This window comes from Tachypleus tridentatus, chromosome 11 (genome assembly GCF_004210375.1).
Source record: "Tachypleus tridentatus isolate NWPU-2018 chromosome 11, ASM421037v1, whole genome shotgun sequence".
Lineage (NCBI taxonomy): Eukaryota > Metazoa > Arthropoda > Merostomata > Xiphosura > Limulidae > Tachypleus > Tachypleus tridentatus.
Genome location: NC_134835.1, coordinates 74,780,165 through 74,852,253, shown reverse-complemented (window position 1 = coordinate 74,852,253; position 72,089 = coordinate 74,780,165). Strand labels below are relative to the sequence as shown.

General features: G+C 32.1%; 2 protein-coding genes across 9 annotated transcripts; both read right to left on the bottom strand.

Moving 5' to 3' along the window:
* Positions 1 to 411: 411 nt before the first annotated feature.
* LOC143232482 (beta-galactoside alpha-2,6-sialyltransferase 2-like) lies at positions 412 to 13,168 on the bottom strand. Of its 6 annotated transcripts, none has more exons than XM_076468016.1 (5): positions 12,235 to 13,168; positions 6,831 to 7,542; positions 4,974 to 5,173; positions 2,742 to 2,916; positions 412 to 1,314 (listed from the first exon to the last, which is right to left on the bottom strand). In XM_076468016.1, exons 2-5 carry the CDS (start codon positions 7,471 to 7,473, stop codon positions 1,079 to 1,081), a joined length of 1,254 nt encoding a protein of 417 aa, XP_076324131.1. In that variant the 5' UTR covers positions 7,474 to 7,542; positions 12,235 to 13,168; the 3' UTR covers positions 412 to 1,078. The 6 variants fall into 6 exon arrangements, with proteins under 6 accessions (XP_076324131.1, XP_076324132.1, XP_076324133.1 ...); XM_076468017.1 differs by having other exon boundaries at positions 12,937 to 13,168; XM_076468018.1 differs by having other exon boundaries at positions 12,941 to 13,168.
* Positions 13,169 to 30,508: 17,340 nt separating this feature from the next.
* On the bottom strand, positions 30,509 to 66,417 carry LOC143232480 (UDP-glucuronic acid decarboxylase 1-like). Of its 3 annotated transcripts, none has more exons than XM_076468010.1 (11): positions 66,304 to 66,417; positions 65,145 to 65,316; positions 60,409 to 60,469; positions 57,280 to 57,424; positions 50,906 to 51,086; positions 43,602 to 43,706; positions 42,477 to 42,658; positions 38,837 to 38,956; positions 37,719 to 37,881; positions 36,320 to 36,423; positions 30,509 to 31,635 (listed from the first exon to the last, which is right to left on the bottom strand). In XM_076468010.1, the coding sequence occupies exons 2-11, from the start codon at positions 65,230 to 65,232 to the stop codon at positions 31,543 to 31,545; spliced, it is 1,242 nt and encodes a 413-aa protein (XP_076324125.1). In that variant the 5' UTR covers positions 65,233 to 65,316; positions 66,304 to 66,417; the 3' UTR covers positions 30,509 to 31,542. The 3 variants fall into 3 exon arrangements, with proteins under 3 accessions (XP_076324125.1, XP_076324126.1, XP_076324127.1); XM_076468011.1 differs by having other exon boundaries at positions 66,163 to 66,338; XM_076468012.1 differs by lacking the exon at positions 66,304 to 66,417 and adding an exon at positions 66,057 to 66,174.
* Positions 66,418 to 72,089: the final 5,672 nt, after the last annotated feature.

Genomic DNA, 72,089 nt, shown 5'->3' with positions numbered 1-72,089 from the left:
ATTGCTTAGATCAAAAAGCTTAGAAGCACCCCTATATTAAAGATGAACATTTCAGCTACTGAAAAAGCCTACATCTAGGCCTAATTATGTAATTCGATTGATAAGAACACAAGAATCACAAGAACAAACACACAATTTGTAAGTCTGTGATGCAATAAAACAATTCAACAGACCAAACTGTATGCACCATACCCCCCACCTAAAATGAAGGGGTGTATCTCCCCCCCCCAGGATGTATGCCCCTGGTTTTGAGAATATCTGTATTAGACTATAACAACTAAGAGCTTTACCATAAGTGTCTATGACATTTTAGTACTCAAAAAACACTATAAATCTTCACAGTTTCCATACCATTTTGGGTGCATGAAATTCATATTTAAATACTGTACAAAAAAGACAAAGAGAAATATGTTTGTGAACAACAGCAATTTACTTTCATGGTCCTGCTAAATGTACAAAAGTATCATCCTTGTTAATTTGTCAAACTTTCAGAGAAGACATTTCACCAAATCAATCAGATAATTGCGTAGGTAAAAACAGCAAAAGAGACAAAAGTACTATCCTAACAGAAATCCATAAGAAAGTGCTTTCCTTAAGTATTATTTCTGAGGCCTGATAAGTATTAAATATACATATGTACTTCACAGGAATTTACAGCTAAGTTAGTAGAAGGTTTTATTAATATTAAAGGTTATTACTACTGAACATCCTATCAACTTTTGTTATAATATTAAAAAACAGGATTTGATATTCAAGATTGGCACAGCACATGTTGTGTTGCTCTGTACTTAACAACAAACAAACAAAACTAAATTTTACTGTATTACAGCTCAAATTGAAAAATGATTAAAAAAAAACTGATCTAATTCTGACATCAACTTTATAGTTAAGACTGAACAAACATCTTGGTTATGATGTGTTACATGCCCTTAGCATAATAACAATGTGACTGCAACTGTTACCTGTCTAGTAATAATTGCAGGACAGAGATGAAATAAAGGGAAACTGTTTAATAAACTACATTCTTTGTATAAGTAAAATTTAACAAGAACTATATAGATTCAGGTTGTTCAAACTTCTAGCACTTAACATCAGCTTTAATAGTGATCTTTCCTTTCACAAAAACCTGAATGTCTGATGCAGTATTCATTGCTAAAGAAAGAAGTTTCTCAGATGCTAGAGGGTGCCAATCACCTAATGTACATCCTAAGTTTTCATGCACATCATAGTAGTGGCAACGTTTTGTTAATCTCATGGAAGGGATATACTCATATATATCCACAGTATTACAATGTTGTAATAGTAGCAGCAAACCTGAAAAAAAAAAAATTCATTAAGCAGTTTGAGCCTTTTCTCAGGCGATCTGTGTAAAATAAAATAAACTATGCAGATTAGAACTACAACAAAACTAATTCATAAGATCACAGATGTAAAATAAATGTGTAAAGTAAAATAAACTATGCAGATTAGAACTACAACAAAACTAATTCATAAGATCACAGATCAATCAACACTACACATCATTTTATTTATGTACTCATTTTTATTAATAATAATGTTCCACATTTCATTAACACTTAATAGGATTTTGCTAAGCTCCCCATTAGATAAAAAATAAAAAAAGAGGTGGTAGTGGTAGTTCTGGTAGAACCACAAGATCATCATGGTCTATTGAAAATTCATTAATTCTAAGACATCTGATCTAACTAAATGCTCAGAAGTATTAAAATATCAAAACCAAACAAAAATAATCAGTAAGTAAACAAATTATTCAATCATCTCTAGCACACTAGCCTCATTCCAGACTTTACTACTTTATAAAGTTCTGATGAGTTTTATATAAATACAAGGTGAGGTACCTGTTCTTTGTTCAATTTATGAATATGGGAGGTGGATGTTACAATAAATAACACAAAAGTCCTCACTGTCACACAATTTATTTATAACATATCATGACAGTATTCATTATTACCTCACCAAAAGATGTGAATAAACTTTAATAAGTCATTATGCATCTTTTTAAAACACCATATACACTATGTGATCAGAGTGACTTTGTAGGAAGATGTAATAGCCAAAGAGCAGTCATCTCTTAATGTTCTTCCACACTGTTTCAAATGATTAATTAACTGATGCTTACTGGCCTCAGAAGTGCCTTACAGGCCAAAGGTAAAAGGTCATTGATCAAAGAAAGAAGTAGGTATAACTCAAGAAACAACTCTTTATATCAGACTTATGGTTTGAGTTTGGAGCAGAAACTTCAGCAGAGTTTATGTAGTATTACAATAGTGGAAGCTAATATTTTCATTGCATTTTTCCACAGAGAGTACTAGAACACTGTTGGAAATATATATGACATTTTTGTGTTCTATGTCCATGCTCTCTGTACATTGTTTAATAAAAAATTTAATACAGCTTTTTGTGTTTGTTTTTTGGAGTAAGGATATGGTACAATCTATGAATGTAGTTTATGTTAACTTGCATCAAAGATTTATTAATAAATGCTCAATAACAATAATGGGAGATTGAAGGATCTGTGAACCACTCATTAACATGCCCTTGTTCCAAACTATAATCCTACACAGTTTGGTTTTGACTGGCACATAAATACCACATTAGTTTTTAACTACTATACTTTAGATGATAATGTGAATTCTTTCACCTTATCTCTGTAATATTTTTATTTCGTAATGAGGAAATTTACTACTGTGTTCAAATTTACAATTATATGCAAAACTCACCTAAAAACCCTGAAGATGGAGGATTCTTTTTGATGAGTACTGCTGTATTTTCCTGGATAAAATTCCAAGCTTTCCAAACGACTGTAGGATGCACAACAAAGAAATTTTCTTCTGGAAGTCGTTGTCGTCTCTCCCAGTAGAAAGGAAAAAAGTCAAAATCTGGATGTTGGTACCACTGTTCAAAAAAGTTTAAGAAGTTTCAAGAGCTAGATATAATAAGTGACTATATATTAAATAAATTTAGATGAATTTTAAACAGTACATAAATACCTACATGTCTCATTGAAGTTAAATATTGTTCCAACTGAATAAACAATACTTACATGTGTGAATATCCAAAGTTTTATACAAGGCAGAAAAACTTTAAAAAAATGAAAAAACATGAATCTTGTTTTTCTCAGTGCAAATTGTAAGGTGCTGCTTAAAAATAGTTTTTGTCTTTAGAATCTACTAGTCTATATAAAATCACACCACAGATTAACACCAGTAGAACTGCCCTAACCTACCATAGTTTCCACTTCTTACTTATAATGGTGGAAATTATGTCATGAAACTTGAGACATAACAAAGTTTTATTACACTTTATCTATGGAATTAGCTCAGAAGAAATGTAATATTGTAAAGTAACAATAGATAATTATAAAATGGATTTTGTGGCACCAGCCTTATTACAGTATAAGCACTTGCTCATTTACTGTCACATTTCTGCAACTAATCATACAGAATATATTACATTAGGCCTCAACAAACATTTTCATATCTATGAGTCAGCCCAAAAACTCAAAAACCAGGTGCACCTAACATAATTTCACTACTGTCTGTACCAGGAAATGGGGGTTACACTTTTCCAAAATTTTCTCAAACTAATTGTGCCACTACAATTTTAGATAATAATTTATACATTTTGGAGAAATTGTTGCTCAGAAATTAATTTGAGTTGCGAAAGTTCAGGTGCTGCATGATATTTGGGGTTTTGAGTGAAAGATGTGGCACACATTTAAATCTTAAGTCAATCAGTTCAAGCCAAGCCTTGCATTTTTTATTTTTAGCTATTAAGACAGGAATACAAAAATATTTATAGGTTGACTAACTTTATTTAGCTCTTAAAATACACATTAAGATTTCTTAAAGATTTCACTTAAGTTCAGCTCTAAGCTGCATGGTGAGCATCATTTAACCACAGATGCACATTCAGGTTGTGTTGGGACATTGCCCAGTTATACATTGTCCCTCTTCCCTACAAATAAGTAGTATCTTCAATCTGTTTTAGTAAAGGCTTTTTTTGTAATAATTCCCAACCATAGGTTTGTACTAATTTGTGACTTATTTTTCACAGACGTTGATGCAAATGCACTTCCGTGTCTATAGAAGAAAAAGTGTTGAAATTTAGGAGCTACTTACACCTTTGTTAGCAATTAAATTTTAATAAAACTGTAACAAGCAATCAAAAGATGATGTATTATATGAAAGAAAGTGAAATTGGACTTGTGTAACTCAAGAAATTCTGAAAAACTGAGTGTAGACAACTGATTGAAAAAAACCTTTGCTTTTATGATTGTAATGACATTTATAATTTTTTTTCAAGATAACGTGACTAAATGACAAGATTTTAATTTAAAATAAGGAACTTAAATATATGGAAAAAGTATTTTGATTACAGAATGGACTAACTATTGAGATATATTAGTGCTTCGGTCATCCTCTGTTTCTGTTGTCGTAATGTTTTGCTTTCCATAGACCAGCAGAGATAATCAAGGTACCATTGTAAATTTTTTTATTTTCACAGCAACAAATGCATGCTAACAATCACATGATAGTATTACCTGAATTAACTGCCTTTGATCCCATCTGAATCTAAACTTATGCACTGATTGATTAAATTGAGAGAGAGAAGAAAAACATAATTCCACCAAGTTAGCACTGTGTTGTGCAAACACAGTGCTTCATTCCTGAAAAACCATAAAGAAGTGCAAAATCTGCAATTAAAATTATAGAAACAAAAATTTAATTTAGAATTAAAAGAATGTAAAAATAGTTCAGGGCTTCTAAGAGCCCAGAATTGTTCTAGATTCCACTTCTATCTAACACAGCCCTATGCATGAATAAAATAGGAGAAAATACTAGACACCACAAATATACTTTTAGTCACTATGGTAACATAGTGGTCTAGGATTTATCAAGGCCTGTATTATGTTGATTCTACTTTTAAAAAACATTACATATCATCTTTACCTTTTTGATGTCATCATTGTAACCAGGAGGATCCCAGACTATTAGTAATATATTCTCATACAGTGGTGAGTGAGAAAAGTCAAACTCAGGTTTTGAAACTACTTGTGAATTGAGAATCCTGATAGTTGTTTTGTTACCAACATCTTTTTCATAACCTTTAGTTGGCGCATCATTAAATCTCAGCACCACATCATGCGTATCTGAATGTATAAATAACAACTGTACTTAATGAATGATAAAACGGTTACTTACATACATTCTACCTATCACTCCAACAAAACTATGATTAAACATTCCACTGCAAAACAAAATATGAGCTATTACAAGTAAAACTATTAATAATGTAACAATTACAATAACATTCAAATAAGTTAACTATTAAACATTTGGTTACTGGGTGCGTGTGTACCAAAATACTTTTGAACAAAAGAAAGCAAAATTTTTTCTTGCTATGGCTACAATAAATACACATTTAACAGCAAAAGAAAAAATGTCTAAATAGAAGTTTTTACACAGATAAAAGCATATTATTATTTCCTGAACTTGCACTTGAAAATAAAACTGATAGTTTAATTATGTAGAAAAACAAGCCCACCCAAATGTATATCAGAAAAAGTTGCTAATGTAATGTTTTTGAAATCAAGGTAAACAACATATATAAAAGCCTATTTTGAGTTATTTTGAACACTTCAATACAAAAGTAACCAACACTGACAATAAAAACATATACTGAGAATATTTATAACAATAACTGGTAAAGATCCTTCATACTTCTCCACTGATTGTTTTTAACTGAAAAATGTTGATACAACAAACTAAATCTAAGACAAAAAAAATAAGCTGTTTAAAGTTGGTTTTAAATCAGCACTTTTTAGATAAAATTAATCTCAAATAAATTGCTATTCTGTCATTTCATTCATTGGATTTATTATAATATATTTACAGCTTTACATTAAATAAAAACTGTAGTATAATATTACAAAAATATATATAAATATTCTCTAAAAACAGCAACAATAAAATGCTACATTTATTCTTTTAATTTTTAACACCTATTGTAAAAGTAAATTAGGTAACTTTAGTACCAAGGATAGGCTAACATAACTCAAGATCTTATAAATCAATTGCAAGAATTACACAAAATGAAAGTAGTAATTACAAGAATTTCACAAGTTTCTTTGGAGCAAAATATTAAACATTGATGAAAATACTGCTATATAATGGTTGAGGTATAAATTAATATAAGCTATTAGAAATGTTAGATAACAAGTACTGCAACTGTAAACAACCTCATTAATAATGAATTTACAAGATACTGTATTGAGCTAAAATCAGGTTTTGATATTTATTTTATTGAAATTAAAAATTTCTTCATTCTATGTTGATGCATAGAATGGAGCTCATAATACCCTTTTCTGGATAGAATACACTTAGAATTATGATGTACTTTAATTAGTTTTATTTAACTTGCTATTAGATATTATATTTTTGGTTTATTATCTTTTAAAATTTATTTACTTATACTAAGAAATAATTAGTCTGTATCATTGAGTAAGATATCAGAGCATACTTTCTTTGGTACTGAAATGTTAATTATATGATTTGCTTTATCAATAAAATTAAAGGATTCACTTTCACATGATTTTTTGACTTGTTAAACTTCTCATGAAAGAAGCATTAATTCCAAGAACATCTCTGATATTACATATATATTTTACCATTCTTTAGTGATTTATTCACATCCTTTGTCAGCATAACATCATCAGTTAATATTAAAATACCATTATCAATAAAATTCATGATTGATACTAACAATATTAAATAGTAATTTATATCATTCAGTCTCAGTCCACTTACCTATTTCTTTACCTAACCCTGACTTGTACATGGATCCAGAACTTGACACAATTGCACAGCTATTGAACATTCTTAAAACTTGATTAATATTTTTATTGGGAAACAATGGTGCCAGACCAATTTCTTTAAAGAAAGTGTCATCAGCAGACAACATTCTGACAGGTACATCATGTTTAGCACTACAAACAAGATCAGTCTCTGACTTGTAACCAAAAGAACGTTGACCTTTATAATGAACTTTATAATTGTTGTGGTTCTGACTTTGGTCAGAAATTACACTGGCCCCCTGAAGTTGCCACTTACGTAGCTGCACTATAAGCTGATGTTTATAAGTATTAATTTTTTTTATTAAATTATCTACAAGACTTGTATGTTCTTCAGCAAAATCATTTTTCTTAGCTTTGTTTGCAGCAACTGCTAAATGGTTTTGGCTTGGTAAGTTCAGGTTCTGAGCTATGTCCTTCAAGGATAAAGAAGTTAAGTTGTTCCCTAGGAAACTTCTTCTGATAGCAGCTGAAGGTGAGAAGTGTTTACTTCTTGCAAACTTCCAGTACTGAATCCACAGGACATATATGTACCCACCAACTCCTAAAATCATCATCACAATGAACATCCAGATGCTGACTGCTATAATCCTTCCCATTTCCTCACAAATTATAAGTTGTTAGGTTTTGGAGCTTAAAATGTATTTCCTCTTGACTAGAAGCAGCATCTGTAATGATGAAGTAAACACACATATTAAACATATTTTACCAAAGTCAGTTTGCAGCTCAAGTACTTTATTATTATTTAGGTCTCCCTTGGTATGAGTGACACATATATACACACTCACAGATTATGTATACTGAATAAAATACATTAACAATCCACACAAAGTTAATAGTTAGCTATATGTACCTCACAAGTTATTCATGGTGAAGTTTTATACTTTTCACAGAAAAATACTTCCATACACAGTTATTAACACAAAACTGCTCTGACATGACCCTCTGACATGTAATTTCACATCTAATTTGGATATATTCATATCTCATGGATACCAAACATTAGTGCTCATAATGTTTATGTTCATCTTTGTAAAAAAGTATGCAAAACTTCAAGTACTTGACAAATATAGTTCAAGGATAAGGAGCCTATTGATCCATCTAGGCTGTCCAGGCCACTAAGCTAAACTATATATATACAAGAACTCACACCCAGTCATTTATCACTAAATATTTATCAAGCCTTCCATGAAACACTTTTAAATTTACTGCTTCCAACATATCTGGAAGCAACTCATTCCAAAAGCCAACCAGCTACCATGTTAGAAAAATAAAACTGTCTTAGCTGAAGAAGACTCCCACACTGCAAACATTTATATGTATGCTAGTCCTACCATTTTCACCATTACGTTAAAAAAATATATAATGCATTGACACTATCAATTCCATTACAATCATATCCACTCAGATCCCCTTTAACCCTTTTTTTCTTGTGTGAAAAAGTTTATTATTTTAACCTGTCCTTACATGACAACATTTTTATCCCAGGTATCATCCCAGTAGCCCTGCTCTGAATCCTTTTTAATAATTCAATGTCCTTCCTAAAGTAAGGATCACAAAATGGAACATAATCCACCAAATGTGGCCTCAAAATATTTTTGTCTTGCATAACAACAGCACAATGTTTGGATGACTAAAGAAATTGATCAACCACTACACCAAGATCTGTTTCTTTTGCAACACTATTAAGATTATTTCCATCCAACTTATATTTAGAAATCATACATGATAACACACATGTATTGTCTTTCATTTATTATAATTAAAATCCACCTGCCATTTATCTGACCAATTCATTAAATGATTATTTTAAAACAGCAATATCTTCCCCATAATCAGAAACACTTTAGATGAGAACCTTAAAATCATCAGCAAATTTAGCAATTTATTAATGATTCCTTCATCTATGGCATTGATGTAAACTGGAAAAAAAACCCAAAAGTCTAGGACTGAGCCACAGGTATTTCACTTATAACATTAATTCTGTTAAAATGAACTCTATTTATAACAACCACCTGCTTTCTTCCATCCAGCCAGTTTTCTATCCAATGAACCAATTTAAACCCTCTCACCAATAGATGCCACTGTTTTTAATAAGCCTTCTATGTAACACCTTGTCAAATGCTTTTTGAAAATCCACACCCTTACCCTCATCTATGTAAACAGTAACCTCTTTAAAGAATATCAAAAATTATTGAGGTAAGAATATTTCCCAAATTAAAACACACTAACTATCCAAAAAATTTACATTCTGTTAACTGATGTTGCAAAGTATCTTATATCAGACTTTCAAAATTTTCTCCACCAAAGGTATAAAACTATTAGGCCTAATAACTACTGTTACTGGGACAACTTTTTCCAACTACCTTAAAATTATCCAACCTTCAATCATCTGACACTTGCCCACTATTCAATGACTTATGAAAATAGTAGCAAGTGGTTCATACACTCTATCTTTAACTTCTCAGATTTTCTCTTAACAAACTTAGAATCACTGTGATAATCTTGTTCCACCTAGCAATAGTTCAGGAAGATAAGTGCTGTTTAAATTTTCATTACTACAAACTGTTAAAAAAGGCAGAATTTAATAACCCAGTCATATCATAATCATTATGTATGAGCATTCCTTTATCATCCCTCAAAGGCTCTACTATCATCCTAACATCTTGCTTACCCATAATGTATTTAGAGAAATCCTCATTATTAACTATATTTTCAGGCACCATTTTGTCATACATCCTTTTTAATTTTCTTATTTTCTGTTTAATTAATTTTTGATCTTCTGTAATCTTCTAAGTCTCCTATCAAAGCAGTCAATTTATTCTTCTTAAATTTATGTTTTTCTTTAATTTTATCATTTAAATTCTTTGTTAGTCAGACTTATTTTAACTTTCAGCCACCTTTTATGAATAAGGAACATGTTTATCTGGAATATTTAAAAATGTATTTAAAAACTTTTTCTACATTTGATTAGTGTCTACAATTAATTCAACTGCCCATTTCATAACAGATGATTCTTGTTACATCTCTTCAAAATTGACTTTTTTTAAAAATTTGTAACCAAAATTTCTCTATTCCTAATCTCATGCAATGAAACATTAAACCTAAAAGAACAATGAATACTTGCATCCTTATGATCCCCATTCAAAGTTTTCTGTATTAGAAGTTAACAATAAAATATACAACAGCATTGTTCCTAGATCATTTCTTGACCAACTGCTCAAGAAAACAACTCTGAACGTTTTCAAGAAACCTGTCTCCATCATGGTCTAGTTCTAATACTTCCTAATTTAGGCAACTGAAATTAAAATCTCCCATAATTATGAATTTGTTAATAACTTAATTATTTATCTCATTGTAACATTTCTCATTAATTTCATCAGTTTAATCTGGAGAGTTTGTAACAAATTCCGAGTCTTTTCTTCTTATTACTGATAGCAAAACTGAAATAGGATCAGCCTCATCGTTGTTACTTTTGCTACCTCAACTTGAACAGGATGTAATTGATATATGTATAAAACCACTCCCCTCCCTCTTTTTAGTACTCTAACCTAATTAAATAACTTACAATTTACCCTGTGCAGTGTTATGGAATGAGTCTCCAATCCTTTACCAAAGGATTTTAATGCCAATCTTGTGAGTTTTTTGTATATGTGTGAGTTTGTGCAGTAGGAAAAGGCTGAAGCATATGCAAAAATCAATCCTTAATTGTTCATGAAGTGGAGATCTGTAGATAATGCTAACAAATCTATTCTTATAATTACTTTATATTTATGGTTTAATGCTACTGTATTTGTCATAATTACACAAACCATCTTGATATTTATTTACTTGAAAGAAAATATAAATGATTAAAAGAATTTAGGTCTTATTTAAAATTAGAACATTTGTAACACTGTACAACTAATATGACCATAACGCTTCAAATTCACTTGTAAAAAATGCCCACGTTAGAAGCCACCAGGCACACGAAAATGTGAAATCTACAAAAACATAAAAAATTACATAAAATGATAAGTGCTGTGAACTTGATATACCAAAAACACCTAGTTAAATAAAGGTGTATACATATGTAAAGGTATGATGGTCATGTCTGAAATAATGTTTAAACCTGACTTTTGATTGGCATAAAATAAACATACATTTATACATTCAACAACCATTCTGTGAATACCCTGTTTCTAAAATGTATTTCCTTCTGAAACAGAACAGTGTTTAGAATACAATGTAATGTATAACTTCAAATAAACTGACAAAATAGCTTTATTATTGCACAGATTTTAGTTTAAAAAAAAATTAAGAACGACTCCTTTAACGTCTTTAGAAAATGCAGAACTGTTGACTTAAAAAGAGTAATCAAAATACAAGACTTATCTTAAAACTACTCAAGTTAAAATAATTCTGTACATCATAAAATTATTTGAATTGTCTAAATTCAGTTTTTATATACTTTGTGTTATATAGTACTTTATTTACAATCTTAATATCATTATTCCTTCAAAGAAATTTATAAATTATTTTCTACTTCTTCCAGCTCTACTCTGGTGATACATTTTTTTCCCCAGAAATATATACCATGACTCCAAAAGCTTTTCTCAAATTACACGTAGGAATAACCATGTTATGATGGTCAACTGTATGAAAAAATAGTTTAATGCTTCCTCTGAAATAAAATTACTACTATGATGAACAAGAGAATTTAATCTCTCATTCATTAATATATTGATGTTTCCATGAAAAGTTTAAGGTTATAATTTTCATATTGTGTTCACAATAATTTTTACTAAAAGTACAAAAATAACTGTCCTTTTAAGTTCTTCAGTGAGGACCTTTAATGTAAACAAATTTATAAAGCAATTATCCTGTTTTGTATACTAATCTGTCAGTGTAATATGGCAGTTTAATAATTACCAAAGAACACAAAAATAATTATTTATATGTAATTTTCCTAGTTAATTGGAAGTAGAATTTTTTATAAAAAGTATGCTTTTCTTAGGAACAAAACAACATTACTAGCAATTTATAAATAAAACTGTAATACAAATCATTAAGAAACAGAAACAACTGTTTTGTTCAGATTCATGATAGTATTAATTTATATTTATTTCTTAAATAAGAGACAAAGTACTTGCAATATTTGTGTGGTATTTAAGAAGTCTTTACTGCATTCTTCAATGTGATCTTTTCTAAAATTATTAAATGCAAATGGTATATTACACTACAATAATACATTAAATAAAATTATTTGATAGCTACCCTCTGCATTCAGTAAAAATTTATTTTATACAGTTTCCTTTATTAAGTACTCTTTTTTTAAAAAAAATTACCTTGTGACCTGTTATCAAACACTGTATTTTTACCTTTTAAAAATTGTAGCTACCCCTGTAGAAAGTGTTTTTCAGTTAATCATATATGCTTTCTATGAAAAACACATAAAACATAATGATTTCTCTTTTTCTTTATCATTATTATTACAGTACTATCTTCTCCAGTTTCTGCTACTATAAATATATTATGTATATAGTCTTTTCAATCCATACCGCTGAAAAATGCAAAATCCCTCAAACGCATTGAAAATGGACCCAAGACTGTACAGGTCACTCACTAGTAAATACACGGTACAAAATCTACACTGCTCATTTGTAGTAATTGTTACTAGGTCTATAATTTTACTGGTAAAGTATTTACGTTTCATTTGCCTATTTTAAATACGCTGGAACTTTCAAGTATGGTTTCAACTATCCTAAGTGGTTTTTTACGCAACGTATCTGGCCCTTGATAATCAGTTCCTAGGTTAGGCTTAAATTTATTTTTGAACGTCAAAACAAATGTTATAATACTATATAGAAGTAATGTTATAATTTTAAATAAAATTTATAACGTATTTTTTGGCCTTACATTTCGTCTAGTTCTCGAAGTTGAATTTAATAAAAACTGAAAAAAAACATTACTTTTATATTTATGCATTATTTATAATTTACTATTACAAAATACATTTTGCAAACACGCCGTCACTGTCAATATCATTGTATTAAATCAGATACATAGTCGTATTCGCTTACACACATCGTTAAAAGCAGTATGATGGTGGTACAGTCTTGGGTATTATAACTGCTACTCTCTCTATAATATTCAAAATTTATGTAATATTTCCAGGTTTTAGGTGTCTCTGACACTTCTATCTTGCTCATCATAAAACTATATATTCCTTCTGCAACATTTCCCCATAGTATACCAATATTGTATTAATTATCCCTTTACTATTACGGTTGTATTCGTATAAGTTACATTTTAGAAGTTGGCTAGAGGGTGTTGCGAATCTTAATAATGACGTTTAAAATCAAAAGGTTGAATACATAGGCCTAGAACACCTAAAAATATCTGAAATTTGGAAGTTAAGTTTTCTAGTAGATCCTAAGATAAATTATAAATTGGGGTTTGAAGAAGATAGTTAATACAACTAGAACTGCTTAAAGATTAAAAGTTGAATCGATCAGTATATTCTCCTGGAAAGTAGATTTGTGTGAGCCATCGCGCATCTTGAGTTACTATGTACTATTAATTTGATTTTACGTTAATCCTAGTATTGTTAGAGGGGTTTAAACATCATTTTCAGTGTAAGCTTACAACAATTTACGACAGCGTACATATATTAACATAAATGAAGAAGTAAACTAACTTCTTCTCGTCACATAGGATATTGAATTATTTTCACTAGACAATCAAACCTACAAATCAGAAAATAGCATTACAGCAGTGTTGTTGAACAGTGAATTAGTGGAAGACAACTTTCACATGCTGATAGCTCAACTTCCCCATGAAAATACAGTGATCATTTTGCATTTCATTTGTTAAACTTATAGAAGCATCATTTTTTGTTCTCTGACAACATGCGTGTGTGTTTGAATTTTTGTTGCTGAAACAATATATTCCTAGTGGTCAGTCTATTCGTTTTTGTGTGATAAAACCCAGTTCATCGTCATTAGGCTTAACTTATACAAAATACATGGCGAGGTGGTTAAGGCACTCGACTCGTAATCCGAGAGTCCCGGATTCGAATCCTCGTTACACCAAACATGCTCGTCCTTTCAGCCATGGGGGCATTATTATGGTGTGATCAATCCCACTATTCGTTGCTAAAAGAGTGAGTAGCCCAAAAGTTGACAGTGGGTGATAATGACTAGCTGCCTTCCCTTTAGTCTTACACTACTAAATTAGGGACGGCTAGCGAAGATAGCCCTCGTGTAGCTTTACGTGAAATTCAAAACAAACAAACAAAATATACAAAATACACAGTCAAATAAACAGTATTATTTAAAATTCAGCTGTGGCAGTATGCAACAGTTTGTCTTCTTTATATCACACCTTTTAACCTGTTTTTGTTTTTACATCTTAAAATTTATCTCAATACACGTTGTACACCAAAATTATTTAGTCTTCATTATTCAAACATTAATATCTCACTGCAAGATATACTTTATCCTTCCTCTTGTCATTATGGTTGTGACTTATCTGTACTTAACTCTATACCAAAGCAGTATACCTCTAACATTTAACTGCTAGAATTGCTTATAACTGGAAATATTTATAAGGAGAGTTCAAGCATTTGTATATGAATTTTTGATTAAAACGTTTTCTTTCTACAAATTACTTAGAAAATTTACAAAAATTTTCCGGTAACTTCAGTTTTGTAACTTTTCCTAAATTCTCCAAAAGGATATTATTTGAAGATATGTTTTTTGAATTTCACGCAAAGTCTACTCGAGGGTTATCTGCGCTAGGCGTTCCTAATTTAGCAGTGTAAAACTAGGGGAAAGGCAGCTAGTCATCACCACCTACCGCTAACTCTTGGGCTACTCTTTTAGCCAAGAATAGTGGGACTGACTGTCACATTGTAACGCTCCCACGGCTGAAAGGGCTAGCATGTTTGGTGCGACTGGGATTTGAACCCGCGACCCTCGGATTACAAGTCGAACGCCTTAACACGCTTGGCCATGCCGGGCCATTTGAAGATATATACTTTATGTTGCAACTTATTTGTTAACAGAAGGATCCATGGTTCAAAATGATGATATTAAAATAAAATAGGCATAGAACTCTTTAAAAGTTCCAAAACATCTGATGTCAAGTTTTCTGGTTAATCCAAGGGAATATTATGAAGAAAAAGTAATCAAGAATATAATATAGTTGTTTCTAACCTACAGAGTGAATCACTCCTTGTGTTTTCGTTTTAAGTGATGCATATTGTGTTACTTTGTACAAATACCTTGATTTTTATGTTCGTGCAGTGCAGTTAAAGCCATTTTAAAACACAGTGTTCAAACTTGGAAAAGTATTAAAAGATATAAAATGCTTTATTGTTATTTATATCGACTGGAGTTTGAATTGTTTTCACTGGATAATTTTAAAGAAACTGTCAATGAAAGAACAACACAACAACAATATTATGAAAACTGATTTTATAAATTAATATGATAACTATGGATTATGTATAATTTTATTTATTTATTTAGTTAGTTATCACCATTAAATTCCATCTAGGAACATAGGGCTGCAATCGCTTGCGGATTCTTCAACAAGTATTTAAGTGAGCAGGTTGTTAGCCCACTGCACCGAGCCGTCCCTAATTTAGCAGTGTAAGACTAGAGGGAAGGCAGCTAGTCATCACCACCCACCGCCAACTCCTGGGCTACTCTTTTACCAACGAATAGTGGGACTGACTGTCACATTATAACGCCCCCACGGCTGAAATGGAGAGCAATTTTGGCGCGACGGGGATGTGAACCCGCGACCTTCAGATTACCAGTAGCACACCTTAAAACGCTTAGCTATGCCGGGCCACTTATATACTCCACATTAGTCTTTCATACTTATAATTTTATTCAACTCCATCAAAAGTTATGTTGGGTAAATTATTTACCAGAATGTTGGTCTTTGACTCTGCATAGATCACATAATAAAGCCACCCCAGTAACATAGCAGCATGTCTGCGGATTTACAACGTTAGAAACTGGGTTTTGATACCCGTGGTGTGCAGAGCACAGACAACCTATTGTGTAGGTTTGTACTTCATTACAAACAAAAACAAAATGAGAACACTTGCTAGAGTATGTGGTATTTTTAGGTGCAGTTAATTTCCCTGTAAATGTGAGATTAAGAAATAATGGGATTATTCTATAACAGATATCTTGACATAGGTTTGAAATAACAAGTCTGAACAAATGTAAATAAATAAATAAAATCTTTATTATAACAAGTAAAAGTTTGTTTGTTTGATTTCGAATTTTGCACAAAGCTACTCGAGGGCTATCTGTGCTAGCCGTCCCTAATTTAGTAGTGTAGGACTAGAGGGAAGACAGCTAGTCATCACAACCCACCGCCAACTCTTGGGCTACTCTTTTACCGACGAATAGTGAGATTGACCGTCACATTATAACGCAACAAGTAAAAGGAAAATGTGCGCATATCTATGAAGACAAAATGACAGTTTTTTCCACTAGATTGTGTTTAGCTCCACAGTTTCTCTTTATCAAGATTAATCTTATGTACAGCTACAACCATTGCTCTTGAAATTAGTTGTCAGTTAACTTAATTTCAAAATATAAATTCCTTTTCTTAGTCTGGTCGACAGCATCACCTTGTAACCATTATTCTCTCACAGCATTGTTTCGTTGTTGCGTTTAGTAAACCTTACAATTCTCAAGCGCTAGTCATTTTAATCCATGTGCTATATATTACTATAACATATAATATCCTCTCAGGAGAAGGTCATCACCTGCTACAGAGAAAAGAAGAAACTAAGCAACTAGAAATAGAGAACCTTAACAACCTTTTGGACCATTACAGTAAGGAAACTAAACAACCACAATTTTTTAGGCACTAAATCAGCCCACCAGTTGCATAACCGTATGTCTGTGGAATTACAATTCTAGAGAAACAGAGTTTCGATACCAGTAGTGAGGAAAACACAGATAACCCATTGCGTAACTTTGTGTTTAACTATAAACAAACAAACCACTAAAACAACTAGGAAAAAAAAAGAGGTGTGCCTGTGCATATCACATTTTCATCTCTTCTCTCTTTCAGGTTTGTTCATAAGTCAACAATTAAATTTAAAAACAATAACCTTTGAACTTGTGGCATGGTTGAGGAGGAACATAACTTTTACTGTATACATTCTTCAGTTGGTTTGTTTTGAATTTTGCACAAAGCTACATGAAGGCTATCTGCACTAGCCGTTCCTAATTTAGTAGTGTAAGACTAAAAGGAAAGCAGTTAGTCAACACCACCTGACGCTAGCTCTTGGGCTACTCTCTTACCAATAAATAGTGGGATTGACCGTAACATTATAACGTTTCGACGGCTGAAAAGGCGAGTATGTTTGGCGGGACAGGGATTCGAACCCGCGACCCTCAGATTAGGAGTCAAGTGCTTTAACCAGTTGGTCATGTCGGGCCACATTCGTCGGAACAACATATCCTAACGATGACAAAAGCTTTAAACATAAACAATTCATCCTAATCTACAAAATCATAAAACCCTTTTACAATGATGTATACAAAATAAAAAATAAAATCCTTTAAGATAGTGTTAGTCTAAAGTACTACTCAACAATTTTTTATATTTGCAATCTTGTTATGTATTTAATATGTAATAAAAATATAATAATCATATTCCAAAATCATAAATATACATTTAATATTTAAACAAAAACACAAAACAGTAAATTTAAACACAAGAATATTATATCCTGTAACACAAAAATGTACATTTAACAATACATGAATATACCCTTTTGCAGTTTGCTCATTATCACACAAAGTGAAATTCAAAGAAAAGAAATAGCCAAAGGTAGTATTATACTGTCTACCTTAAGAGCAGACAGACTAACATAAGAAAAACTAAAGAAAAATGAAATAAAATGAAAACGTTAAACACTGAAATATTCTTCAAATTTATACTCTAACAATAATTAATAACAACTCCCCTCTATAGGAAATGGGCAACGTAACGACGAATTCATAACATACTGAGATACGTAAAAGGTTAAGTTAACTACAGCGTACTATTAAAAACTTTACTTACTAAAATAATAAAAATAAATATGACTGTCTAGAATAAGTTAAGAAAAAAACGACTTTTACACTCCAAAAAGTATAAAATAATACGTTTTTATATAAACTAATATTTTGCCTTTGCGGCTTTTTCAAAGTTAATATACATAACTGTTTAATATTAGAATATTCGTTAAATTATTAAAACTGCTTAAAATTTTCGGTTTCTCGAGTCTGCCGTAAAATGCGTCTAAAAATGTTCAACTATTATTATTGTTCTAATCTTATAGTATAGTTATAATTTTATGCAGTTACACAAACATAAGGCATATATTACTAAATAAAAGGTATAAAAAATGTAATGAAGAGAAACATAATAAAGCTTCAGCCCGATGTAGTATCATTTCTGATGAAAAGTCCAAACTGCTTTAAGTTGATAACTTACAGACAACACCTGTCTAGAAATTTTAACATCGCTTGGAAAACTATACATAGTGTTCGCTGGAAAGAACATCGTGAAATTAAAGAAATATCAAACATCTTAAAAAACTCGACACAAAACAACCACAGAAGAAACAGATGAAATTTAGGACGATATCCCAGACAACGTTTGTCTATCCTTTATCAACTAACATCCAATAGAAGATACAAATCACAAGAATATAATCAGAATTACCCATCAATCAGTAATCACCCATTTGACTCACAGAAGAATCGATGCCAAAAACATCAACATCAACAGCACATAAAATCTTCTTTTTACAGCTGCTCTGTATGGCCAAGTGGTTAAGGCACTCTCTTCGCAATCTGAGGGTCGCGGGCTCTAATCACTAAAAATGCTCGCCCTTTCAACCGTGATGGAGTTATAATGTACGGCCAATCCCAATATTCGTTGGCAAAAGAGTAGTACAAGCGTTGGTGGTTGATGGTGATGACTAGCTGCTTTCCCTATAGTCTTACACTGTTAAATTAGAGTGCTCGCGCAGATAACCCTTGTGTACCTTTGCGCGAATATCAAAAACAAGCAAACATGATCGAAAACAATTCAACATTTTATCAGCAGAAAAAGTAGCTTTAAAAGAACTCCGAACGAACGGCAACCTAATCATAAACGAAAAAGCGAAAGGTATTATAGTTTTAACCATAAACAGTTATCAAAGTAAAATATAGTAACATCTTCAAGACGCTTCCACCTATGCTACATTAAACAAAGATACAACGAAGAAGTAAAAAAACATACTTTGAGTATTTAAAATAGCAAAGTGTCTTGCCTAAAAAATAACAACTGAATAAAACCCCTCCTACAGCCATATACCTGAACTAAATTGAGTCACTAAAGACCACAAACAAAATTTAACTTTAATACCCCTAGTATCAGACACTAATGTATGACTCTGCAACAGAAACCATATCCTGGTTACCTGATGAGCTGTTTATACCATATCTAAGTTATGTTCCATCACACTTAACCAATACTAAGACCTATTAGAAAAGGCACACTCTTCTACATAAACAATATGCGCTGAATCCATTTTATTTTCCGTAAACGTAACCATATAAGAAAGCGCAGACAGTATCATGAACTTCACATCTTCACTTACTCAACACATTCTTCCAGCAAGCATCACATTAAACACCATCCGCGTGATGCTCAATGTGTCCTACACAACAGTTATTTTAAATTTGATGACACTTTGTACAAACAACAGGAGTAGCAGTGGGTAACAGAGCAGCAGCCATATTTACTATAACATTCATGCATACACTAGAAACCAAAGTCATTGACACATATAAATAAAAAACCGGTTTAAAGCCAGAAGTGTGGTACAGATACATTGATTATATATTTGGTACTTGGAATCATTGAAGAGAAAGACTACAGCAGTTTTACTATATTCAAAACAACTTCCACCCATCAGTCAAATTCACACTACAATTACACAGTGCAGAAGGATATTTAACGTTTTCAGACGTAGCACTGAAAATCCAAGACCGACAAATACAAAGTTCCATGTATAACAAAGAAGGTTACAAACCGATATTTTTATTTTACAAATCACACCACTCAGAAAGCGTCGAAAGAGGAGCTATAGTAGAAGAACTAAATAGAATAAATACGCGAAAATATCCACAATAAACTTTCCTTTCATAAACAACACAATCACAACTAATATTCGTAAAGCCATTAAACAATCTGCAGGCAAAAACCGAAAGAAATATTAGTTTACTCATCATTCTCACAAACAAAATATGCCAAAACACAACACTACGCCAGAGAAACCTGAGCAGGACAGAATGTGCCACATCAAAAAAGTCGTCTACCAAATACTTTGTAATATGTGTAGGGACACATATATAGTAGAAACCGAAAGACCTTTTCTCACGTTCATCTCAGAACACGTCAGTGCTTTATATACGAATGGCCAACATAAAACTTCTTCAGTAGAACACTCCCTATGCAAACATGGAACCCCACACACAGAAGACCCAAACCCATCTAAAGTTTCTATCTTACAAAAAAATCAAAGAAAGAAAATATATGGAAGCTACACACATTTACGAAAAAAAAAATCCAAAAATTAATAGAAACAATGGGTGGTACATGTAACTAAACCACCATTCATAAAACAATACATTGTACCAATACATTTAACGTTATTATTTTCAGTTTGGCACTGCATGATCTGAAGTATCACAATCTATTTTTAACACTGTAAGTAAGCTTTGTATCCTTTCAGCTTGTTCCCGGCGTAGCCAGTGAGTATTACACTCTTTCAACCTGTTCCCGGCATAGCCAGTGGGTATGACACTCGACTCGTAATTTAAGGGTTTGAATCGTCCTCAAACCAACCATGCTCATCCTTTCAGCCGTTAGTACGTTATAAAGTGACGGTTAATCCCAATATTCGTTGCCAAAGGAATAGCGCAAGATGACTAGCTACCTTCCATCTAGTCTTACACCGCTAAATTAGGGATGACGAGCATAGATGTCCGTCATGTAACTTTGCGTGAAATTCAAAAACAAACAAACCTTTCCACTTAGAGAAATAATGGTTCTCTTTATTTTTTTTATTTAAGTAATATATGTCGTATATTTGTATAACTACATAGTAGCTATAATTATAATTAATTATAATATAACATTAGAACAATAATAAAACAATAATAATGTTTTATACATTGTTAGTCGCACGTTATGACAGACTCGAGAAATAGAAAATTACAAGCAATTTTATAATTTCGCGAATATTATAATATGAAACAGTTATGCATGTTAACACCTGATAGGATTATGTGGAAATAAACACAAAGCTATACAGTGGGATATCCATGCTTTGTCCACCACGAGTATCGACACCCAGTTTCTAGCGGTTTAAGTCTGTAGACATACTGCTGTGGCACTGGTTGATGTTAAACCTGAAGATGCCGCAATGCCGAAACGTTGGTTTAAACAAAAATATTTTATGTATGTAAAAACGGCTGGTATGAGTAGAGAAAGCACTATGTAGTAGTGAACAACGTTTCCACCTTCTTTGGTCATCGTCAGGTTTACAAAGAAAGAAAGATGTAATTGACCGATAGCTGACCACATTCCTACATTCAATTACACAACCGCCTTTAAACATGTGGTCAGCTATCGGTCAGTTACCCCTTTCTTTCTTTGTAAACCTGATGATGACCGAAGAAGGTCGAAACGTTGTTTGCTCCTCTACATAGTGCTTTTTGTATCCATACCAGCCGTTTTTACATGTATAATTTTCTCTACAAGTGGGTTTTCTCGTCATCATGAAAAATATTTTATTTTATATTTATCTGTAGTTCAAAGGTCGTTTGTTCTTGCCTTTTAACAAAATGTGTGAATCCCTCCAGTATGGACCACAAATGTTGAAAGACAACAAAAAAATGTTTAGAATAATATCCCTTTATCCCTTAAACCCAAAGTCAACCATCTTAACTTTTGTGTCTATATTTACTGTTAAATGCAAAGTTACAAAGTGGATTATGTATGCTGTGTCCACCATGGGTATAGAAACCCGGCTTTTGGCATTATAAGCCTTTAGACTTAACAATGAGCCACTGGAGACAACACTTTTAACATAAAAACACATTAGAAGTGATAACATTAAAGCTATCTATAGCTTGCTCACACATACGCATTCGATATACAAATGCCCCCCGCTAGTACAGCGGTATGCCTCCAAATTTACGACGCTAAGATCAGGAGTTCGATTCCCCTCGGTGGGCTCAGCAGATAGCCTGATGTGGCTTTACTATAAGAAAACACAATATGCAAATAGGAAGTGGCACACTAAGTTCACAAAATATATACACACCAATTTATTTTTTAATTAAAATAATACCAAATACCTGAAACTTCTAAACCTCTGCACTTTCACATATATTCACATGTATGTAAGAGTGAGAGCATTTGCTGTCACATGAAAACAAAATAAAGAAAATATATACACAATAAACAGACATAAAAAAGTACAATTAAAATGTATATTTTTCAACAAAACTCTAACTACTTTCTTTCTTCTACAGATACTCTGATCGTACAAAAAGACATATAATTACATATAAACTTTTGCAAATTCTTCTCCGCTTCAAACACTCTTCACCTCTGTTGTAGAGGGTCAACCTTCTGTTCATTCGATAACCATTTTCTGACAGTGCCTTTTTTAGTACTAAAATTTCCTTGAGGGTTGGGCTAGTCTAGGAGTTCTACTCTTATGGTTTTCTGGAATGTATCTTGACAACTTTTTTGGGAAGCTCTTCATTCACAATGACTGTTTAGGTCCTACTTTGATAATCAGCGATCATAGTCTTCGACATGAAACTTCCATTGGTAATGGCTGGAGTCATTCCATATATTGGCTGACTTATCTGAATACCCATTGTTACAGTCTTTTGGTCTGTATTTGTAATAAAGAACACCAAACATCTATTTTTCTCAAAACAAGAGCAGCCCTTCTCATACACACATCAAGCTGAAAATATCTCTTTTGACTTTAGGATGTTGTGGTCCTTGTAGAGATGTTAACACATTTTATGTTTTGGTGATAGTAGTGCAATGGACCCCATTTTTTTTTAGTTTGGTTTTTCCTTTGATGCTGTTATGAATGACAATGACGAAGGTTGGTGAGTGACTTGAAATCAAGACTCTTACAGAATCATAGCTGGCATTTTCATTTGGGGGTTTATTGTAGGGATGCTGCTTTCTTTAATGCTTGGATCTTCCGCCACTGAAGGTGGTAGTGCAGCTCATGAAGAGATAAAAGAATCAAAAGTTCTGAAAGTTTTCCCATGTTAGATGCATCAACTACAACACATCTTCGTCCAACAAACAATCTTTGATTCCATATGAGTCAGACCATGCCTGTACGTTCCAGCTTCAACACCTTCCTTGTTCTCTTTGCTCAGGGAGAAATTCTACTCATCCTGTAAGAACTTGTTGACTTAATAACTGGAATAATTTGAAAAGTATGTCTTGATAATCAAATAAGGAAGACATTTCAGGGTTCAGAAAAAAACAGGAAGACCATTGGCTAGTTCAGGAAAAAAGAATAACAGTGGTTAAAACCTGATATTAAATAGTGGAAACCCACGTTCAAAGGAACTTGAAAACTTCCCAACCCCAACCTCGTAGGTTTTCTGGATTTGCATTCGAACAACTCCCTATGGCTTTGCTGCTCATTGCTGGATATAGCAGGTAATGAAAAGAAGACGCATATCAAACTCTTAAGCTCAGCTTCATCCATATCGTACCATATTCTTTTCACGTAGACAGAGCTCCATTCTAGTAGGAATAAACTACTTGGATCTTGCACAGACAAATTGACACAAGTTAGGTGCTACTAATCTAATCTTTGATTTTTAACCTATGCTAACACTCACATTGTCTTTTTTGTGTGGACATTCGTCAATGCACAAAGTATGTAATAGATCTGGAACGATTTGCAATGTTTCATCATGTGGATTGTACCTTTTTCCTCTACTTATTCCACTTACAACCAGCATTTCCATGCTTCAAAACTACTTTGTAATGAATAAATATTAAGAAAATATTCGGTAAATTTCTTTGCTTATTAAAAATATTTCAATCTGCTTGAATAAAAATATTGCCATCACAACTAAATAAGGTACTGGGTACATCACATTTATATATCTATTATGATATAAAACTATTGACAATTTAACTATTTAACTAGAATGCCCTATTGACAATATAACCAACTTTAATCAAGTTAAAATATCTTCGCATTATACTTACTAGAAACGTCAAATAAACCTGTGAAATCCTGGATAAAACCGTTTTATTTTAACTGCATAATGTGAGTCACTATTGTCATTCCCGTTAAACAATGTCTCAGTGTCGAAATTGGATCATTCTCTCAGTTTTAATGAAAATTACAGGTACTCATTGTCTTCCAATAATACTTCCCAACTTGTCCATCTACATAAGCTCATATTTATCAACGTATTATGTCCTCGTGCTCTCCTTCTTATTATTATTTATTACCATTCACTGTTGGCGTTGAATCATTTGTTCTAATTTATTTTAAACGCTGATGAAAAATTCGGTGCAATGTGCTTAATATGCGTGGGTTGCCACATATTTGCGTTCTCTTCACACACACATCGTCACATACATATTATGCTATTACGCTTCAAATACACTGGTTGTTTACAGAGCTTCTCTTCACATAACACAATTTCCAAGTTATTTGCCGAAACTATGCCCATCAGTGATTCAATGGTACGCCTGAGAGCTCGCATCACTAAAACTTGGTTTTGATACTCATGGGTGGCGCACTCATGGTGTTGTTATGCACTTAGCAACAAACAAAAGGAGAAGATAAACTTGGTAGTGATAGTAGCATCATCTAGAGGCCATCAAACTCAACTCCGTTTTCATTTCATGCTTCTTAAATTAAATAATCACTGATAAAAAATTCAGACAATTCAAACATTTAAACTAAACGTCTATTTACTAAATTTTAAATCTGTACTATTACTACAGTGCTTTAAAACACTTCAATAAAAATCTGGACAATCTCATTAATTGCACGTGTGAAATATCTTTCACGAAGATCAATGAAAAGTCTAGGAAGTACTGGATGACATGTTTTGCAGTGTTCTCAGTATTCAAATGGATTTTCAAAGTGAGTTTCTCGAAACATTGAATAACGTTTTGGATCAGAAAATTCATTCTATACTTTGGAAAACAAAGAATTGCAACTCTCCTTTCGTCGCTAATATTTTTAATAACATGATCGTTCAAATTATCGAAAATCAAGTGATAATGTTTCAGTGTAATACATATATCACATTCACATTTGAGAGCTTGGAAAACAAAAGGTTACATCTTCCTTTCAATCACTGATTTTGTTTAATAGCATGATCATTCAAACTGTCAATAACTGAATGATAACTCTTCAATGTTGTTTATACATCACATTCACATCTCAATATCACTTTATAGTTTGGAAAGCAAAGAATGTCAATTCCGTTCAGTCGATAATCATAATATCCACCATACATTGTCACCTGATATCTCAGAGGACAATGAACACTATCTTCCTTTCAATCACTATTTTTGCATATTGATGGTTGCCTTATCTTTGATGGCGAAGAACAAAACATATGATGTGAAACATACACGCTATTTCAAATTACTGCTGGGGGCTTCCAACTACTTAGTTGTTATAGCTATGGTGGTCACACAGCAACCACATGATGTGGTGCTTAGCACAGAATTCTGCATTATCATTTAAGACTTGAAAAGCAAGGATTTTACTTACGCTATTTTTGACAGTAATCTTACAAATAACTGGCCGTCCTGGCTTTTAATGATCAGATGGAAAATACACAATGTCGTGCATACCTTACAGTGAATATCACCTGACAGCTTCAAAAACAAGGAATTCAATTTTCTTTCAAACCTTTGTCTGTCAATCTAATGATCATCTCAACTCTAAAGGTCAACCCTATCAACAACAATAAGGTGACTAAAGTTGATGTTTTGTCTTCCTATTGTAGCTGTTAGTCACATCAAGTTCCAGTGGCTCCTTATCTGGTTTGTCAAAGTATCTATAACCTTCTTCATATCATTAGGTGAGTTGAGTTGACTCAAGATGATGTTCTCATCTTCTGACCCATTGTTTTCCTCTCCAGTCTCTGGTCAAGCAGGTGCACCAAAGACTCGTCCCTGATGTAAGAACACAGTTTATCTACACGTTCCACATACTTTTACGTGCCCCAAGTCAGTTGTAACTCATAGACTAAATTTATCAGAGTATCAGATATAGACAAGCTTAAATGGATTACAGTTTCTTCTATGATGTTGATACTAACACAACTACATTTCATCAATGCAGTTTAACATCTGTATTTTAGCCATCCAATCTAAGCACTTCTTCTGTCGTCATGCTGTGACTGTAGTCAAATGAATTCGTGTGCATTCACAAGTCTTAGCCACTTCATATACTTTTGGGAAATTGGGTTCTACTTCTCTCGATAAAAGACCATACCCGACATCCAAAAGGGCAATCTTTCCCACCCACACATGAATAGGTTCAGTGATAATTACATATAACAAGTGTTAATCTTAACTGGCTCTGTTAGGATTAACAAATTTTGCAAAATTCCTCTTGGTAGTTTATATTACACAGTTTGCTGAACTATCAAACTAGGGGTGAAAATGTGAATTATGAATCTTCATTACAATTAATACTCTACAATGACAACGAGTGGGTAGTTATAATATATTGCAACCTCTCAGATTGGAAGAATATTACCTAAGGATATATTCTGTAGAAAATATATAACAATGTTATATTAGAGTATGCCCTATCTTGGCCAGTTTTTCCTACAGGTAGTACACGCCATGAAGCATTCATATCAATACTGAACTTTTCGATTCATTCATAGTGAGAAGAAAGTCTATCAGATGTTGAAACAGGATCAGGTTACACTTTGTTGCTCTTTAGTATTTGTGTTGTGCCAACTTTGGAGTATTTCTTGCAACAGAGCTCTGGTAACTACATGTTGCAGCACTGTCAAAGCACCATTCATCACGGGATAGTACCAACAGCAAACTTTAGTAAATGGAAAGCCTGATAACAGTCCCAGCTCCATCATGTGTACTTCCACTTTCACGAGATGCAACAATGGTGCTGTTGTCTTCAGGAAATTGGAGATAATCTTAACTATAAGAGGCAAAGACCAAGGAAAACGCAGATGTTTTATTTTTTCACAAGATGAGGTGTATCACTAATTCGAACCCGCGACCCTCAGATTGCGAGGAGAGTGCCTTAACCCACCTAGCCATGCCGGGCCATTTATTTTGTACTTGATAAATCATAGATAAAAAATAACCCCAAACGAGAAATCATATGATTTTAGGATTATGTAAACGACCGCCATTGCTATGTTTTAAACTTTCGAAACATCTTATCTCCCAGCTTATGACCGTGTTTCCTGTGAACTAGACGTTTAGATAAATTTATTTGACTTTAATAAATTTCTCAAGCCAATATGAACTAAAATTGATTTTAACTTAGAAATTAATGCAAAAATCGTTTGCAAAACATGCATATCTAAGCTGTGATATGAATAATGCATCGTATTTTAAACCAAAAGGAGATTTTAAGATCAAAATCTGTTCCTTTCCTTGATGTTTATTACGTGTCACAGAAATGTGTCTCAAGTACTGTAGCCAATGGACAAGAGGTGGTCATTCATGCCATTTTCTTGGAGAGGCAGAATGGAGAAGAATGTTATTTATTATCTGCCTTTCTGAACATTCAACGCTCTTAAGCGAAGGTGATGGAAACAATTTTAAGAAATTATAACGTAATAAAATTTATTCGGATTTACTTGAGAATTTGTGGCAAAAATTGATATAAATTACTTGAAAAAAAGGACATAGACCTGACTTTTCCAACTGAGTATGGTACAATACAGTGGATTAATTTGAAGAACACTGAAGTAATATACTTACCTAGAGCATAATTAACAATTTTCACCATTAAATATACAATTCATAATTACATGCAAGCCAAATTTTGCTATTTCATATGAAGATCATTAAATCATTTACATGTTCACATGAAAATACACAATCGGCAATGTGCTAAACACTTATACACTTAATTGATATTTGACACACATATTTAGAATAAATGTGACAAAATAGAAAAGCATGTACATACAATACCACTGGACCTTCGCTGTGGCCTGGCATGGCCAAGCGCGTAAGGCGTGCGACTCGTAATACGAGGGTCGCGGGTTCGCGCCCGCGTCGCGCTAAACATGCTCGCCCTCCCAGCCGTGGGGGTGTATAATGTGACGGTCAATCCCACTATTCATTGGTAAAAGAGTAGCCCAAGAGTTGGCAGTAGGTGGTGATGACTAGCTGCCTTCCCTCTAGTCTTACACTGATAAATTAGGGACGGCTAGCACAGATAGCCCTCGAGTAGCTTTGTGCGAAATTCCAAAACAAACAAACAAAGGACCTTCGCCCTGCAAAACGAAACACTAGCAAGCGGAATCATAGCCTAGGCAACATGACATATTTGCATAATTACTTTTCTTTAAAAAGTACCAACTAGTTAAACTTTTCGCGTAAATTTTGGCCCTAAGTCAATAAAAGTAATTTGAAAATACATCATTTTTTTCCTGGGCATTTAAATTAGTTTCACTTCATCGTTAATTATCATAATATGATACATAATACGCACCTTCAAAAGGGAAGAAAAAAAATTACACGGCTATAACTTACCGATTTTTAGTTCTTCATGGTCCTAGCAACTTCAACACCACCACCTCTGCCTGAAGTTCTTTTTCTCTCGGGATTTGGTTAATCATATGTAACCTGGAGTGTCATGTGCGCTTTGACCTCTTCCACTTTCCTTTACTTATATGATCGTGCAGTGTCGGTTGGTATGGCTACTGCTTTAGAGTCAGAGTAAGCTGAATTTCTCCGACACTTTTCAGGGTAATGTCCATGTACTAGTTTTGTATATTTATAGATATTATTTGTCCTAACAGTAGGAAGTCTAGTTTGATGGTTGCCTCTTTTTTTTCTCTCCCTTTTACATGTATATTATTATTTTTATTTATTTTTGTATTTAAAATATATGCTGATCGGAAATAGATGTTTAGGACTATCTTCATCATGTATGCGGTACCCGGCCTGAAGTTTGTTTGCTAAATTTGTTTTGAATTTTGCGCAATGTTACACAAGGGCTATTTGCGCTAGCTGTTTCTAATTTATCAGTTAAGACTAGAAGAAGACGGCAACTAATCATCATCACCCACCACCAGTTCTTTTACAAACGCAAAGCGAGGTGACCGTAACATTATAATGTCTTCAGTGCTGAAAGGACGGGCATGTTTGTTGTAACGGGGATTCTAACTCGCTACGCTCAGAATACGAGTTGAGCGCCCTAACCACCTGGCCCTACCTGAATTACAATATTAGGCATGAAATAATAAAACCTGAGACTAAACTAGATAACAAACAACCCAAAATTAGTGCATGAAATGTTTACATATTCATAACGATTATTAAATAGTTCCTAAAACTTCAATTATCTGAACTATCTCTATAAAATAAAATGATCTTGTAAAGGAACAGTAATAAAAGCAACAACTAATAACTGTGAATATTCTTCCAGATGTTTTCTTGTTCTCAGATAATGTACTGAACAAAGAGATAATGAACACTGGCTCTCTGTCAATTTTCTTTAGCCATCTAATCAGATCCATTTAGAAATCAAAGTAGAACAAGCAAATGGAAAACTTCACTAATTATCTTGCAATGGTTATAGAAATATTTGTATCAACAGCATTTATTTCACTTTTATTTATATTAATTGCTAAACAATTCATCCAAGTCAGATTGTAGTACTTTTACTTTGCATATCTCATTTACCATGTTAATGGTATAGGCCTACAGTGACATAACTAGGGTGGAAAGGTCCATGGCAAGGTATTACTGACCCCACCCCCAGCTTCCTCCCAAACTAGTAACGTTTATGATTAATATCAAGCAATTGAAATATGTAAAGCCTATTACGCTTCAAATATAATGAATAAACAAGAACAGCTCACATCATTATGAAACTTAATGTGAAGAGACAACTTCGCTAATATTTATTTATCTAAACATATGAAATCAGTATTAGCAAATATAAACATAGAAGTTTATCACAGGTTTACACGAAGCTTATATTTCGTAAGAAATCGCTTAAGAAATCTTTCTTCCTTTCTTTTATTCCTGCAAATTGATCAATTGGTTCATAAAAGTTGAACTGATGAGCAAAATATTGTTCGATTGATAGAAGTGCAAGCCCATGCAATAGTTGTTGACTCACGGTTGCTTCTCCAGTAATTTTTAGCTTAGAGAAAGACCACTCAGTACTTGCAGCTTGAAATTATTTTTTGGGTAAAATTTCTGGAGCTGAGCTTTGTAAATTTTATCTTTTGAATGTCAGAGTAACTTAATACAATAAAAACATAATAAGATTTATACAAGGTAATGTTTAGATGTAGAAGAAAATAAGAAAGAGGTTGTAATATGCAAAAGATATTTTAATATCATCACACAGATGCTAGTTTTCCTAAATTTCATTTCCTTGATTTTACAATGTCTTTAATGATATGACATTAATTATCTATAACTTCAAATTTCAGAACCATTTCTAAGAATAACTTTAATAATGATATAAAAATGTCAGTTACAAATTTTTGTGAGCTGTATAAAAGTTACAAGGAACACAAAGAGGTGCAACAAGTATATTAAAATCAGTACATATTACTATATGATAAACTGCAAGTAAAATCCACTAATTATAACAAATTTAAAAACAGACACATAAAGGATATTGAAATATACAAGCAATTTAATATAGTCTCTAATAATAATGTTTGAGTGCCTAAAACTTCAGTGTTACAAATATTTCATGACTCAGAACTTAAAATCTAAAGATTTGCAAATTTATATCTTTCTATGTATATTTTTGTTAAGATTCAACTTTCTATAAAAGGATAAAAACCTCAAGCAACTTATGACATTCAAAGATTCTGGACAGACTATTAAAATATAATTATAATAAATTCACACAATCTAAAACAATATACATGTATACATTTTATTTTCATTTTTTACAAAATTTCAGAAAAAGTTCTGAGTTACAACACTTCATTTTTCTTCTTAATACCAGTTTTCACACACAACATTTTATAGTTTAAGTTTTCCAAAAAATAATTGTTGTAAGTCTGAACAAATAAAACTGTTGTAATAACTTTTTATAATTTCCCTCACACAGACTTCCTGAAGTCTAATATACTTTGTGTATAAACACGTAAAATAGGAATAAATACTTCTAATAAATGAACAAAACAAGACATAACCACACAATTATAGCAGATTCAGGCTTATAATCTCTTCTCTTTTTTTTAAAACCTGTATTTCTGTTTTTATTTGGCTAATGACAGGTCACACGAGAAATGCATATATGTGGCAACTTTAAATCACCTTTAATTCAGACCTGATTCGAGTAGATAAAGTCATTTATGAAACTTTTAAGACACTGCTCTTTCTGGTCACTTCATATTACTATTTTCCTGTTTTCTAGACATTTCAACTTCTTTTCTGAAGTAATCTACTGTCTTCTGAATGCCTTCTTCTAACATTACCTAGAATAAAGAGAACATGATGTATTCAGTTCACACAAATTAACAAGTATACCGATGCATTTCAGTATAAACAATCTTGTTATATAGAATAACAGCTTTCTAAGTACAAATTAAGTAAAAAAAAAAATGTTTATTACTTGTTTAGCTTTGACGTACTATCTGTGTCATTGGTAAAGGAATAGAAAACTGTTAATCTTTATAACATTTAAAGGTAGTAGAACTCTGGATAAAGATGCATATTGTATATCCATGCATATCTTTCTAAAAAAAAATTAAAAATCAGATTTAGTAGTACAAAAATGCATTGAAAATTGGGTGGTACAGATTCACTGTCTCTTTCTGGCATAAATCTATGAAAGCTAATCACACACGCTTGGTGATTGGTTTCCCACTATCCAAGTAAACATGATATGCTGCTTTGATTTTAGTATAACCAGTTAGTCTGATGCAGTTCGAGTCAGCAAAAGTTTATTGAATGTTATCAACTTTTATCAAGCACACATGATACACAGACGACAAAAATGTTATCTTATCAACAGTTCAGTGTGTAAACAGTATGACTTAAGAATTATGTGACAAATATAAGATTGCTTGAGATGATAAAACTGATAACAGTGCAAAGATTGTTTACAAAATCACAGACAATCTCATCATTTCTTGCACTGAACTGAAGAATCAAACAGCAGAGAAACACTCTGAAACAACAGTTTCTGTAAAGACTTCAGTCTTGGAAGAAAACAATTTCCATAGTTAATGGTGGTTGGTGAAGGGGTAGATAAGAAACTGAAGTGCAGTATTTGAATAGAGAGAAAAGTGAGAATCAGATGGGTAAATGAGTGTTAGCCTAATACTTAGAAAAAACAGTACTGAGAGGCATGGGCTGCCTTCAGGACACCAGCAGGCTGGGAAAGGTTCACTGAAGGAATCTGAGGAAAAGAGTAAAATGTATGACAGTGATGTTGACAAGGAGAATAACAGAATATTTGTATCAGATGATGATGGTAAATTGTTTTGTACAATATTTTATCCATCAAAATAGAAGTTACCATCTAATAAAGCCAACAGTTTACTTGAGTTACAAGATTTGAATGGAGCAAATATCAAATATAAGATTTTAAGCTACATAACAAGAAATGATATACAGTCATGTATAAGTAATACTATTCAGAGGTCACTTCAGAAGAAATCCTTCAGTCTGAAACACATGTAATAACGATAAATGAAAGCACAGACTTATCAAATACAGAGACATTTATTAGTCTGTATAAGGTATGTGAAGAATGGTGAAACTGTAACAACTTATAACTTAACAAATGAAGCCACAGAGAATGGAAAAGCTAATACCATTGTCAGTCACCTGATAAAGTGCCTCACTAACCTCAAGCTTGACCCAGCTAAGATTGCTTCTTTAGCAACAGATGGTGCATCAACAATGACAGGTAAAAAGACAGATGCTGGTGTACAGATGATATCAACCCACCTCCCTTGTAGTACAAACCAATCACCTAAACTTTGTTATGACAGATTTAATTAAAAGGTTGGATACTCTCAAGACATTTAGATAATTTTAACCCTTTGTATTATTTCATGAGTGGGTCAAGTAACCATACTTCAAAATACTACAGTATTCAAAAACTGTTAGGTGAGCTTGAACTTACAATAAAAGGGCCACATAGCATAAAATGACTTGAGCTTAAAAATGCTGTTGAAGATGTTTATAAGAGTTATGACTCAGTCAAGACTACCTTTCCAAATTATGTAAAAGAGAAAGATGCCATTGCTCACAGTTTGCACAAGTACTTTTCAGAATATAAGACAGTGATGCTTGTGTTATATGTGCAAGATAATCTTATGTTCTTGCAAAGTTTAATGAGTAGTTCCAATAACAAAATTTGATACTTAGTGAAATACAGCCATTGAAGAGAATCAACAATAGCTAAGTTAGATTTTCTAGAATCAGGAGATCGAAATGCTATAGAGCACGTGAAAGACTGCACAGAACTAAGACAAGGAGGAGGAAACTACTGCTTTCATGAATGGAGAAAAACCTGAGAAGTATTCTGAAAACACTGAAAATTAATTGCCAGACCTGAAAAGGAGGTGCATATAAAGTTCAAAAAATAATATAAAACAAAAAGAAAACAGAGATTTTTAAAGACTTTATTAGCCTCTTGCTGGAACCAGTGGTGGTAAGTTCAACAGGTGCCAGTAAAAGTGAAGAAGCTCTTACACTGTTACATGAAACTGACCAAACAATAGATGTTATTCACAGCAATCTTCAGAGAGAGATGAACAAAGAGAACAAAAACAGGTCAGCAAACTGTTAAACAGAGAAAACCTTATGCACTAGTGGTATGTGCTAAAAGACACAATTTCAGACTCTTATAAAATTTACCTATTTAGAGTCTGTGCCAAAGAATTATACAATTGCATAAAGTGATGCCTGAGTTTGCAAAGCTATGTACAATAGCTCTGTGTATAGCTGTTACAAGTGTTTGAGTACAAAACACAATAAAAAAACAAATAGAAATGTTCAGTGAAAGCAGAAACTCTATAGACAGTCTTTTGAATATACAAATGAGTAATATTCAGTTATAAAATTATGATCCAGATAAAACAGACAAACTATGGCTTACAAAAAAAGAAGAAAAGAAAGGGACAGCCTTGTCAATCATACATGCCTAAGATGAACAAGTCAAAGGAGGGTTTCAGCTCCCACTAAAGATGTTGAACAAGTACAGTATATTAATTTAACGTAAATATGTTACAGATGTTTACACAGTTTAACATGTAAATATGTGAAAGTTTTTAAAGTTAAACAGTTATTGGTAATCATGTACAGGAAGTGCTGGAATCTTTTAAACCTAGTCACAGTTCAGGATATAATATTTAACAGGGGCAGAGCCATAAGAACTTAGATACAAAGATACCAGTCAGTTATAAACTCAGTTATTCATATTCATTCAGCTGTGGCTTAAAGATTTAAGCTAATCATATCAGATTTTGAGCAGTTTAGTAATACAGGACTACAGGGGAGTACTTTGAAAATAATGTTTTTTACCTTCAGAGAGAAGACTATCTATATGGTAAACCACTGTCAATATAATATTTGTGCACTTACAAATCCAGAGATGCCAACTATTTCAAATGACTGAGCGTAATGATTGTAGACAGAGCCCTTTCACAATTTTAGTTCTTTTAGATTTGCCAGAAATAAGACAATCTGGTGAACAAGACCCTTTTTTTTTTCCATTTTGTGAACAATCGCATTGGTGTTTCTATGCCGCTTAGAAAACGAGAAATACCCATCTACGCAAGTGCTGATTGGCTGACAAGCACTGATAACGTAACTATGGATTCCCCCACATACCCAGTATGAAGAAGCACCGCACTCAAACTATTGGTAGACGTCGGAGATTTTTTAATTTTTATTTTAGTATTTAAGTATTTTTATTATTTCAAGCACAAACATGATTATCGCAAGTAGCCATTTGGACTATGTCTTTTATTTATTATCAAAATTTATTTGTATCTCACTAGAAAATTTCTTTTTTTAAGCCCTGGGGGAACAGTTTATCACTTTATTATATAGGCCTATACAATATATAATAATTTGGGAGTTGCAACGTCATAATATTTGTCTGTATGAGTGTATAGTCGTAATGTATACATCAAAATCGTAATGACTATGCTCAAATCGTAATGGTTGGCATCTTTGCAAACCACTGTCAATATATTTGTGCACGTACAAACCACTGTCAATATAAAATTTGTACATGTACCTTTCTTCTCCTTAAGGTACAAATATTTACATACTATAAAAGCAGAAGCCTTAGGCTTTATAATATGTGAAAAGAATTTGTACCTTACAGAGAAAAAAGGTGGTTTGTTATAAATACTCATAGAAATTTTGCTTTTCAGAATTGAGTTGGACATCAGAAAATAAATACTCAGTGAACTCAATCTTGTCTTAGAGCTCTGAGGTAGAACAAAATACTGCATAATTTGATTATAATCAGTCTCATATTTTCAAATGATGTAATCAACTTTATTCCTAGAACATGAGGTCAAAATGTTACCAAAAATTATTCAACAGATAAATGTATGAAATAAAATTATACTTCATATAAAATATAAGATTATTTACCAACAACAACAAATATCTAAAAATATGGAACATGATTAGTTCTAATACAGGGTAAATCCACAATAAATATATTTCAGCAATAGAAAAAAAAAAAAACCTCACAAAAAGCATTCATCTAAAGATTTTGATTATGCAAATTATTAAATGCTAAAGCATTTCTACACGACCATTGTTTTTGGATAGTATCTGCCTTGAAAATCAAAAACTTTCCAAACCATTTTTTCCCCATAATCACCATTTTTGTGTGGTTTGACAGTTGAAACTTTCTAGCTACTTATTGTCTGTAGACAACATTCTTATATATCCTGAAAGTCAAAACCTCCCAACTGGTTATTGTCCATAAACAGCATTACTGTGTATCTTGAGAGTCAAATCTCCCCTAACACTTGTTGGCAAATAATAACCTCATATCTACTTTATTGTGTAGAACTTTCAAATTTCTGAACTTTGTTTAACAGTATACATTAAATTTAATGAAATATAATATTAACTGCTGTATTTTAAAGCAGAAAGGCAAAGCACAAAAAATATTTTTACCTTAGGACTCCAGTTTAAATATGTTTTGGCCCGTGTGATATCAGGTTTCCTTTTTTGAGGGTCATCTTCGAGACTTTCTTTGAAAACTATAGGACTAGAACTTCCTATGTACAATAAAAATAATGCAGCAAGAAAAGCATACAGGTATATAATGAAAATATGTTAAAATTATTAATTTTTACAAGATAACAAAAAGAAAGTTATTTCTAATGTTCTAAATGCACAAAACAATTAGCTTTAAATGCATCTCTAGTAAGGATGTAATCTGGTAATTTAAATTAAAAATTCTGGAAAGGTCGAAGACATCTGATACAAAATGTTTATCATCTACTGGATCCTGATGAAAGTGTCTAGCAATGAACAAGAAAATTATATTTTTAAATTATTATTTTTAATTATTTTAATTTTTCCCTACCACGAAGTTATTCAAAGTAATTCAAATTATTTGGTGAAAAACAGGTAAATATTAAAAGGCTTAATAAAAATCTAAAGATAAAAATAATCTGTTAATTATCAATCGTAAGTATAGAAGTTTTTATATTTATCAAAAAGTTTCAAAATAAAAAAGCATACTGGTGTACACTTATGATATCAATGAGTATTAAATATATTTCAATAACTTTAAAAATAAGACAATGTCTTCCTTTATAAATGTGGGCGTAATGTTACCCACACATGGTATTCCTTTTTTTTTAACCCTATCCCATGTGATGCACAAGATAAAAGGCCAAAGCACATAAGCATAAGTGTAACACAGCTACAATACTATGTTTATTTAAAATACAACTGATGCTTCTGAACATGGCAACAGCAACTGGTTGTATTATTCAAAGTATGAGATTAGAAGAGAGCTTCACATGAGAATTACATGAAAGACTCAAAGCACAAATGAATGATGACAGCTTAGGTTACTTTCACTCTAGAGAAAATGTTAACCTCAGTCCTTTAGTTACAAAAACTCTTCACTCCACCCTCTCTTAATAATACTAGAATGAAGTTTTCACTCATATTTACTTAAATAGTGAAATAAGCATATCCATAAAAACCATAAAATGACCTCACACAGGGAAAGACTTAAGGCACAAATTGTGTTATTCTTTCTCTCTTTAATTTTTTTCTAAATACCAAATCACAAAAGTTTTATAAAGATATCATATTCTTAGTTTTCCTCATATTAAAGTGTGAATTTAAAAAAAACTGTTGTATTGTTTAAAATGCATTATGTCATCAACATTTTTTCATCTTCAAATTACAAAAGAACAGAAAATACTTTAAAGCATATTACTCTGTTTTGATACTAACACAATTTAATTTAATAAGTATATTTCAAAACAAGTACTTACATAACAGAGATGAAATTTTTTTCCTACCACACAAAAATATACCTATGGAGACTTACCAACAAAATTTTTAATAAGATATGCAAACTCTTCAATAGCATATTCATCAGGATTTCCCAAATTGACAGGTAAAGAATAATTTCCATTCATTAGAGCAAGAAGTCCTTCCACAAGGTCAGTTATATACTGAAATGCACGTGTTTGTTTACCAGTTCCATAAATCTAGAGAAAATTAAATTTTTTCAATAATATCTTTCTGGTTTCTTTACAGAAAGAAAAATCTTCAGTAATCTGACAATTGCAGTCCTAGACTGTTAAGAGAAAATTTTATAAATTTTACACTCAAATTATAGATTTTATATAAACAAAATACTGTACTTCACCACAATTTACAATGTGTTCTACATTATATTCATTTATTTTCAAAGCTGAGTGTTATTAGTAATTGTACAGACCAAATGCTGTGAAATACTAAAATTATTACATCAAAGGACTATAGTAATAAAACCACTGACAGAAAAAGCAAGTTAAAAGAAAAACAACACATGAATCATTATGTTTGAAAGAGATAATAGCTTCCTCACAAATAAAATCAAATCTTGGGATTGGTAGAAACATTAAAAACTATGATGTCTACAGGCAAGACTCCATGAACAGTGCAAGCACAAGGGAAATCAAACATTTTTTTATGTGAACTGCACTAAGTAATTGTTGTACAATAACAAAATATCAATTATAAAAAAATATTGAAATATAGTTAAAATTATTATTTTTACTTAAGTTTTGAAATCTGATACAAAAATGTACACTCAACACCTATAAGGTGCTCACTAGTCATGATAGGGTTAAATACATGCAACAAATATGAAGTATAGCTTCATAATGAGCAATATTTTATCATGTCAGTTGATCATTGGACATCCATCACCTGTTGTTTCTTCCAACAACACAAAAATGAGAAATTTCAGTGACTATGTCTATCTAATAAGCTGTTTACGTCTCAACTCAAATTGTGACCGTTGTACATGAAATATGCACTCACTACCTCACATTTAAGGCACAGTAATGACTTACCCTTTCATACTCACTATTTGTAGTTTTTTTTTAATACTGATAAACACAAAACTTTTAAAAAATGTTAAAGCAACATTATGGCTTCTGCATTAACCTAACTTACTGTAGTCGGAAGATTTTCCAATGCTTGGAAAATAAAATTACTGACTACACGTCCATCATGAATATGCATTCGTGGACCATAAGTATTGAAAATTCGAGCAACTCTGACTTCAATATTTTCCTGTAACAAAGAAATTTTGAAATATGTAAGAGCACTTCATACAAAATTCACATCTATAATTGTTTCTTTTTTCCCTCTATGATAATTTTACCAAAATGGACCACAAAAATACAATAAAAATATCCCAAATATTATACTTACTCCCCAACTACTTCATGTTGAGGTCCTTTGAGTGATTTTATGTCTTTTTTTGTCAAGTTTTTCTTGTACTGAGTATTGTAGCAGGAAAAAGAAAAACCTCATTATGGTACAATACGTAAAATGAATAGTTTAAAAAAATGTATTCTGCTTGTTAATATAGGGCTGTGTACTGGTGATCTATTTCTGATACAATACACTTAAAATGATACAAGTATGTGCTTTGATACATTCTGATGTTTCTTCAAAAGAAGAAACATCGGTCAAAGAACTAGTATTTTCTTGAATAATCTTAGTAACATAGAGCCACACAATGTACTTCATCATACTTGATGGGTATCTGTATGTTGCAGCATATGGAAAATATATAATTATCAAGGAGAATGAACAGTATATAAGTCCTTAACATTTGGCAAGTTTTTCCCATTAAAATTTAACGTTATCATAAAATAATATTTCTTATTATCATAAAAAGATTAGCATAATATAAAATGGTAATAGACACTACTTTTAGCATATTTTCATCATTTTAATTACATTTTACACACAGTGAAAATCTGGCTACAAAGTTCATAACATGTAGTTGTGCAAATATAGTGTCACCCATCTAGAAAGGAAAATATTTTTTAAAATATAAGAAACCTACTGGAGATTTTAAAACAATTTTGGGTTATCCCACAATACTGATACACTAATAGTACAGGCCGGTGAACCACAAATACTATACCACATTACAGTTTGGTAAAGTACAGTGTTTGTGGTTCACCTGCCTGTATTGTTAGTGTACTTCACTACAGTTTGGTAAATATTGGTACATTACTTCACTTCTAATACCAATGTTTCATTCCTAACTAAACCTACAGCAAAAAAAAAAAAAAAGTTTAATTTAAAAAATACATGTCAAATCACCACCATGCACTTCAAAATCAGATTAAACTGAATCACCTATAATAATATGCTAACTTTATGTTGAAGATAAATGTTTTTTATTTGTATTAATACTTTCCTTTGCACTTTTTATCAGTTACCTACTACAATTTTTTATTAGGCATAGACTGAGAGTTAACTAATCATCATGAAACAAGGTGTATTGGATCAGACAACTAGACCAACCTTTTATAGGAAAAGGAATGTTGACTATAATTCTGAATTTACTGTGTATGCATGAAATATGGCAAGCTTCAAGCCAAATGTACATATCTATTGTACACACACATACAAAGTGATAAAAATATATTTATAATCAAGATATATTTGTAAATTGCTCACAAATCAGAGAGCAAGGTGATGTTCATATGAAAAATAAAAATATATCTATTCATTTTACAGTTTTCATATTGCATCTGACTAGCTCTAATACCTATAAAATGTATATCTACATGTTTTTCAGTATCCTTTCATATTGTATTTACTTTTTCTATCATGAACTGCTACTACTAAATCAACATTGCTGAGTATAATGAAAAGTTGATTTGATAACACAGACATTAAATATCATATTCAATGGCACTCTGTAGAATGTCATTATGTGCCTACTTTGTCCACCATTCATGCACATAGGGTTCATATGGTATTTCCTATTTTAACTCACATTTGATACAAATAAGTATCCATCTAAAAAAAAATCACTGTTAATAATATTTCTAACATTCTTTTTGATTCTTCTGAAAATGACAGAAAATTGCTTAAGTAAAAACACAGTAAAACAAAAAGTTAGAATTTCAACTACATCTTTCCATACCTCTAAATTTAGTCTACAGTGGACTTTAATTTCATGATAAACGTTTTTAAAACTGAAAAATGACTATCAGTGCACCTTAACTTGACCAACCACATGACCCCTTTATACTCATTTAAAATATTTATAGATTTAATAACTTTCAACTTCACAAAATCTGGCAGTCTTCCAGTTGACATTGTAAGTCTTTCACATACAGAAAATCCTATTTTTAATAAAGTGTTTTTAATAAACTAAAATAAAGATTTGTCCATTAATATCCTAAGTATTTGTTTTGAGGTCTGTGTGCAAAGTAATTTTCATGTGAAGATTAAAAATACCTCTCCTCATCTCAAATTTCCTTTGTGTAATTCTTAAAACCTTCTAAATATATTTCAAACATTTTTTTCCATTATACTTTACCTTTTATCTGTTATTTTCTCTACCCTAACTCAAAATTTGATGAGCCAATTTAACTGACCTCATAACCACCATAAAAAAATCTAAATTACCCTTTCTTCTTTCAAGAATGACTTTAAATTGTAACAAAAAACTACATTCATTTATCCGAGTAGCTTACAGCTTGTAACAGTATACATTTATTTATAATTAAAATTTATTGTTTTATTGCCCTTTGAACCATGTCTAACTGCTTTTTGTCATAAACTGTAAATCACTAGGGGTACATGCAGCTGACATTTAGCTATTGAATTATATTATCCACATGCTGTTCAGGTGGTTGCCTCATGAAACATTTTTATATTATTATCTATCTACTGTAACTTTAACTAACCTGAAAAAAAAATCCTTAAGTTTTACATTTCAGTTACTTTTATAATAATAGAAAATAAAAATTAAAAACAAGAAATCAAGTGCTTACCCAATTTTTTTCTTTCCATTGATTGTGGAGAACATACAATCCTAATTTTAGTATTAATGGTAGTAATGCACTAAATAATTTGTATTTAATTAAATAATGCATCAAAGAACACAAACAAAGAACTCACAAAAAGTAGACAATTTCCACTGCCTCTCACAATTTTTCTTCCTTTCTAAATGTGCAACAAGAGCCATTAGAAATTCATCCAACCTAGTCATTAAATATCTCACTGGAACATCACTTAAACTCTGAATGAAATTGACTATTATTTGTTCAGAACACAATCTTATACATCATTTCATTGATAAAACCTTGATTTTATATTGATTATATGCAATATATAATTAAACATTAGAGAGAATTATGAATACATCCTGCACAAGAGGATGCAAGAAGTGGGTGTAGCAGGAAAGGCCTGATTTTTTGTTGATAACTCTGTAACCAAACAAAACTGAAGGCTACAAAATTTATGGTTTGTCTGAGCAATGTCAATTCTACAGTGAGTAATTAATATTTAATTTCTTATTCTTTCTCAAGAGGCAGTGGAAAAAACAGAAAAGACTAGATGCCAAGAGAAAATGTAATGTTTGTCATACTAGGGAAAATTTAGGATTCGAAAATATTTCCTTGTAAAATTATGAAATTAAAACTTATATGCTAATAAAATATGGATTATTAGCTAAACTGTTATGCTATACTAATTGGTATAACAAACAAAAAGTAAGGCAATAAAGCTTTCTGTCATGCATAGTAAATATACCCAAGTTGAAAGAGTTAAGCCATACTTTTCTTGCATAAGCATAACACAGAGCTTCAGCAACACGTTTCCCTTCATCATAACATGCTCGTGGACCAATAGGATTAACATGGCCCCAATAATCTTCTGACTGAGGATGAATCTCAGGATCTCCATAAACTTCAGAAGTAGAAGCAACTAACAGTCTTGCTCCTACCCTCTTAGCTAAACCTAAAATAAAAAGATTCAAAGATACTATTATTTGTTCACAGACAAATAATTAAATTTACCACAAAAACTTCAGGCTTTAATTAAAACTTAGTTTATAATCATTAATAGACCTAAAATTAATCTAAATAAAAACATTACAATTCTTTCATTTAAATTAGTAGGTATAAATAAAAGGTCATATGTCTTCTGTTGTCTTTATCAAAACTAACTTTTGTATTATTTATATTGAAAGACCTTGCCTATAGATACATAAACATTTATTTTTACCATTAAATTTATAGCTTCCACTTCCAAAAAATGATTTCAAGTTTAGACATTAAGAAAAATAAAGTACTTTACTTAATTTCTATTATAAAAGTATATCAGTTTTGTTTTACGATCAATAGCAATGTAATTCATATATGTATATAATACACATAAATATTCTGAAAAACAAAACAAGAATATTCTTCTTCTGCTGTATTATTTTGTACTGAAATACAGAAAAAGTTCATTTATGTTTTAAACTGTTGGATACTTTGTATAAAAATACTTTCACCTGAACAACATACCTACATACGTAGGCTTGGGAATATAAAATGCTTATTTTAGACAAATGCTTGGTATTTTCCAAACAAAGTCACATAATACTGTATATTTTGCTGAAAATATCATTACAAATATGTTTTATTAGCCTAAAGTGTAAGGATTAAATGCATGTTAAAGAAGCTCAGTTTTTGTTTTTTGACCTTTTCTTTACCATCCAATCCCAACACATAAAGTAAGATCTAAACATACAATCTATTTCAACAAAAACAAACTGAATGACAAGAGAAAATTTCTGAAAAGATAGTCTAAAAAACAATATTAGTAATCTAAATCAATTTTTTTTTACCTCAGGACACTGAAAAGAAAACACATTGAGATATGATTCACATACATATGAATGAAAAAGTTTACTCACCAAGCATATTGATTGTTCCAAGTGTGTTGGTTTTAATTGTTTTAACTGGATTTAACATGTAATGTGGAGGAGATGCTGGTGATGCTAGATGATAAATCTGGTCAACTGGACAAAACATAGTTAGTACATAATTTTGTGGAATTAATCAACAACCATTGAATTGTTAGTTTTTAGCAGATCTACAAAATAAATAACCCAATTTTTTGAGGAAAGACTTACATCCAATAGGTTATTAATCTATTGGAAAGTAAATAATATCTATCACTTCTATGTTAAGCATCTACAAGTCAGTGGCTTATTAACCTTCACCACTTGTTACACAACTAACGTTGTATCCCATATGAATTTCACTTCACTGATATTGAAAATGAACATACTTAAAATATCACAATTTGTTACCACAATGAAGAAAATACACAAACTTCAATACTGTACTTAATATACTACACACTTTTGTGTTTAATAAACAATAAACTACAGGTAGATAAATTGAAAGTAGATAAATGTATACCTTTAGCTGTGGGTAGTAAATCTAAACAACTTTGTTTCATACATGTAGAACACTATCGTGTGAGCATTTTATTGACTGAAGTTGAATCGGATAAATTAGTCTTCAGGAATATGACTGGTTTGGAGTGCTTATCAGATCAACTTTAAAGTATAGTATAAAAAGAACTGTGTTTAACTTTTTCCAGACCTGGTGTTGTCACTGAATTTTTGTCATTTTAGAATTGAAATTACTTAACTAAATTGTAGATTTACAAAATATTACTTAGTATTGACTTAAAAAACACACACTTTCAATTTCTTTGTCATCACTTTTTACATCATTAAGTTTCCAATGTTTTGTTGAGACATTATTTTGAAATTTGAAAACATTGTAAATACTTTTCATCTCAGAATTTGATATTTAATTTTATACATGCAAACAGTTCCAACTTAGCTGATGTTTACTAATATTTATTTTGCTGATTACAACAGTCACCATTTTCAACTAAAAACACAAAAAAAACACAGTAAAACTGACAAAGGTTTTTGAGGAACTTCAGTCAGACTCATTACAACCAAATCAGATCAGACAAGCTAACTTATACTCTGCTAACAATATTCTTGGTCAAAATTTCACAAATATAATTTATTTTCAATAAATAATAAGAGCATTTTGCTTATGTAAGTGGCTTGAATATGCCAAAAAGTAATAATAATATTCAATAAATAAGAATTTGAGCCATACAAATATTTTGTTCTTACCTACCATACCCACTAAATCTAACTAGCCTTAGCCTTATGTGATTTTTGTCAACAATAAGCTTTATACAGCTTTCCAACAGATATAATTTCACATAAAAACATTATCAAAAATGAAAAGAACACTTATAAAACTATAAAGTAATTCCAAGACATATGGTCTGTTGACCTCTGCAGTACTCTACATTTTCTTTATCCCTCAATACCATAATTTACTACTCAAACTATCTTATTCTACAGTCATGTAAATAATTTATAATTTGTTCTATTCAATGGTATTTAATTCCAGTCTATTTGTATTTGACATGCTGTGACATCATAACAAGATTGGTATGATGACATGTATTTGTAAGACCTCAGACAGAGAAAAATCAGAGAACAATAAAACATGTTTTGTATTCTTAAGTGATAATAATTTATTAACTTCTTTGGGATAAACAGAAAATATTAAACAAATATGTGTGCTATGGACAGACATGGCTCTCAGGTGTTATTCAGAAATGTAAGTTTTAATTGTCTTAGTATTTGTCTTTTGAAATTACACTAAATAAATATCATAAAGTAACAAAATATCAATTTTAAAATAGTTTTTGAGTTGAAAATTGTTGAATTAAGGTAAGAATTGTTATATTTACTTTATTCTTGAAATTTTATCTGGAGTCCAGAACAGTTTAAGATTGCCAGTAGAAATCAGACAACACTGAGCAAGTTCTTTTGTTAACTAACCCTTGAGAAAGCAATTTTAAAAGCTGCAGTGATCCTTTTGTTATTCTATAAAATTCATTTTCTAAACAACAACAAGATGTATCAATATGTGGGATTATTCAATATATAAATAATTAATTCCAATCTTTTAAAGTTACATTTTAAACTTCCTCAAATTATTAACTATTATATTACTATTCACTTTGTCTGCATTCTTCTTTGTTGTTAAAACACTTTATTTAACGATGGTTAAATACTTTGAAATAAATCTTTGGCTTTAGATAAACGTACAAGAACAAAACAGAAAGTGCTAGCAGTGTGTACACAACTTTTCATAAAACACACATACAAAACCAAACATAGTAATATAAATTTATATGCAAAAACGGCTCGTTTGGGTTGAGAAAATATTTTACATAGAAGATTTAACAAGACCTTCTTGTCATCCAGGTTCACAAAGAAAGAGGTAACTGACCGGAAGCTGACCACATGTTTGAAAGGGGTTGTGTAACTGTGTGTCGAAATGTAGAGGGCGGTATTAGATGTTTGAATATAAATATATAAATATAGATGTTTGCATATAAATTTCTCAACAAGTGGGTTTCTCGACATCACTGAATAGTAATATAAAATCAATCCAAACCACCAATGAGCATAAAATAATAGGAAAATATAGTGGAAGAACAAAACAAACGACTATACTTTTAGTCTTCTATAACTTAAGCTTTGGCCTTTGTATATAAGTAGCATGGATAACATAGTATGTTGACATCTAAAACAAAAGATAAGCTGATGCAATAACGTTGAAAAAACAGCTTTTCTATGTACAGCAGTGGTTCCCAACCAGGGGTGCTCGCACCGCTTGGGGGTGCAAGATAATATTTGTATTGGCCACCTTCACCTTTATTCTTAAATAAATAATTACTGTGAAGAGTGCAAGAACATATTAAAAATTTTTTAGGGGTGCAGGGCATAAAAAAGGTTTGGAACCACTGATGTACAGAAATATAATTACAGGTGTGCAAGAAACTTGCCTAGGTAATTGGAAAGATAGATGATACTTTGTGTCATCTACCTGATCCTTTCTCAATTCTCTCACATCATCCATCCTCTCATCTACCTAACCATGTTATCCATACAATTTACAAGTAGTCTAATGATTTCACTGGACAAATATGTCTCTGAAACAATGCATAATCAGTTCCTTAAATAATAACAATTTATAACCAAAATTCACCTTTCAAAAAACCTGAAAACTATATCTCAAAGAAATACACTCATTATGAGTCTATGATTAACTCATTAAGCTCTAACAATCTTTATAGGAAGAAGCATAGAATATGTATCATTAAATGAACTAGTGATAATAAATCATGTCAAACAATTTCAGCCATCAAAAAGTATTTTTTGTTGTTGCAAAGAATAAATACATGTAAAGAAAATGTAATTAACATGCTAAAAAAAGAAATATTTATAGCTTAATATTTATGTTTGGAAGTTATTTTTTTAGATACTTGTATTACATAAATAAAAACATTTTTCTGAACAATAAAATTGGAAAAGCAACTTAATTAAGGGAAAAGAAAACTGCTGTGATTTTTATTACTCTGTATAAAACCTTGAAAAATGTTAATGTATCAAACTTTTGTCATTTATAAAATAAAACCATCCCACACTAACATGGAGAAAAGTCAATTAACATAAAAATATAATCACATCTTACTGATTGACCTTTGGCATACTTGTTTTTACTGTGTACTTAATTTCCAGATGTACAAATATAACTAAGAAGAAAGTCAACCAGCAGTAAGATAGTGTCCTTACTGAAAACTATATATGCTTCAAAACCAAGCATAGTAATTTGAAAAATAAATAATGCAGAGTGATGATGATTGTAGGCTTTACTACTGTTTTTATTCTACAGATGGCTGGAATGGGTATTAAAACTTTAATGAAAATAAAGCAGAACAATGTTTTGACCGGTTTAGGTCATCTTCATGTTAGCATCATTCATCATGAATTACTATTGTTTCTTGCAGTATTTTTGTAATTGTTTAGTGTGTACTCTTACAAGTGTTTGAAAGAATATGAAAAGGAAAATTGAAAGTACCATTCATAATACTTTCATATGCTTTTAATGTGTTTTATTTGTTTGAAATTAAGCACAAAGCTGAACAATTGCTATCTGTTTTATACCCATCACTGACATTAAAACTCAGTTTCTTAGCATTGTAAATACAAAAATATATCACTGTGCCACTGGGAGGCTTTTCACATTTGAAAAGTAATTAGTAAGAAAAAGAATAAAGACAAAGTTTAGTGTACATCTATTTGTTGTGTAAGTACACAAGAAAGTGACTCTTTAAACTGATCTTATGAGAGTACTTTGTATTTATAACATCACTGTACTTTTTTTTCCAGCAAGTACTGACAATTAAGAAACAAGACTGGTGAAACTGAGAACTTATTTACCTACAGGCTCGGTCATTTTGACTGACTTTGTAACTATAACCACCAAGTCACTGCAAAAGCATTCATACTATAATTTTCAATGTGGTGTGTCTCCATAAACTCTGGCAAACTTCTAGTAAAAGTTACAAGCCTTTGTACACAAAAATATTAGATGTTTTAATTAAGTATTTTTATTAAAGATTTATTTGCATCTGAATATATGCAGTCAGTGTTGACTAGCTCAAGTGCATGGTGATTTTCATAAGATACAAAAATACTTTTATTCATCTTTTAGTTTCAAAATTTCATAATTTCCAAGACCTCCTTGTTGATTGTCAAACTTTTTCTTGTGAAATTTTATATTTTATGTTTTTTCCAGTTCTTATGAAAACAATGCAGAATTATATGTTATTTGGTAAATTAAAACACTGTCTTACTATTGGTTATAAATGATGCAACAGAAAACATCAGAGAGAATTAGTGGCAATATGCAGGCATTGCAAATGGGTCTGGCTTCCTAGTTTATGGATCCATCTGAGGACTTTGATTTAGTAATATTTATACTATAATGAGGAAATTGTATGAAACTCAGGACATCAGATAGGAGTGATGAAAAAATATAGGATGAACAAGACAAAATGAACAAATATTACAATTCTCATATAAAGGGAGTTAGAATTTATTTAGATATTTTCTTATAAAGAATTAAAACTAGTATAACATTAAAATTAATATTTTATCTATATTTTGATGCTAAGTTTAATTAATTATATAAATTGATAATAAAGTGGTTTAATTAAGTTGTGAATATAACTATACAAATGTTGTAACATGCACATTTTGACCTACCTACAGCTACAGAATGTCATTGTTGTTAGAATTGCAAAAGTTGTATGTATGCTATTCATTAGTTTACAACAGTGCACTATGTGACTTTGAAGATGCTTTAGATTGAAGCCATAAGCTGTGTCACTAGGACATGGGTAGTTCATCAAGTTCTCTAGAAAACTGTTTCAAAGATTTACAAAAGTTTAAGTTACACAAGTTCAACTGTTAATGTCCATACTATTTAATTCTTTAAGATTTGTTTTCAGTATTATGTAAAATATATTGCCTAAAAACAACTGTTACAAAGAAAATGAAGGAACAAAGTTAACATTTTCCTTATCTGAAAACTCATTTTATAGAGGTACACACCTCATACACAGGTTAGCTATCTTCCCTATGTGTTCATGCACTTTGTCAAAACGACTTGCATGCACACTTGCCTTATAAAAACTCCTACCTAATTTTGTGTGAATTTGCACCACTACATGATTATATGCAACAAAAGTCCACCACCAACAGATGGGTGACATACTTCCATTTGCATTAGCTAACCCTATAAATTTGCTTTCATAAATCTTTGATTAAGTAAGTAGGAAAATGGGCATCATAACTAGAAAGATGGGTTGGAATGTGTGAAGAGCTGAGTATCTATCAGAAACACATTTTCAGGTAAACAAAATGTTAACCTCTGACACAAAAACTGACCTCTACACAGAGTTTAGCTAGAATTTCACACCTAGATGGTGGGAAGACTGGTGCAAATTTTATCTAAATGAGCTCTCTTTACAAAACATCTGAAGAAAACTCATAGTGTGTGGCACCCTATGGTAGAGTCTCCACAGGAGAATACTAATGGGAGACTATATTTCATCTCATCTTGGGTATACTTTTTACAAATATATGACAGGGAAGAGACAGAAAAGCCAGAATTACGTTGTAGGGATGGGCAAAACTGGTAGATGAACGAGTACTTGCACACAAATCACAAGACAGCCAGTGGGTGTAGTGTGGTTGAAACTCATTCAGACCACATCACTTCAACTCTACCATCATATACAACTGGTGTTGAGCCTGTAGAGACTGCAGATTGAGTTGAGGTATATAAGTATTCATACTGTATATTATTCAGTGCCCTACTGCATCTGGTTTTGAAGTAGTAATGTATTATGGATATTTATGCACATCTCAACTCTATGATCAAACTCCATGGGATTTACACCAGCATATTTTGTTACAAAATAAGATCTAGTACTGAGTGTAGTCACATTAACCTACTGAAAAGATAGTGGCTTCAGGAGAAAGACATGTTAGATATTTATTGGCATTGTATAGCAAGTGCTCACCTATACTCAACTGAGCAGGTTTTATGGATAGACTATCTGCAGGAGGAAAACACTGTATTATGCAGCATGATGTAAGTGAGTTACCTTTGGGGTAAACTTCACTATACAAAGAGTGTCACCACTACCCCACTTCTCACTGGGAAAGTTTTTAGTTGTCTTGGATAACCATTAAAATTTAATCCTCTATTAGAAGTATGTGTTGCTCTCCTATTAGTAAAGTCTTTTGTCATATGATGACATCATCAAGTTGTGGCACAAATTTATGTGAAATTAAGTGGTAGTTTTTCCAAGGCTAGTGGCCTGCAAATCTCTTTGGGAAAATGCATGAACACGTGGTGCAGATAGCTAAACTGTGAATGAAGGTGAGTTATTGTCTCAGAAATCAAAACATATTTTTCACCAGTTGTTAATATTCAAATACATAATACCTATTTGAAAACCAACAATAACAACAAAGTCTCATTCAATAACAGTAATTTACCATTTCATTACAAAAATTATCATTTAAATATAAATATTTAAGAGTGGAAACTTAAAGTATTTCCTAGTTCATGCCCTCTGGAAAGTATGAATTTAAAAAAAAATTGGAGAACCTTGCAGAGCATGGACCAGGAACTCCATTATATATATATAAAATGTGTGTGTGTGTGTAAAAAGAAAAGAAAAAAATTACAATTACCATTAGAGACACACTTATATTTTGATAGGCAGAAACTGAGTTGGTGGTACCTTCAATAAATAATGGATTCACAATGTCATGGTTTATCACTTCAAAGTTATTGTGACCAATCCAATGTTCAATATTTTTCTTGTTGCCAGTGAAGAAATTATCAACCACCGTAACACTATGGCCATCTGACATAAGTCGGTCTACTAGATGGCTTCCAACAAAGCCTGCACCACCAGACACCTACAAATATAAGTAATAAAGATGGCCAAATATACTGTGAACAAGAATTATGCCCAAATTATAAAATATTGCATTCTAATTTTATACATAAAAATGAAAAAAAAATGTATATTTAATTAGTTATACTAATTACAAGGGTGTTATGTTTTGTTCCAAATCAGCAGCTTGACTCTGATTAGAAGTTACAATTTTCCTATACTGAAAATGTATTTCCCATAAGTTACCTATATCCTCTCACAAAATTAGCTATTCTTTTTTAGCATTGCCCTCTATATTTGAACATATTCTTCACACATGCCACAAACCTTCTGCTCCCCTCCCCCATTGGTATCATCATGTTAAAACATGTCTCTCATGTAAATCATCATGCATCACCTGTTAGCCACTAGTAGCATGATGTGCTGATGTGATGCACGACTCCCTCTACTAAACTATCACTTCAATGTTTAGCAGAAGGTGTCAGCACTGGAAAAGTGGGAATGAAGAGTGGAGTTTGAGAGAGAGGTAGTACCTATCATAAATAAATTTTCAGTATAGAAAAGTTATAACTTCTGATACAGTACTTACTTCACAATATTATTTAGAAACCCACATTAAGAATGAAAGAAGTATCCCTAAAAGCATCTGAAGGACACCCCTGAAAATAAAATACAGATCTAAAGATCAAAAGGGGAACTGCACCACTTCTGAATGAGGTATATGTTACTCACCCATGTGTAGAATGTGTAAGACATAAGGGCAGAAATTGAGAGCAAGCAAAGGTAACTCAATCTCACAAGAGCCAAGTGGGTAAACAAGGATGTGCCCCTGGATAAAGAGTGGCTAGGGTGCAATGGACCATACTCAGTATGCCAACCACATTTTAAACCTCTTCATGGGGTACCAACATCAATGCAAGGGTTGGATGAAGATCATACCATCTTCACCTCAAATCCAAGAATCAGGGATTAAGATCTGCACCTATTCCTGAATACAACACAAGGATTATTTGTTATCTATTGATCCAGGAATTGAAATTCAGTGTCAAAATGTCTATCACATGAAAGCAACTCCCCCCAACTATGGCACAGGCTGGGACCATCCTAAGGCAATAACATCCTTTTAAGGAGAGAATGAGGGATAATCAAGGATAGAACTATAACAACTTTATGTACTACTATTGTGACACACAACATGGAATTAAAGAATATCTGGTCAGGTGCTGCTTGCCACTGAGTGGAATCCATGTAATAAAGAATTAGAAAAAGGTTCCTAAAAGTATGAATAAATACTTATCAGTTAGTGTTGCTCTAAAGTCTGAAGAAAGGCCACAGATGGTAGATGAAATCCCAATAAAAAGGAAACTGCATAATGATGAAGATAATAGGAGATGAGTGTACTGAGAGTGGCCCATATGCCAGAGTGAAGAATTTTATCCACCTGATGACAAGATGAAAAGCCAGGGAAAAGGTGCAGTGTCAGATCTGATGGGAGGACACTGGAACAAGATACAAGAGGAAGAAGGTGAGAAAGAATATGCCAATCTAACCAAAAGGCTGACCCAACTGGTAAGGGTAGAAGGTGAATGTTCACAAAGGGAGGAGGATTGCCAAGAGATAAAAGTCAAGAATGTGTGCCCCAAAAGGTAACAGTACGGATTATATAACAAAATATCCTAACTGGACAGAGAAGCCTATCTAGATCTGGTTAAGGGAAATAGGAGAAAAAAAGGAACAACTCTCCTGAGTTACTGAGGTCTTCAGCAGAAAGAAATGAACCAAATAAAGAAGAAAATATGTTGATATTAAATGGTATGTAAAATATCAATGGCAAAAAAATCTGACTCTTGTCATTCACAGGCAAAGAAAGATGAAAATATGTTTTAAGAGGCAAATGAAGCAAGGAACATGAGGAATGTGGTTCAAACAGTGGTAAATGGATGAAGGACTATATTAATGTCTCAATCCAGAAGGTCAGGAAGTCTGGGAGGATAACGTATCCAGAAGGAACGCACAAGCACAGTAAGAATCAGGGAAGTAAAAACCCTACTGTATCATTAAAAACAAAAAGTATGGGATAAGACTGCACAACATCCAGAAATTGAGAGGACCAAAAACCTACGGTCAAAGAGTCAGGTGAGAAATTCTGCCACACAAGCCACAGTTGGCTTGTCAACAGAAAACCCCCTTTTAGTAAACCAAGAGCAGAAGAATTCCACTTGTAAGGGTATATTTATATGGAAGAAAGATGTACAGAATTAGCTAACAAGGAAGCCACGTGATGTGTGAAACTGAACTGTCTTGCCAAAGGCCAGGCAATAACCAGGCATGAAGACATAGAACATATAGGTTGGAATTTATAATATGGGATCATGGTAGACAAAGGATTGAGGATGAAAGCTGAAAACAGAGAGAGAAAGAGAATCAATAAGGAGCAATCAAGAGGAACCAATAAAAAGTGGAAAGAATAAAGGAAATCATCTGAGAAAGCAACATGGGAGGATGCACATAAAAATAATTTTGCAATCAAACCTGATTAAAAGGAATTGACTGCAAAAGCCTGAGGATGCAATATGGGTGACTAAAAGAAGGCAACTTGGTACTGAAGCTGATGGCAAAGAAATCCACTTGAGCAGAGCCCAATGGCAAAGATTCATGAAAACAAATGTATCTAATGTACTCTACTGAATAGATCTGGTCAGGGCACAAAATACAATCCATGACTAGACTGAAAGCATCTGGGCACATGACTTGCTATGAGGCAAATGTAAAGTGCATGAGCTTAAATCCAATATATGCAAACATTGGATTGGGTTCCCCCTTATTGGTTGATATGTGCCACCACCATATAATTGTCCCAATAAACCATCACCAAATAATGACGGCCAAGAAAAAGTAGTGGTGTAATGTCTGATGTATGGCTGGAAGTTTCATAATACTGATATGCAAAATGGTTTCATCCATGGTTCAAAATGTCCTGATGGTTAAACTATGACCCCATCCCTGAAGTGATGAATCCTTGAAGAGGCATAAATCTGGATATGGGTAAGGATGTGGCACCCCCATTGCAAATTGTGTTGTAGGGAAGGAAGAAGGGAAACAAGGGTGGAAAGAAGATCTGAAGTAAGGTTCCATCATTTGTGAAGCATTCATTGAAGGGATCTCATATATGCACATCTGAGAGGGACCAGTGTACTCATGGAGAGCCACATCCCCAAAAGTGATAGAACCTCATGAACAGTAAGTGACTGAGCCAAGAAGGTATGGTGAACCAAAAGTTCCATTGAGAGAAGACATAAGGAAGAAGGTAGTGCTCAACTAATATTTGTGTTGAAAAAAGACCTCCAAATGAACCAGATAATGAGGGGAGTGAAGACATTACTTCAATTTGATCAACCAGCCCAACCAAGCTGCCACAGAAAGGAGTTGGTAAGTATGAGCAGTTGATTCTTGCTTGGAATGAGCAAGAAAGAGCCAGTCATCAGTATAACAATAAATTCAAATCTCCAGAGCATGAAGATAATGTACAAAAGCCTGGACTATTTGACAAAACACACAAGATGCTGAGACAAGTCTAAAGGGGAGGGTCTGAAATTGGTAAACTGTCCCAAGATGACTAAATTGATGTTAAGAATGAGGACAATGTGCTATCAGAATGTGTGTAAGCATTAAGACATCCACTTTCATCATCCAAAATCCTGAGGAAAATACTCATCTCAGGGTGAGAAAAGACTCCATGGTAAACTTGGGTCGTGGATGAACCTGATGAGATGAGATAAACCAATTACCGGCCACCAATCTCCAGTTTTCTTGGGGACAATGAAAAGTTAGGAATAAAAACCCCAGAAGGATGTGGAACCAGTTCTATTTCCTGCTTCAAAATCAATTCTTAAAGCTCTTCTGACAAACACTGGCAGGTCAAGGAATTTCAAGAACAAGGAAAGGAAACATCGCATGGAAAAACAGGAGGTGTGGAAAAGCTGGATAGCAAATCCTTCTGATAGAACCCATATCACCTAACAATTGTTAATGAAGGGATGCCAGTGAAGAAGAAACTTGAACAGCTGAGACCCCTACAGATCCAAACCCACAAAGTAGTCAATGCTATTGGGGTGGAGTGATTTCCATCAAGGAAATCAGCAAGAACTACACCAAATTAGAGGAAATGGGTAAGATTTAGGAGGGAGAAGGATGTAAAACATGAATAGGAGGAGGAATGATGTCACTTGAGAATTGATAGCTTCAAGGACTGTATCAAATACATAATGTCTCAGAAAAGGGGTCAGGCATAATTCCCTGAGATATGTCAAGAGCAACTTGACCCAAGCAAAAACTACATCCCGACCTATAAGGTCCCAACTACAAAGACATCACACGTGTAACCCAGAACCAACGACAAACTTGAACTAAAGGAGGAGAGGGGAGTAAGGGTATGTGCAGAAAACCCCTCAGGATTTCTGTGGAAAGCCTAAGGGAGGAGATGTATGAAAGAAATATACAATAAAAGAGTGGTTAGAGTAAGACTTAGGTCAGAATATGAGGCATGGATAAGACTACCATTTGTTTCAAGAGCCACCTCCCAAATAGGTAACAAGGAACCTAACAAATGTTGATCTAAAAATGGATAATCTGCATTATGGCAAGAAAGGGCAAATTGATCAAAGTCTTAAGGGGCACAGTATACTGATCCTCTCATTTAATTGTGAAACAAACTGATCAGCATGTAGCCAAATATCAAGAAAGAGAAGAAAATCAAAAATTGTTGCAAAGCTTATTTACATAATAAAGTAGGATGAGGTAAATAAGAGATAGGGGAAAGAAATAAAATATCTCAAGCTTGAACACAAAATCAGGCCTAGGTGATTCCACAGACTGTGAATAGAAAGAAAAGATAAACCCTGGAGGCATAAAAAAGACAACAAAGTCCTCTTCACTCTGTACAGGTTCAACCAACTCAGAAGGAGCATGGACGATACCTGGGGACAAAGGTTGGTCCATATAATGATTGATCTCCTGATGTATAAAAGCTGATAAATCCAATGTAGGATCCCCCAAACCTGAAGGCATGATAACAAAATGCTGGTTGCTGGAGTGAACTTCCAAGTACAACTGTAGACTTTGGAATTCACTGCACAAGAAAAGGTTCACAAAATTCTCATACAGAAATTTAGCAATAAGAATAAAATGATGAATGAATATAAAGTTGAAAAGTAACCAATTCGTGTTGGTAATAAAAAGTTATTTGCCACACTGGAAGAACTATTCACTCAAAAGAGTATATCTTACCTCAAACAGTGCAAAATGAAATGTTATACTCAGGTAGAGTGAAGAGGGAGTCACATGCTTTACGTATGCATACTGTGCTGCTATTGGTTAAGAAATGACACAAAATGATTTACATGAGAGACATACTGAGATATAGTAATTCCAATGGGGGATATTTAAGTCTTGTGACATGTGTAAAGTCCATATATAGAGAGCAGCAATGAATGATAATAGTTAATCTTAGAAGAAGAAATAAAGTACCATATTAGAAATTAAATTAATATTATTATTAAATAATAATCTTTTGATAAAAAAGTAATATTATGGGTACATTCTATAAAGTCAGGACAATAATCAAGGTTGACATTATTGTATATTCACCATCACCTATATTAGCATTTGTAAAGTTTAGTAATAAAGTTGATGAATCATTTAAAAAAATTCTCTCTGCCCATTACTCAGTTTTTGACATTACATCCCAAACTCCAAGCAGTGAAAAAATACTTATTTTGGGGTAGAATTTTATACAGTAACACAAATTGTTTGTCTCAAAATTACTTAATTTGAACACAGCATATTTCTAAAATTTATAAAATATATTAATGAACTTGCAATAAATTTGGTGCCTGTGAACAGGTAACAACATATTTTAAAATCTTTGATGTAATCTGTATACAATATGCAAGTCTAGCCATGTTATGAATTGTTGTTTAAGACACTTTCAATCACAGGAAGTAACCACATGGTAAAATATTCTCTCTTGCTTTGAACTAATTTAAATTATCTAAAAATATATGTGTATAAATTGACACTTACTGAAAATGTGCATCCCCTACATATACCAAATATTCAATGTGTATAACACAAAAATGTATTTACTATCAATCAAATACATCTTTAAATAGTAACTTCCAAAGTTCCTAAAATTCAATGCATTTCTTTTTCCTTACCAAAATTCTCTTCTTATCCTTATAGCTCAAATTTTTAACATTTGGGAATTTTTTAGGACCATTTCTTTCTAGTTGAATGATTCTATCCTCCAGTTCTTGGATTTTTTTATCCATGATATACAAAGTTTCTGTACTTTTTTTAACTCTGAAAAAATGTATAAAAAGCAGATTATTTATTCTTCTGAAAAATATTATAAGATTGTTATACTGTGGAAAAACCTGAAACTCACATAAAATATGTAAATTGCACTTTAAGATCAACTGCAACTTTCATAAACAGCTGTTTCACTTTTTCCCCTTGATTTAATTGTATTATGTAAAAAAAAATATTATTCAACTTGTTCATACACTTTTGAAACTAATGAAAAAAAAACAGTTGATGTTTACTAAAACCTTGTAAATTGATTTGAAGGTACATTTTGTAAATTGAGGGTTACAGTATGTATAATTTCACTCTTCTAAAGTGGGTCAAATTAGCCCACTTTATACTCAGTGTTAAATTAACACCAGTGCATAATGATATCATAACATAACAAATGGTGGAGGGGCTGGTGCAAACATTAAACCTACATGTGTCCCCTTCAGAAAGCACCCAAAGAGAATGCCCATGAAATGTGACACCCATTGCCAAGGGCTTCATAGGGGCACACCATGGGAAGACCACATCTCATCTTGACCAGGAAAGGAAATGAAGGAAAGCTAAAAAAGCTCCAAATATCACAAAAATTGGCAAAATACTTGCATGAAAAACCAAACACCCATCTGCAAGTGGTCAGTGAGTTAAGATGTCAAACTGTCTCACCTCAACTAGGTAGAAATGAGGGTGACAAATCCTCAAGATGAGGAAAAGGAAGGAATCCAATCAAAAACATAAGATCCCAAGAAAAGCCAGCACTGGAACATGCACATATGTATATGACTTAACTTGAATGAATGGTTCAAGAGAAGCAAGAATTCACAAAAGTAAATGAATATCATGCATATGGTGTAAGAAAAATAAAAATCTTGATGACAGTTGCCTGTAAGAAAAGTGGTGAAGGCTGAGCTTGATTGAGATTGGAGTTGATGATATTTGACCCAGATGTACAAAATACAAGGCAGGTGTGAGAAAAAAACTTGGGAGGCCTAACAAGCTGGTCAACTCAAGAAGCTTTCTGTAGAAGAATGCAACTGTGAGGGAATTATTCCCAAGAATGGTCAAGGAGAAGCAAATTATCTATGTAAGAATGAAACCTTAATTCCAGTCTGTGAACAAAGGCTGTTGAATGCTCCTATAATTAAAATAAAGACATAAGGAACAGAAGCAATGCCAAAAGGAAGAGCTAAAAAACCCAATTCCAATAGAAAAATAAAGAAAATGCTGTAAAAAGGTATCTAAAATGTTGACCTTAGGCATCCACAGTCTAAGTGAAAAGAAACACCAGAAAAAATCTTCAAATAGAACCAAGGAATGATAAAAAAACAATTTATAGATGTCAGCTCAATAACTGGAAGCAAGTCCCTAGTCTTCTCGGGGACCACTAAAAGATGGAAGTTATAACTAGATGTAGAGATAAGTACCCTCCTAATAGCATCCTTGGCCATGAGATTTGAGAAAAATCTTTAAGATACTGAAGATAAAGACAACCAAAACAGCCAAGAAAGAAAACAGAAAAAAGAGTAGGAGGTGAAGATAAGTGGAGAAACTGGTGGTGGTGAGAACTTGAATAATTCATCTGCTGGATAAAATGGAGAACAAAAGGGCTGGCTAAGAGACACAAACAGAACCCCACAGGATCAAGACCAGTAGTGTAGTCACCAACAAGACTAGTTATGGCACTGCTATCAGGAACAAAAGGGCTGGTTAAGAGACACAAACAGAACCCCACAGGATCAAGACCAGTAGTGTAGTCACCAACAAGACTAGTAATGGCACTGCTATCAGGAAGTGGAAAAACAGGAAGTAAAAGGAGAAAGCTTGAATGGAAAACTGAGATGTGGACTCAGCAGGCCTGGGAACAGAAATAAAATGGCAAAGTTGAGAAACATGAGAAACTATACTCAAGAATGAGGACTGATGCCAGGCTACCTCATATCAGGTCTACAGAGAGTCAGGAACATCCCCAAAGACTTCAGAATAAAGAAATGTAGCCAAACGAAAATCACATAGATAAGTATTAGGGAAGTATATATTAGCTAGAAGTGCATCCTGTCCCAACAAGTCCTAACATCAGAAGAACCAAGGAAGAAGAGACAGAGCAGAAGATTAGTATGGCCCAATGTGGTGAAAAAAAAAGAACCCCTTCAAAAAAACCCTCATCAATACAAAAGGTTTGAAATATAAGGTGAAGTGACAAGAGGTAATGTAGATAGATAGTAAGAAAGACATGAAGGTTCCAAAATTGAGGACCAGAAAGGGAAATAGAGGCTATGTTGTTCATCCCTCTGAGCAGATAAAAGAGATTCCAAAGACTGTAAATCAAGTAATCAAAATGAAGAATGGTTGTAAGCCAGGACACAGAAAATCAAGTAAATAAGGAGGATGAAGCATGTCAATATGGGTATACAGGTGAAGAAGGGAGGATAAAGCAGTTTTAGTATAGGTTTCATGTAATAAAATTCAGAAGGAATCAAAAGACAACATGGAAGGAGGAAGAAAATAACATACCTTTGAAATCATGTCATGAAAGAAACCTCATAACTCTCATGGGGTAAAGCAAAAGTAAGTACGACTATAGAGCTCAAAACGGATAATTAGGAAAAACAAAATATTTTGTATAGTAACAATATTCAATAATTAAACTTGAATGAAATTTAAAATTTTGTAAATTATTGAAAATCTCTTTAAACTGATTAATAACTTTAAAAATGCATTCAATACAGATGAAAAGAAGGTTATTTCGAGTGCAAGTGGTAAAAGAGAATCACTTCACAAGAAGGTTGTGTCACCCTCCGATTGATGGAGGGCATTTGTTACACTATGATGTTTTTATGCACTAGTGTACTTCACATTAAATGTGGTTTTCAAGCAGGAGTTAGCTCAAGGCTAATCTCACAAGCAGACACAAAAGGAATCAGGCTATTCTGCTGAAAGGGGTGAAATATTATCTAAGAATATATACTTTATAGTTTAAATTAGAAGAAACTTACATGTGACTCTTTGGTTCATTTTGAATATCTTCTGCTCCAAAAAGATGGTATGTAGTTAATACTGGAACAAAATAAATATTGACAATCATATTAGTTACATTTATCACAGGCTATTAAATTGCAAATATAATTTCCTGTGAATCTTGGTTTTCACATATGTTCAGCTGGTAGTTCCATTACATTTAGTTAACAGCTTTATGAGCTCTAACATTATGATTAAAATATTAAACCCAAACATTACATATTGTAAAATCATTACATAAGAGCAAATCTGCATATAAGCTTCCAAAGCCTAACAAGAGCACATCCACACTTCAAAAAGGTAGCATGTACCTATAAGTGTAACAAAATAAATATCAACCGTAATATTATTCACATATGCCAGATGTTTTTAAACAAATACATCTGGTTTTTCACATTATACATTTTACAGAATACAAATTTCATATTTTCAGCTACTAGTTAAGTTAACTTGCTACTTCATTACACTTCCTAAACAACAAAGCCTGGAGATCAGTAGAGCTTGCTAATCAATTAAATGTTAATTAAATGATTACATTCAACTGATCAGTTCATCTCATGTGAGACTAATCTCCTATTTTTAATTCATTTTGGAATTTTATAAAAAAAACTTTTGAATTACCTTTCCCTTTCATTTAATATGATAGACATCTTCAGGTACAATAATTTAGTATTAAGATAAATTTTAATCCAAAATTGGTGTATCAGAAAGTATAATATATATGCATCATAGTCCAAAACTTGTGACAAGCTAAAAGTATAAATAGTACCATTGTACAAGTTTCTCCAAATAAATGTTCACATGACTACTCAAATTAAATAAATTAATTATTCACAAAAATAACTGTTCTTATATATCACACAATAAAATTAATAAATTTTGTCATTGTGTATTATAAAAAAAATATAATTCAGTAAAACAGATTCATACTAAACAGAAAATAGACATTAGAATGTTTAATATTTTGCAAAAAACTTTTGGTAATTATCTCTTTGTATAGATTAAAATAAATCATAAGGTAGAATTTAAAGTAATACAAGAAATATTAAAATCGTGGTAATATGAAAACCTTTATAATTAAAGGCTTTTAGGAAGTTTAGTTCTAATTTTATCATTGTAAAAAAAAAAAAAATTAATAACTAATAAAAACACCATAAGATTTTATGTGATAAATTATTGATGTAGATGAAAGTTTAGATAGAACAGATTATAATTATTAAAACAAACATCAAATACCATGGCAAAAAAATTCTGGCATAAGAAAACAAAAAATTTGTGACACATAAACTGCCTCTCTTGACATTTATTTTGAACACTCATGCTAGACTGTTTACTGGATTTTTTTACATACACATACAATGCTTGAGTAAAAGCCAAAAAGAAAGTCGGTCAGTAACATTCCAAATATAGCTTTCTCTTCTAAGATCTGAGGGGTATTCTAATATTTTGTGTGGACCGCTAAAAATATTAATAATTTCCCATTTAGTAGCTTTAGCACTGTATTAGTTTGATCACTAAAACATTTGCTTTTAGAAAAGCATGATTCAAAACAATAACTGACATGCAGTCTGTCAAAACCATGTGTAGTATTGTTTGAATAATTGAGTTTCAGCATCAGAGAAGAATCTGAAGTTTATTGCCTTAAATTTACAATAATTTTATCTTAGATACTTGTTTGTACAAAGAAAATATAAAAGATAATTTTTATATTGTTTGTAAAATGAAGAATATCAATCTTTGAAAACAAAATTGTTAGGGATCTTTTATTATGTTTTGCTAGCATTAAACAATGTAGGCCTTTTTTTTTTTGAGTATCATTTGGTTTTGACTTTCTGTGCAAGTTGACAACTAACTTGTGATAAATCTTATGCCTCAGGTTTAACATGTTAGTTGAATATGATTTTATAATTTCACCAAAAATATTTTATCCATACAAATATGTAATGCAATATTCGTTCGTTGTTTTCTTTTACTTTAGTGATACTCTGCTGCTCACTGCTCATGCACTCAGAACATTTTTAAGTGCAAGAATCTTCAGAATAAACCATGTTCTCTTGATTAATACCCTTATGACAGCATGTTTTCTTCTATGGACTTGATAGGATAGCATGTGCTGAAAAAACAAATCAAAAGCAATTAGAACTAATTGTATTAGGCAATGATTCAGCAACATATGGGCAATGTGATGAAAACCAATCATTTTGTTTTCCCTTTTCAGTGCTTCCCATCTAGATAGAGCTAGTTATAATTAAACAGGAGTCCTGTTCATGCAAGTACATTAAGGACTTTATGCTATTACATATTATTATTATGTTACACAATTTCTAACTAACACAGTTGAATGAACAAGCTATTCAGCAAGCAGTTTGTTTTAACAAATAAAGAATAATAAATAATGACTTGGGGTAATATTTTTTATCAAAGCAATCTCACCTTAAGTAATACTATTTACATTTATAGCTTGTAGTAAGCAATATATTAACTTAGAGTATTAAACATAGAAGGTAAACATGAATAATAGGTATCATTAAGGTTAGTTATGTAACCAAAGGCCACTAGGCCACACACATTCGTGAGTTACACACAAGTGCACTGTATGCATACCATTTTACACAATCATGCCAGCAGAACTAGTATTTAGTTAGAGTATTCATAAACAATAACACTAATTTTGATTAGTTCAATACTTCTATGACATTAACAGATTCAATCACAATTTCAATTGATTTTGTGTGATACTGACCAATATAATCAATGCTAGTAAGTAACTGATTACATATATTAATCAACTGACACATTTCAATTACAGCATTAGTTGTTTAATGTACAAACCAATGCATTGCAACAAACCTAACCATTCAAATTATAATTAAAAAAGAATCAATACTGTTTAAGAACAAATCTGCACAGTTTCTAAAGATTGAAGATACAATCTCTACCACTAGTACACCTACTTTCTCACCACATCAAAACATTAAACTGTCTCCACATTCAAGACTATCTCAGATTAAAATTACATTATTTTTATAACCAAATTGAGATATTTTTAAAATGCAAAAACATAATTTCTTGATATCTACTGAGGGAAGCTCTGGATAACAAGAGGCTTTGAGTTAGCTAGATTACCATCAGATTCCACAAATCTGCTTCACACTAAAGAAATCCTATACATAGCAACCATTTCTACTTTTCATATATTTGATAAAAACATAATTTTAAAGCATTTGTAGAGAATTTCTTGAATTCTATAAATGTTAGCAATAATCTCTTTATCAGACGAAAATATTTTCCATCTACGTGCAACACGTAAATACGCTTAGGATATCATGTTTAAATACAAAATTCAAACATTGGTGCTCCTATACTGTGTGGTCTACAAAGATACGACCATCATCACTGTTTTCATTTTCTTTTATTTGTAATTGGCACCAGTTATCATGTAAATAATGCTTTTAAACTAATAAAGTACAAAATACCATTACATAATGTTTTTGGGACAAATATAATTGAAATGAAATATATTCCAACAATCAAAACCAAAACAATTATAACTTAAACTTAAGGTACTCTTTTGGAAAACACATTATTATTACCACTTGCTGAACAAAAACGTGGATAGATTCAGACCATTTAGCAAGAAATTACATTTTAGTAAATCATTAAAGTGGTGATGATAATAACATCTTGTGTAGATCACATGCTATAGTACTACCCTAAGTTTGCTATTTCAAAACTAGATTAACTATGATTAAAAGTTAATAAAATTGGTTGTTTTCTACACTTAAATTATCATTCTCCATTCCCAAAAAAGTGATATTCAAATATTTATTACTCATTTTAAAACTCATGTTGTATAAATAAAATTATTCTTATAGCTTTTCTCATATATATTTTAAGGAAAACCTTAAAACTAAATTAATTTTACTAATATCTAAGGCAAAGATTTGTCACACAAATAACATTTTTACTGGTTATAAAATCTCTATACATAGTTTTCTTTCAATCTTTTCAACACAAATACTTTGCAAAAATACCTATCTGTGATCAAACCTAAATGTTTTTTTTTTCCCGCATTATTAAGAAAAACAGTATCATTTTATTTGAAACACTTTACAATTCTTATTGTTAAAATTTGAAATGCTTATTAGGTACCCTTTCACATCAAGTTGTTTCGAGACTATTCATTCTACCATTATCAATCCTGGTCATCTGCTCAACATTGTAAAAGAAATTTAGATTTAATATATCATTCACACAATAGGCTTCATAACAAAAACAGGAATATTCTACTGGTGACAATTACCCAAAGGACATAGCATTTTAGTTAAACACTCCTTTAATAATGAGGTAAGACTTTGTTAATTGTTTATATTAACATACAATGATAATTTACTAACTGTTATTATATAAGAATTTAATCAAAATCCTTCTAAATATTAAGACAAAGTACATATAATTTAGTTCTTAACACTCCAAACACCAAAGCTTAAATGAACTTTCAGAAGCTCTACTATTAAACCATTCCCAGTGATAAAAATCCTTTTACTGTTTTAAAAAATAGTTTGTTTTTCAAATTATGTTGTATACTCTTGAAAAGCTTAAGTCCCAGAGAATTAATAATCCTTTTAATTTAGGTTTGTTTGTACTTGTAGTGTTAATATAGCATCTCAGTAACAGCACTGTGGTATTAGCAAAAATAGTACAGGATACTTACTTAATGTCACAGAGAAAACACACAACATAATATAGCAAATCTTCAGTCTCATTCTGAATGACATCCAGCCATAAAGGTGTTTCACCATAGCGTGTTGTCAACTTGTTTTAGCTACATTGCTACAGAAGCAATTATCACTAGTTACCTCTGGAACTTTCTTCTTTTAGTTTCTCTAATCAAAATAATAACAGTGAATACTATAAGAAATTGGTGTAATCCATTGATAGTTTCTAATAAAAACAACTAGATACCACAACATTTAATATCACCCTTATCTTAAAATAAGAAAACAATCAATAACTTTGTAAATAATTAGTGAAGTTTAAAGTGATAAATTGTGCCCATAGTTATGGAAGTATATGTACACATTCTAAATTTTAGTGTACTCACAGTGTATTTTTTAATAAAATTATGACACTGTTTATTGATAAAGAAAATTACATAAAACTACAAGTTTCTTATTTAAAGAGTTTCATATATAATACGGTATTAGTTGAATAAACAAAGACCAGCACTCTTTTTCTTCCACAGAAATTATATTTACAAAATATATGCAGACTAAGCTGTACTAGTAGTATTCACTAGTAGAGCTAAAGTTGGTTGGCTTAGCTACTCTACAAATTGTACAAGTTATAGTCAGTAATAATACTAACATCAGTAATAAGTAAGAGTATAAAACTGTAACATTCTTCTTTTAAATACAGACAAGAAAAAAGTAACTAACATATATGACATTACTAGTATAGCCACAGTAGTAATGATACTAATTATTTTAGCTTAGTACTTAGTGTTAGTACTACCACTAACACGGAAGTCTATTAAATTTAGCTACTACTTATTAACTGTGCAGATACTAGTACATGGCCTTCTACTTTTAAATCTAATATATATGTATCAATACAGCATACTAACTCAGAAACTTCAGGAAGTATCTGTCAAATAATTTCATTTTCCGTTATAATTTTATATTTAATATAATATTCACAGATAACTGTAACATTAGTCTTGTAAAACTCACTTCCAACATATGATTAAGTTTTGAAAGAATAAACATCAAGTATAATCTATGTCAGATGTAAACAATCTAGTTAAATTTCGATTATCTAAATGTTTGGCATTAGTAACAAACGCAATTGAAAATTATTAATTATATCCAAACCTCATATATCCACCATTTTAATTAGAATATTTTGTAGTGGATGGACGATGGTATTGCCCTCTACACATTCGAGACAAAAGAAAATCCAGATACACTGATCAAATTATCTGCAATATATCTGTGCTTTGGATTCTAGGAATATTTTGCATTATGCACCCCAGTGGCTCAGTGTCAAGTATATGGGCTTATAACATTTAATATGGATTAAAACAAAGCTTAAAATTATTTAACATAATTAGTTACTGTTGTGTTTGTTTTGTTCGATTTCATTAACATGAGCATAAATTGCATAATAAACTCCATAAACAAACTCCATTTCAACAGTCAGGAATATTTAACATCCAATTGCACTAATATGAAAGTCAAGTATGCATTTTACAGCGTAACATTAAATTTTAATTTGAAAGTAATGTTGGAGTTATCTACTTACAGCTGTATTATTCATAAATTATTCTTTGCATTCCTTTTAGCATAAAATGCTTTTTATAGTATTTCTTCTGTGACATTTTTACCTTGGCTGGAAGTTACTGTATTCGATAAAGATATGTAATAAAATTTAATCCTCTGTGTATTCATATTTTTACTCCTTCGCTTCATAGATAATATAGCTATTGATTCATTTGTTTGTTTTGAATTTCGCGCAAGGCTACTCGAGGGCTATCTGCTCTAGCCGTCCCTAATTTAGCAGTGTAAGACTAGAGGGAAGGCAGCTAGTCATTACCACCCACCGCCAACTCTTGGACTACTCGTTTACCAACGAATAGTGGGATTGGCCGTCACATTATAACGCCCTCACGGCTGAAAGGGCGAGCATGTTTGGTGCGACCGGGATTCGAACCCGCGACCTTCGGATTACGAGTCGAACGCCTTAACACGCTTGGCCATGCCGGGCCCAATTGATTCATTAAAGATACAAACTGTACAACGTAAAAAGATTTAAGCATTTTAGACGTCACAGTCGTCTAATATTTATCTATTATTTCTAGTAATTCCTGTTTCATCCTGTACGTTAGCTTCTTAAAGAAACATAAAATTTCTGTAAAAAAAAAACAATCCGCAATTGTCATTTTATTATTAGTTGTAGCAGTTATTACATTTAAGCGATGACATAAAGTACGGCTAAGAAAAACATAAAGTGGAGCTGGTTTAAAACCAACGTTAGTGGAAAAGTAGTGGTTGAGTTATCTCGACAGAAAAAAATTTGAATAATATAGTGGGTTAGTCACTTTATGATCGGCTGTCTTACCGATGTTTTATTTTTGTTTTTTGGTGTGTGTTTTTTGCATTGTCTTGGGGCTTCTGGATAAAAAAAGAAATGAAAGTGATTGGCAACCATCTCTTGAAGTAACATTCTGTCATTTATCACTTTTAGCATGCAATATTGTACCTATTGAGCATCTTGTTCATCCATACATGTATGCTTTGCTCACTCTATGATACCTAATTTTTAACAGATATTCATCTACAAGGAAATCTATTTAGCCACAGCTCTGACGTTAAAATATGGCATACCAACAAAACATCTATTTATTCACCAAACTGCAGAAAAGTATATAAAGTAGGAGAAAAATGTCAATTGCTTAACATTCTAAAAAGATGTAAAAAGAAACAAATCATAACAAATTTATAAAATTAAAATATTAATTACGCATTCAAAAAATACAATTTACCACCATAAAAAAAAAACACGAAAAAGAATATTCTACATGTAACCTTCGACAAAAATAGAAACAATAACTTATATTTAATAATAACTTTAAAAAAGACGATTCAACTCTACGTGACCTCCTAACCTCCAGCACTGCACGTTCTTTGGAGTCATCAATTGAAACTGGATAAACCAAACAGCCAAAATCGAAAGTAGACATACTAAAACTAGTTGAGTTATAGGCAGCTTATAGGAACCTTATAGGCAGCACAAGCGACAACATAAAAACCGAAGGCGTAAATATATGCAAACTTATAAAATAAACCCAGCACTTTCAGAAGGGTCCTGATTACGTAATAACACATTCTAACATTCCCATATTAGATATCGAAACCGGAATAAAAGATGTAACTAGAATAATAATGCAGCAGTTAATCGGCAAAAAATAGAAGTAAAACAACAAACAAGGGTGTCATATCGATTGATATGAAAGAAGCAAAAAATATATATATATAAAATAAAAACGCACAATGAAACTACAGAAATATCTCAAGGCAAGAATAACAAAATGTAGTTTTTTAAAATGCTAAATGGTAATCCAAACGTAAATAATTACATTCATGAGACATAATGTGGAATTGAAGATCAGCTTTTAACTAGGGTACAGACCGTCAAAACTGATGGGGCAAGTCCTACCACTCATATCCCATAGTACACTTTAATCTCACATTTCATAGCAAACTGGGCGAGGTGGTTAGGGTTCTCGACTAGTAATCTGAGGGTCACGGGTTCGAATGTCCGTCGCACCAAACATGCTCGCCTTTTCAGCCATGTGGACGTTATAAAGTTACGGTCAATCCCACTATTCGTTGATAAAAGAGTAGCCTAAAAGTTGGCGGTGGGTGGTGATGACTAGCTGCCTTACAAACCAAACTACTCTTGACCTTTTGCTTTGGTTGCCATTTTCCTGGAAATATGTGTATGTATGACATGTTAAAGGAAAGAAATCAAACTCTTCTTGGGAAAAATGGAAAATATTTCAAGAGGAAACTCAAAATAAAATATTTTAGAAGTACAAAATGGTCCAAGATTGTGGAGTGATCAGTCAAACGAACATTTTGTTGTTGTTGTTGTGTACATGATCCAGCGTGGGTGAACATGTCTCTTGATCTAATGTTACATCCTATCGCATTTCTTTAAGTTTGGTCCAGAGATCATGGAACAGTAGTTGGTAGAAAAAACACGAACAAATATTATTTTTTATTTTTATAAATGTAGATTTAATCACATTACTAAATTGTAATAATGAAGTATTAGCGATAGTTTACTTTTGCTAATATTCGTATTTATTATATACTTATCTGACAAATAAATGTTATTTTTCTTAAGAAAATGTTAAAATTGTCGGCTACAATACATACAAGAATCAGCACTGTGTGAAACTTGAAGTAATACAATAGCTGTAAGTTGCATTTGTTTGTTTGTTTGTTTTTTGAATTTCGCACAAAGCTTCTCGAGGGCTATCTGTGCTGGCCGTCCCTAATTTAGTAGTGTAAGACTAGAGGGAAGGTAGCTAGTCATCACCACCCACAGCTCTGCTTACAACGGCTATCGAAATCCGGTTTTTTAGTGGTGCGAATCCACAGACATACCGCTGTGCCACTAGGAGGGGGGGATTTCTATCTCGTGCGAATATTTGGTCATTAGTCCTAAAACACTTCAGACCCTAGCCAAAGTTGTATATCAGTCTATACCAAAACAGAAACAACATGTTTCTCGTAACACATGGCAACCACATGCACAAATAATGAATATGAGAAAAAAAGTCGCCACTTATGAAGAATTTACATGAACACGAGTCCCACACGTCAAAACACATATAAACCCTAAAAAACGAAATAAAACAACTAAAAGAAGATAAATAAAATTCAAACTGCTCGCTAAATGAAAACACAGATACAAGGCAATTCCTGACACATCTTAAATGATTCAAAAACAGTCAAAATGCTCGCAAAACTTTGTTTGTTCGTTCGTTTTTTAATTGTGCGCAATGCTACACGAGGACTATCTGCGCTAGCCGTCCCTAATTTAGCAGTGTAAGACAAGACAGAAGGCAGCTAGTTATCATCACCCACCGCCAACTCTTGGGGTACTCTTTTACCAACGAATGGTGGGATTGACTGTCAGATTATAATCCCTACACGGATGAAAGGTCGAGCATGTTTGGTGTGACAGGGATTCGAACCCGAAACCCTCAGATTACGAGTCGAGTGCCTTAACAGATAGTCCTCGTCTAGCTGTGCTCGAAATTCAAAACAAACCAGGCCATTATTTCAATACAGTAAAAGAGTGTATTATACAAAACAAACACAAAACACTTAAGATTTCTAGCTAACACCACTGACCACCAACATTCAAAACGAATGCACAAGAACTATTGTGCAAACAAAATGAAAAACAGAATCACAAAAAATAGAGGTCTTCATATCTATAAAACACAAAAAAATAAAGCACTAGAGGAAAAATGGTTTATAGTACATCCTTCTAAAAAAATTCATTCAGAAATTGTTTGATCATTTAACAGCGTTATTTAATTCATTCTTCAGCTCAGGCTATAATCCAACCTCTTGGTAGTAAGCAAAAGTTCGTGTGTTCTTAAAAGAAGGTAAACTAGCGAATAAACCAAAAAGTTATCGTCCAATCAGTCTGACCAGCTGCATAGGTAAAAAGTTGGAAAGAATAACAAGTAATAGAATCTCCGCTTTTCTTGCGGTCACCTCAAATTTACCTAAAGTATAAAATAGTTACAAAAGATTTTGACAGACTACAGATCAGTTACGTAAATTAACTGAAATCATAGTTGATAGCTTTAAGAAAAACAATTGTACTGTCGCTCGTTTTCTCGAAATAGAGAAAGCATTTGACACTGTATGATACAATGATTTACGATTTTGTGTGAAACAAATGGAACTACTGTCACGTATTATTTGTTGGTCATGTAACGTTTTGGAAAACAGAAAAATGCACAGTTAATAAAGGAAGCATCTAACTCAGAGTACTTTGTTCCTGAAGTTGATGTTCCCCAAAGAGAGACAGCTAGTCTTGTTCTGTTCACCTGTATGTAAGCGAAATACCCTTAACATATACACACTATAGTCACTCGATTCGCAGAGTGTAACAATATGGTTCCACGACTCCTCTCAGTAATAGACACAAAACAACAACCGAATAGTTGAATATTGCCAAAAACATATAATTAAAATAAATGTTCCATAAACAAAGCTGCTATTCTTCTTGAAATCTATCAAAACACTTATGTGGAACTCGTCTACACACTTTCACATCAGTAAAATTCTTAGGATTAACCTACGATTCCAAATTATCATGAATAAATCATGTTACTCAAATTAGGAATAAAGTACAGCAACGAGCAAACCATGTTAGGAGACTGTCAGATAAGAATACAGGAGAATCATCAAGAAGTATTATTAAACTTGATAAAAGTACATACATCCAGTAACTGAATATATCAATTCAGCATGGATTCACATTGCACCATCGTACAGTAACAAATTACAAAGAATACAAAATCCAATAATGAATACAGTAGAGTTCCCAGATTCACAAACACAGATTTTATGAACAAAGAAGCAAACATATAGCCAGTCCACTATAAACCTCTAGATATTTCGCTCAGATGTTTTTACAAAAACTTGTACAAAAATGATTTACTAAGTTCCATAGATGACGATATCATACATGATGATGGTCATCTTAAATATCTCAACAATATTTATCATAAAAAGTTCAGTTATAGCTATATTCTAAATAATAATAATAATTTAGCTTAAGCTATGTTTAAAGTGTATTTATGTAAAATTCGCATCTAGTAACTTAATTAAAGGAAAAAGTGTTGATTTTGCCAATGGAACTGTTTGTAAAGTTTAAGACTATTCATAGCCAAACTAAAGAGAAATGACAAAAAAGCGCTAAGTGCGATAAGTTTTATATATTTATGGACATGGCCTTGAAAAGGGAAGAAGGGTCAGTTTAATTACCTGCGAAGAGTATGAATCCTGAACTCACGACGTATATCTTTCAGCGTTCAACCGAAACATATATATATATCTCATCAAAC

Bases quoted from the DNA above. Each gene is read 5' to 3' on its own strand.
- LOC143232480 (XM_076468010.1), bottom strand. From the start codon at position 65,232: ATGGTGAAACACCTTTATGGCTGGATGTCATTCAGAATGAGACTGAAG. The intron at 57,425-60,408 runs GTAAGTTTCTTC...ACATTTTTTCAG, and splicing joins AATGAACCAAAGAGTCACAT to AGTTAAAAAAAGTACAGAAA. The intron at 31,636-36,319 runs GTAAAAATATTT...TCTTTATTCTAG, and splicing joins ATTTAAACTGGAGTCCTAAG to GTAATGTTAGAAGAAGGCAT.
- LOC143232482 (XM_076468016.1), bottom strand. From the start codon at position 7,473: ATGGGAAGGATTATAGCAGTCAGCATCTGGATGTTCATTGTGATGATG. The intron at 5,174-6,830 runs GTAAGTGGACTG...TTATACATTCAG, and splicing joins AGGGTTAGGTAAAGAAATAG to ATACGCATGATGTGGTGCTG. The intron at 2,917-4,973 runs GTAAAGATGATA...TTTTTTGAACAG, and splicing joins ACAATGATGACATCAAAAAG to TGGTACCAACATCCAGATTT.